This window comes from Chroicocephalus ridibundus, chromosome 3 (assembly GCF_963924245.1).
Source record: "Chroicocephalus ridibundus chromosome 3, bChrRid1.1, whole genome shotgun sequence".
In the NCBI taxonomy this organism is placed as follows: Eukaryota; Metazoa; Chordata; class Aves; order Charadriiformes; family Laridae; genus Chroicocephalus; species Chroicocephalus ridibundus.
Window position 1 is genome coordinate 22,633,130 of NC_086286.1, and position 72,089 is coordinate 22,705,218.

A 72,089-nucleotide genomic window follows, 5' to 3' on the forward strand; every position below is an offset into this window, starting at 1 on the left:
CTGCTTTCAGTGTAGCTGCAGCCAAAATCCTTCCTTTTTGCCCCCCATCCTGAGTATCGATGCATTAGGCAAACTTAACATTAATAAAAGCTTCTTGCATCGTCAAGTGGGCCAAAGATTTAAACCAAAATGAAGCTGGCAGTTGACTTTTATCCACTTACATCCAATTAAGAGGAGCTCTCTGCTCCTTACAAGTCATTATTCCCTGCAAAGAGAGAACGTTTGGAAAATAAAAAAAAATAGTCGCCGGGTGCCACAAAAATGTTAGGTTTGGGTCCAACCTCCCAACAAATGTCAGCCTTCCCCTTCAAAGAGATTATTCATCTTGCTTCCCACTTAGCCATCAAAAATGAAGTGGCCAGGTTTCCAGAAGCGCTCGGCAACTGGCAGCTCCCTTCGAGATCCTTTCTCCTGCGTGCTCAGACCCTGGAGCAAGAGGAGCTGCTGCCCTTTCTCTGCTTTACTTGGGAGGGAGTTGGGGGGGAAACTGCGGCCACTTCATTAAGATGCCTAAATCAGGCTTGGAGTCGTTCGCGAGCCTGGCTGTGGCCACCCTAGTTGGTGGTCACTTCAGATCATCCCCCCCAATTCTTCTAGGGAAGCTTACACGGCAATTTGGCTTCGCCTTGGAGTTGCTACACGATGGGCAAAGGGGCCCGTTGTGACACAGGGTTGTTTTTACAGGGGGAAAAGCAGGAGCCGAGATTCTTTGGTGGTGGAGGGGGGAGGAATAGGTCTTTTCCGAGAAGATCAAAGGGGTGGAGAGGAGGGGATTGACTTTCGGCAAGAGGAGAGCAGGGCTCATCTCGCTGCCTCCGCGCTGTAATTCATGACTTGTTTTCGAGACCCATCATACGATTTCTTCCCTAACGGGGAGGGGGGGAAAAGGCTTGGTTAAATTGTAAATGACTATTACTTCAAGCGCTCCGAGGAAATATGTTCTTTCCCCATAGAGCCCATACATTATTTCCATGTAGTTACAGGGCCTCACATTTCCTGGAACTATCATCCAGCCCTTAATTCTCCTCACACGACATCCCTTTAAAATTGTGAAGCTCTCTTAATCAACCTTTGTATCAGCGGCAAATTTGCAGTATGACCTAATTTGAAAGATGTCTCAAAGTGCTGACTCAAAGGGTTGGTGAATAAAGGCCAGTCATTGCCGCTGTGACACTAATGCGATGCAAAACAAAATCGAGTTGCATCAGCTGAACGTTAGTTTGCAAAAAATATTAGTGATTGAAGCCGCTCGCCGGTCATCTTTTATTTATACTTACGAGATTTATACTTTTTGGTGTTTGAAACAGCTCTAAAACCAACTTCTGGAGGAGAGGCACGATGAGACTCTTTAATGGTGAAAAATCCCGGTCGGATCTATACATCTAAGCTGCATCATTTGCACTTCATAATCCCCTCTCTTTTATAGAGCAGGAGGCAGACACATTATTTTAGAACTTTTATTAAAATATTTATACAGCAACAGATGAAAATTCTCATCCTAATATGTCACTTTGCATTTTTCGGTTACGTTCCAAGTCTTTATCTTTTTTCCTTCTCTAATTGAAATGCAGCCGATACTCCTTCATTCTCTGGATAAGTAACTGTCTTAAAACGACTAGCAATTACTTTGAGACTCAAAGAAATAAAAAGGAAAGAGGGGATTTGGGCCAGAAAGTTTATGGGGGGGAAAAAAGTCCCTTAAAAAGCAAAAAACCAAAGTCCAAACCCCACTGTAGTTTTACTTGACTTCTCCAAAAAGAAAAAGTGAGTATAAATTATTGAGGGTTTTGCTAGGATTTTATGGGGGCATCGTTTCAATTATTTTTTTTTTTCTTTAGCTTCTCTTTTTCATGCTTTCTTAAGGAAACTTATTTGAGCTAGAACAACCTGGCTAGAGAGGAGCAGAGTGCGTTTCTTAGTCGATTTGCCAAATATTGGCTGCTAATTAACACTCGGAAGAGTTACTTAAGAATCAGGGGTCTAGGGATGAACCAACTCAGCAGGAACTATTTTTCCCTGTGCTTTTTTTTTTTTTAATTTTTAAATTGAAATGTCAATAATGCAAATCGTCTAATACATGCTGATAAAACATCTATGACTTCGCACTGAAGGGGCTGAAAACGAGACACACGCACGCACACACGGAGCAAGGGAGACAGGCCATTAATTTAAAATTTAGAGGACCAATAAGTTTTTGATAGCAATGGGTTACTGCGCTAATGATTATTTAACTCGCTTCATGTTGGGTTAAGTTTGTATGGCTATGTAAAGTGTAACGCCTTATTGAAGTGTGAGAATGAGACTTTTGCCTCTGAAATGTTATATTCAAAGCAGGGGCCGGGGGGGGAAGCAGCAAGATTATACAAAGCAGTTACTATACGATAGCGCACTTCAAGCGGTTGTGAAGCAGAAGCTGCTACAGTTAAAGTAGTAAATTTTGCTACTGCAGGAAAAAAAAAACCAACCATACACAAAACCAAACTACTTCTACATTTCCACTCGGTTCCTTCTTAGCTCGTTATTTTAGCATGGCTGTATTTATTGACGGTTGCAAGCGCAGAGAGGGGAGTGTGGCTGGATGTTTTACCTTGCTGGTTATTCTCCTAATTTTTCTCATCCTTTTTCTTGGTTTTAATTTGTTAATTTTAATTTTTTTTATTTTATTATTTATATATTAATTTATTCTTGAGGTGTGTATTTCTACAATAAGATACTGTGGGGTTTAGGGTTTGTTTCTGTCTTTTGAGCTTGAAGGGACAGCTGTACCTATTATTCAATAAAATACTGATCATCTTTTTTTTCTTTTTTTCAAGTAAAAGGCAGCACCGCTTCTAAGTAACGAAAACAAGCCAAAAAAAAAAAAAAGGTAAGAATAGCAATAAATGTTTGATTCCCTGTAAATGATTTGCAGACCTTTTTCTTACTCCATCGTTCTTCAAGTACAGTACTGGTGTGGAGGTTTCTTTTATTTATTTCATCTTTCTAGAGGGATTGCACTTGCTAAACTCTCCGTTTCAGGTTGTTAGTGCTTTATGTGGCAGATTCCTTAGCGGCAGTGTGTAAGTGCTGCCATTTGTGAATATTTTGTGTCCTTCAGCCCTCCTAAGAAGGTATAGGTAGGAATACTCTAAACCTGGTAATAGTTGTCTGTGGGGAGAGGTTGGCAAAGTAATGGCTAATGATCTGGAAGCTAGTTGGAATTTAGAGACAAATACTAAACATAATCTATATCTATATATATATATATAAAAAAGTATTTTTTTTCTTCTAAAAAAGAAGCAAAAAAAATGCAATGAAAATTTATGACCTTAACATTCCTTCAGGGTCAAGCAATTTATCAAATTCTCTCACTTTCTGGTTTCAATTACACAGCTATTGTGGAAGGAACTTATTTTAGCAGGTTCATTTGCCTCAGTAGGGAATACAGGACTTTGGCCTAATGCTTCACCTTTAGTGCAGGCCATTTGAGCCTTAGAACAAATACCAATCATCACTCTTTGGGAAAAAAAAAAAAAAAAAATCTGCATCGGCGTGGCCTATTGGAATGGGGTTTCTGTCAAGGTAAACGGTTGTCGGCAATGACTGTGGTAGAGTGGCGATAAATCCCATTTTATTGCTGAAAAATTCCAGCTTCTCTCCATGCCTGACAGCTCCCCACATTCTCGTACCCATTTGGGCAATTTCTGCACTATGTCCATCTGGTTCTTATTACCTCTCAACCTGCCAGTGTCTGATCCAGAAAAAGTGCAGGTCAAAAACAGGGGAAAGAAACCAAGGTGATGGACAAAACAGAGGGTGACTGAGAGACCAAACCGCGCTCCCCATTCCTCCCTCCCCAGCCAAAAAAAAATAGGTTTGCAGGGGGATAAACTAATTTAAGGGAGGTTACTAGCTTAATTATGAAGTTGCCAGCGATGTCCTTACAATAGAAACTTAAACAGGTAATAATCCACATGATTCTGGATGTGGATCCACAATGCCACTGAATATTTGATGTTTGCCCAGGACACTAGGGACACCTGCCTAAACAAAACCTTTCAGAAGTGGGAAAAGTCAAGATTCTAAACCCTCGGTTATCAAAATCCTGTTGTGCCCATTCCTTTGGCTTTCAGGAGGGTGAGATTTGCTTCCAAAGGGTCGCTCTGTGCAAATCAATGCAGGAGGTCAGCCAAAGTACAATTAAAATGGCATTTGAAAAAAAGAAAAATAAATAAATAATTAAAAAAGTTAGGCTAGCTCCATGTGATAGAAAAATGATAGTAGAAAGAAAAATCTTCATTTCCATGCAAGTTTTTTGCATGCTGCTGAATCCAGACCTACTTTAGGAAGTTCGCTTTCTTCTCAAAAACCCCTATAATAAGTAGAGGGAATTTTGGCCATTTTTTTTAATTTAAAACCCAAGCAAATTATCCTGGGACAACTGAGCTTTTATTGAGTCAAAACAAAAAAAAACATGGCAGCACTTCTCTTTCCCTCTTGTCCCAGTAAAAACTGTATTGCATGGTATTTGTCAAGGACCCACCAGTGCTATCGGGAGACATGTCCCAATCCACCAACCCAGCCTCCCCCTTCAAGGGAACCCAGTGAGTTTAGTTGCAATTCCTGGTTTTATTGTACCTGAAACACCTCATATTCCACCCAAAATGCTGCTTGCTGTATCTTTTTCCCCAGTAGGTCACTCCTTTGGACCTATGGTCTTGTGTTAGCCTTGCACAGCCTCTTCCCCCTGTTTCCTGAAGATGCAGGGGAAACTAAACCAAATTTTTCGGAGCTGTCTCCCATCCCAAAGGTTTGACTGAATTCCCAACAGCAGGAAATTTGGAGTGTGCCCTACAGGCTGCTTTTGGAGATCCTTGGTGAGCAGGGCTCTTGAGCATCCCACGTTGGGCGTCTCATAGACAGTAGGACATGCTGGTAGGTGTAATGGTCTGATCTAGCACCGAAAGGCTGGAAATTGTGATTGTGGTTTTACGTTAGGAATTACATCCCCATGGCTTGTAGGAACCTCTTGGCACCCAGAAGCTGGAACTGGGGCTCCAGCAGTGAAACAGCAAATGGGGGTATGGTTTCCAGGGGAGCTGCAGGAACTTGTTGGCATTGAACAAGGAGATAGGAGAGAAGCTGAGTAGGAAGCGAAAGGTGGGGAGAGTTCAAGTTCTAACCCCAGAATGGGTGACCTAAAAATGCCACGTGTAAAACACAACATCCACCTGTCCTCGCGGCTTCTCCTCCGCTGTTGGTGCGTCCATTTAAAATAAGAATTTGGGGCGGGGGGTTGTCTTGATGGGGATGTCTTCCTCGTTGTTAGCTTTTGGTGTCAGTAATGGCACTGAGAAAAACTGAGTGCTTGTGGTTAGTATTTGTTTGCAGTTTTCATGTATTATAGAATTACATTTTTTGAGTATTATTTTTCTTACGAATTGTTCTTTATTCATTGCGGGGGGAGGGCCACTATGCAGACATGCCGAGCTCCGCAAGCGCAGTTTGAGGTGCCTACGAAAGCCCTTGCTGGATGAGCGGCTCTCAACCCATTCGATTTGCTTGTGAGGCCATGGAAAACAAAAGAGGCTGACGACAGGGGAAGCCCCAAGTTTGACAATAAAAATATGTCAGCATGAAAATGGTTAATGGTGAGTATTATAGCTTCAAAAGAGCCCATTGGCTACCCCTAAAGGATGCCCTGCAATTGTTAAACTCATCAGATGCAACTACCCCTCCTCAGCTAGCCCTTACATTTGTCTGGCTAACAGTAAAAAAATACTATAATAAATCGGTAACATATGTTGCCAGACAAGAATAAGTGATATAAATAAAGAGTCAAGAGACATAGCCCCTCAAGAACAATGTGTAAAGATTTAAACTTTCAATGTATTAGTTAAGCTAGGAACATTTTAGGAGTAACTTGAAAGTGGTGTGCTGTTTGTTTATATCATTCCTTTTTTTTTTTTTCCTTCTCTTCAGATTGCATTTTAAATCAAAATGTTCTCCATGACTGACTGCTTTGCAGCACTAGGGTAAGTCCCATTTTTCCACAGCTTAAACAGAAATATGCCTAAGAAATCTATGCCAGAAAGGCATTTTGTTGGGTTTTCTTTTAGGAAATAAACACGATGTTGTTGGGAAGACAAGCCTCTTTTCTTTTTTTTTTTTTTTTTTTTTTCCTTCTTCTTCTTTTATTTTTTAATCCAAATATATGAAATTGTTCATTTGCAAACAGAGCTTCTATCAGGAAAGCCAATTCTTCGTGAAGGTGACAAGACTCCAAACTTGTAATAAATTATCAGCAGCAGCATTAAAAAAGAAAAACCAAAATATGCTTTGAGACTTGACTGGATATTTTATTTATCTTTTTCTTTTATTGAGACATCCTTTGAAAAATGGCATAAAATAAATAGTTTTACAAAGCAACAATATAATCAATCTCTAAATGAGAAGATAAATCAAGGATTTCATTAACTGCTGGTAGCCAGTTTAAATTGTAGTCTTGTCCATAATGTCTATCTATCTATGTATGTCCAAGTTATATTAAAAACCTTTAAATGGCTTTGTAATATCAGCTACATCTAGCTATTATAATAATTAATGATACTGTTTTATAAATCAATATATGTATTCTTGATAAATTCATATCCAGTTAATGGTGTAATTTAAATAAAAAATTAATGTAATAAAGGACATACTGGAATAGGCAGGAAATCTTTAAAGGTTAAGAGGCAAATTTGTCTAAATTCTTTTCTTTGTACCTATTTTTTGAGAAAGCCTCCATTGCAATTCAGCTGATAGCAGGCTGGCTCTTCGGATCGCACTCTCGCCATTAGTTTTTTATTAACAGCACCGGGTGAGTTTTTGCAGCCGAAGGAAAAGGGGGAAAGCTCCTGCGGCGCAATGAACGCTTTCCTCCCTGGTTTCTCATCCTGCTGCAAAACTGCAAACAAACACACAAACAACAAAAAAAATCACTCCAGCGTCTGGCCAGAAAGAGAAATGGTAAAAAATGCTCTTTTTTTTTTTTTTTTTCCGCCCCCCCACCCTTCCCTATTGATTCCATATTTTTATTATTACAAGGATATTTTGCTTATTCTATACAGTGTCATAGAAAAAAAAGGTAAAACATGAGTATTTTGTTCCAGGCACGAAGTGTATTCAGAGGAGTGTGGAAACCCTGCAGACTGTTCAGTGTAATAAAAAGCTGTTCTTTATCTGTTGTTTTAAATACAGTTAATCCCGTTTATTCAGCAAACACATCTAAGAGCAACTTGGAGGGGGAAAAAAAAAAGAAGGAAAAGCTGGAAATTGCCTTTTTATATTTGCAGTGGTGAGAAACCATGGCTCTGTTCCTTTGCTTTTATTTATAGTCAGTAACCGCAAAATGTATCTCTAACAATAACAGGGGATTTTGATAGGCAATATTAATTGTTCTTCCCCTAACTTTTGATCTTAAATGTTTCAAACAAAAGCCCGCTGCCTGTTTATATACCAAATTTGTTTGAAGAATATCTTTTCGAAATGATGCAAAACATGACGCTTTGTCATCCGTACTGACATGGTACAGAAATGTCATTTTAATCCGTCGAGAGGTTTATTTATTTTTTTTACTTTTTTTTTTTTTACTTTTTTTTTTCCCCTGAACATTGCTCTGCCTTATTTAGAGCAGCAGTGATCTGCGCAGTTTCTTTGGACGCCGATGGGTATTTCGAACCCCTTACGCCGAGGGGAGGGAGGGAGAAAAAGGAATTTGCTGCCAGTCGCTGCAGCGATCCGGCTCCGTCAGCCATCGCTTATTTGCTAAAAGTTTACGTTTCAAATGAGCTTGAAATTTAAAGGTGGGTTGTCTGGAGGCTGGGGCTGCGTTTAGGAACGGAGGGAGAAAATAGAGGGAGGACGATTACCCTCGTCCCTTAAAGCCCTACCGGAGTCTTGGTAATATAGCCATTTAAAACGTGGTTTATTTTTTGATGCAGCTAGGAGCGGGAGATACGCAGCCGTTCCTAGGAGGCTTAATTTAGGCTTTATAGGAAAAACATCAAATGGCAGCTTACAGTAACATGCCGAAATACATTACACGTTTTAAATATCTTCATTTGGAAACGTGCGTTATTTCCTCCACACACACACACCCCCCTCCCGGGATCAGCAACGCGCCTCTCCCCAGACAAAGCAAGGACAAGCCCCATCCTTAAAAATTATCTGCCTTACAGATCACATTCCCAGGCATGTTCCCCGCTTTTTATTACCGCGGATAACCTCTTAATGCTATCACAATTTTATACTTGTTAAGTGGACATCTTCCGTATATTTAACTGCAAACAAAGTGACTTCATTTCGGGGGGTGGGAGGAAGGAGAAAAGCTTTGGAATGATTAGAAACATAAGTTTCTATCTTCTGTCACACCAGCCTATCAATTATTCAAAACCCTACTAAATTTAGATGTCTGTTCCTAAAACGTTGTTTGCACTCGTTCCCTGGGAAGATGGAGGCGGCTGATAATTTGGCTAAATTATGCGTTTGAGCCCGATGGTTACAAATGAAAGACTCGAATTTGGCAGATTTATTCGCCGCTGATGAAAATTTCTCAATGGCGACGCTTCAGACCGACTCCTTTGGGGAGCAAATCAAGGGGCGAGGCGGCGCCCGCAGGTATTTACGTGGACCAAACCGTGTCCTCACAGCTAATAAAATGATGCATCTGTGACAGGGCAGGAGGTTTTCCCCAGCGGATAGGGACCGGCTACGGGGGGCGAGGGGCGTAAAGCCAGCCCCCGTGGTGCTTTGTGCCCCAGGTAGTCATTACCTGAGTGTAAAGACCAATAAAAGGGAAATTATTGCTATTATAAGCTGAGCTGTGAAGGATGCGGGGTGGATGACGTCGGATCGGGCAGGGCATAATGTTCTCGCTCCAAACCCCGTGCTTGGAGCATCCCTGATGCTGCTGGGACAGGGTATAAAATATCCCCCTTTCCCAGTGGTGTCAGGGTGTGATTGGCAGCTAATGGCCACCGCACATGGTCGTTCTCCCGTGGACACCAGTGGCAGCACGGGATGGGGGAGTTCTTGTAATTTTTTAAAATTTTAAAATTTTTTTAAAATAGATAGGCTCTGACAAATAATGCCACCTCTTTGCAAAACCTCATTAGTAGTGGTCCTTTGCAGCAGCAAATGAACCTCCGCTTGGTTTATCAGCGGCAGAAACTCCTTTCCTAGAGGAAATGATATTTTTGGTGAAGATAACTTAGCTGATAGTGCAATAGCCTGGGGGGGGTGTATGTAAAAACCTGCAGACCCCATAGCAGGCGTAGAGCATGCCTCCAGCAGCCCTGTGCATGGGGTATCACCGACTGTTTCACTGGGAGGGGTTCACAGTGCTGAGCACGAGAAGAAGAGTTGAAAGAAATGCTGCTGACTACAAAAAAATTTTTTAAAAAAAATTTAAAATAAAATAAAATCCACCCACCAGCAGCACCACCCTTCCTCCAGCAATGACAGTTGGTTATTGCCGAAACACAGACAGCCTTGGGGAGGGGGGGGGTGTGTGTGTTTTAAAAAATAATTTATATTTAGAAACCAAAACATTTCAGGCAAACAGAAAGCAAATTGCACAAGCCCTTGTGTCATCGTCATCTTCCCCCCCACCCTCCTCCCTGTGCTGCCTCCGAAGTCTCATGGCTAAGAAATATATTCCCATTTTTACAACTCCGGCATAAAGGCTGGCGAGCGGGGATGAGGAAGGAAAAAAAACAAAACAAAACAAACCCCAAACCTTCCAAAAAAACCCAAACCAAAGGAGGCGCGAGCGCCTTCATTTATTTTGATAATCCTCCTCCTGCTCCAGAGCGTTTTGCTGTCTTTGTCAAAGTGAATGACAACAATTTGGCCAACTCTCTCTGAGCTGCACTCAACAGTGACAGGCAAATTATCAGAGGCCCTGCACTCCTTATTATCAGAGGAGAAGTCATCAGGAGGACGTGCGGAGGATCCCTCTCCCCTGTCACTATTTGTCAGTGGGACAAGGGCCACTGCTATGGGTAGCTGACAGGTAATTTCAACAATAACAATTACTCCTATTACTGGTGTCATAAACAATTCGCCCAAGGCATGACAATAGCAAAGCTTTATAATTCAATGCCATATAAATAAATGCCAGCAGGTAACAAGTAATTTAGCTCCAATCAGGCCTTGGCCCTGGCATTAATATTGTTATTGCAAGAAAATGGAAAATTGAAAAAATTCAATATGTTAATGAATTAAGAGGGGTTCAAAGGCTAAGGGAGGGGACGTGTGATCTGGGGGTGGGGAGGAAAAAACCAAAAGCAAAAGAGACAAAATCATGATTTCAGAACCGGCACACTACTTGGGTTCACACAACCTTATAACTAGTTTTTGATATAAAACGTGGTCTTGCTACGCCTGCCTTTCAGGTCAGGGCAAAACATGTGCAGGAACCTGAATCCCACCCCTTGCCTCCCCCTACCGCAGTGCGTGAAAAAAAAATAAACTGAATTTAATGGCTTTGTTATAAACAGAATCGTATTTGAAATGTTATGCAAGGCAGAGATTTAACAAAGGTTAAAGGTTTATTTGCAACTCCATTGCTTTATTGTCCACTTCTTGCATTCCTTTAATCTTTTTTTAAACAAGCTCTGTTAAATCAATGATTCTTATTTATCAAGAAGAAGGATTTTATTGTACTTTTTCTCTCCCCAAATGCCCTTCATAGGCCACAACACTCCCAGCCTTCCTGTGAAAATGACGATCGGCAGCAAATGAGCCCGAGTCCGATATCTCCAACTCCAACTTCTCGATCAACCCAATTTGCAATTTTACTATTTGTCCGGCAAGACAATGTGGCATCAGGCTGACAGCAGTAAAAGAATTTGAAAATCTCTAATTAGGAGAGCTGTGGAGCAATTAACGCATGTCAAATTTCACTTCATCAAGTGCCACTCTAATTTTCCCACTAAAAATTAATGGACTTTTTTTTTTTTTTTTTTGGTGCGTGTATGTGTGTGTGTGTGTGTGTGTCCCCTCAAGGCAATGTTGATTCAAATCTGCTCAAGATGCAGCGTTGCACAGCTAAGCATCTTCTTGATTACAACCCGCCACACTTCTAACTGCTTTCATTCTCACTGCCACAGATACTTTGTCAACAGTCAAATTACGCCATGCTGATAACAATGCATAATGGTCTTCCTCAAAGGAGGCTCCTGTCATGGAGCAGCCTTTCATAAAAACCCACCCGTTTCTTCTCCGGGAAATAGATCTGGCTGAAAAAATGAAGTTTTTTTGCAGTCTTGGGATTGGTTGCAATGTAATTTTTTTGTCGTTGTTAATTTTTTTCTTCTTTTTTCCTCCCCCTCTCTCCCTCTCCCCCACGCTATAATTTATTTATTTTTTTGAGCTCATCTGAAATTACGGCAGGGAGCTGTTTGAAGAGCTGTAGAGAATGGAAAATATTTATAGTCACTGTTTGTACAGGCTTTGCTTAACCACTTTGCTCCACGACATTTTCAAGAGCAACATCCTCCTTCCAATACTGTTCATTTCTTTTTTTCTTCTTTTTTTTTTTTTTTTCTTTTAAGAAGGTGCAGGGCAGCATCTTTACATAAGCAGGAGCCCCGCTGACGTCAATGGGAGTTCTGCCGGCGCGAGGGCCGTGCGCCTTGGCCCGCTCCTATAAACACGTTGGGACTTTCTCTTTTAATGGATGGTATTTAGATTCTGCGCGGGGTCTTGTTTAACATGCACGTTTGCCAGAGTCCTCAAACATCGTGGGGCACGCAAGACAAATTGCCTTTTTGTCGGAGCAGCGCGGAGGGCAGGGGAAAAAAAAGCGCGGAGCGAGTTTTTGCCTTTGCCTCCCCGCTCCACCCCTTTTCCCTGGGCGATCGGCAAAAGCCAGAGGGTGGCATGGGGCAGGGTTGCCAACAAGTAGAAGTGGAATTAATAGGAATAATGTACTCCAAAGATATTTTTTTGCCTTTGAGTTGCAGAGTTTAAATAAACACTCACAAACGTGGGGAGAAGGGGGGTGTTAGCACACACAGCCCTTTCTATTGATGGAGTTATTGCTGCTAACAGAGAAGAACCACCCCAATGGTATGGGTAGGGCACACGCACCTTCATATATGCTATAAAACAAAGCCAAACCCAAACCCACACGTTGCCTTTTACCAGAGCCATCTTTCCATCAATAACTTCTTTCTTGCCACAGTCAGCCAGGTGACGTGGGCCCTGCTCCACCTGGTACTTTCCTGTATCTTCCCTGTTTACAGCCACCCTGTCCCCTCCGGGCACAAACATTGTGCAATTGACTTTCTCTGGTATATTTAGAAATGTGAGATTTGGGGTATTTGATCACTGAAATTTGGATGTTCCCCTTGGTGTTCTCCAGCTAGGATGGAGAAACGAGTCTTCCCCCAGTGACACAGAGGTCCTTGAGCATCCCCGGACCGATGGCATGGCAGCCACTGGGGCTGCAGGTTAATACACATGTAAGTGCCCTTTTTTTTCCCTTTTGTGTCCTTCCCTAAGCTTTAAAAATTATCATGATGCTTATAAACAAAGCAGAGATTATAGACTTTGCCTCAACACCCCCTTCTTTTTTTTTTCTTTTGGTGGAGTGGGACAAAAAAATGCTGTCGTAAAAATAATAGGCAGGGCCGTAAATTACGGAACGCAAGAAAGAAAAATGTGATTATATAACGCATCCTGCAGTAATCAATTTTACCTCCAATATCTGCTTTTGTTTTCAAAATGCTAAATAAACAATACATAATGCATCCCTCATCAGCCAAAACCATGAGGGCTCTGTGCTCAAATAACAGGAAACATATTCAATTTTCCTAACAGAAGACAGTTCATTAAGCTGTGCCACATCAAATAAAACTTTAATTTCTCCAGCATCAGAGTCGCAATGAAAGCAATTGAGGAAGATGAGCCATATGGTACTTCTATCAGCAAACACATATTGCTCATTCCCCCAAAGTTTTCTAATTCTGCTCCCCAGACCTGTGTAATATAGATAATGTGCTCTGAGCGCAGCAACCATGAGCTATCTGGTGTACACTTCTAATACTGTATTTAATGGGAAATAATGAATCATAAAAGCCTGCAGAAGACGGCTTTTGCTAACCTAAATCTCAGCTGTAATTTCATTGTTCTGTGCCTAAGATGCTGTTTGCCCTTTTCAAACAACAGCAGTTGAACATAATTATGCGGCTACAAACCTGGGCTGCAAAAAGAAAGCCTTCCCGATACAACCAAGTTTTTATTAACTCTTGAAATCCTGAGCTTGGGGCAAGTGCGGGCTGCCGGAGAGCTGCCTGTCAGCTTTTAGGGTTCATTAAAGCACGCGTTAGGCGTACATCCTGATTTCCAGCGCGTAGCCCCACAAATTGATGACTCTCATATCGGGCCAAAAATGCAACAGGAGAAGTCTATGAAAAATTAGGAAATCTGCTTGACATCGGGAAATCCGACACTTGTCTGCTCTAACATCTGTAAGTGCCAAAGCCGTACAACCTAGTAAGAGGGGGATTATTTATTTATTTATTTATTTATTCAAAAAAGGTAAGTCTATTTTTCTTCTTCTTGCCAGATATAAAAATTGCGGTTAGTGCCTTGAGTAAAGGGCCCTCTAAACTTTATAGTGTTTATCCTCCGCATATAAATCCGTAATGATCTATTTAATGATATCATAAGGTTAAAAGTTAAACAGCGCTGTATTTTCTCTGCCTTTTTTCTCCTCTGCCTCTTAGAAAGTAACCTGTGTGTCTCCGAGAGAGGATCGGGGCTGTTTTCTGAAGAAGCCTATAGGTAAAGAGACATCCGTGCACGCACACGAGAGGATTCACGAAGGCAGGGACGAGAATATAAAGGCATTATTTTGATGTGACAAGCCCTGCTTGGAAAAGGTCTTCGATTCATCCAAAGTAAGCCTCTTTCTTTCTTTCCCCCCCCACCCCCCCCCGCCCAAAAATATACGTGGCTAATTTAAAACATTGTCTAGATCTGCTACTTATACATATTGAAAACATATTTTAGTGGCCGTGTTTGTTTTGGCAATATATGAACCAAAAAAACCCCACAATTAAATTAAAAAGAGCGACTTTTAAAAGTTAGAGATTGCCTTTTAAAAGCTTATTAAAATCAGCATGTTAGATGTCTGTCTCTGAATTAGCTCAGAGGCTTGATTGCTTTCATTAAAGCTGCCTGTTCGGGGGCTGCTTGGTGAACGTTCAAGTCTAGGTTTTTTTCCCCCCTTCTCCCCCCCGCCCCGAGCTGCTTCTCGCTACTTGTCGACTTGGATTTTCCCTCCAAATTTTGAAAGCAAAACTCTGATTTTTTAATTTAATTTTTTTTTTTTTTTTTTTTAAGCAAAGCGACAGCCACCCACTACCCCCGTGCAAACAAACCATCATGACAAAAATCACCGAGCCGGAGAGAGAGACCAACAGGTAAAAAAAAAAAAAAAAAAAAGGTAAAAAATTATAAATAAATATCTTAAAAAATAAAAGACACCTCCAAACATCTACCCTGACCGAACCAACCCCTCAAAAAACCCCACCCCAAGGCATCAAAAAAACCCAAGCCGTTTCATTGCTTCTATCCCATGAATGCCTTAAAAAACAAATGTTTAAACAGGTTTTTTTTGGGTTTTTTTTTTTTTTTTTGAAACGCGGCAGAAAAAACGTCTGCATGCTCCGATGGGTTACAATAACAATGCTCTATTGCAATGTAAAACAAGCTGGAGGAGAAAAAGGTGCTTTTTGTTACCATTTTATCAAAGCTGTTCATCTTCTAGCTGCAGGCAGCATTTTGCTGGAATTGCAGATATTTCTCTGTCCGGGCTCCTTTGTTTGTGCATCTCATTTGCATATATTTATCTCCAGCTGAGGGTGCTTTCAGCTCATTAAGGCCTCCCCTCGCATTATTTCATAAGCCAGCTGCTAGGAGGGATTTCACCTGTGGTGAGTGAGAAAAGAGGGGTGAAAAAACCAAATTCTTCATAAAAAAAAAAAAAAACAAAACACGCGCACACACAAAAAAAAAAAACAACCAAAAAACAACAACCAAGGAAATCTTCTGACTCTCTTCCCCTATAAATGGGCACCATTTGTGTTAAACAGCCTCTTGTCATGATAGATGCCTCCTGGGGTCAGGGGGGAAAGTTGATTTGAAGGTCAGCAGTAAAACAACAGACAAACCAGACGCCAAACTGGTTCCTTAGCTGTCGGTGGGAGCAGCGGTACAACCAGGTCTTGAACCTTTTTCAACCTCTAATAAAACAGGGGAAGAATCTGAAGTGGAGCAACCAGGCCCCGGAGGAGAGAGTGGAGAAAAAAAAAAAAAAAACCAAAATGACAAAACCCCTACAAATAATATCAATATCGAGCAGCAACGGGAAACAACGGGGCAGCTCTCGGCGTTACGGGCACGCCGCTATTGTTTCACGAGCTGGGGAATTAATTCCACTTATTTATTTAAGGCGTGTCAACTCGCTGCCTAAACCTGTTTCGGTGTCAAGATGAATAAAACTTTTATGGCTCATAAAATAGAGCCATTCATCTCAATGGTCTTTGTGGTGCCTGGGTTGGGTTGGTTTCCCGTCCCCCCCCCCTCCTCCTGGCAGGCTGAGTTGGGCCGAAATCTCCGTGTCCTGGCGCTACCAGCTCGCTCGTAGGAGCAAAGAAAATTTGGAAAGGGCATGGCGAGCTAAACTTCTGGGTTTGCTTACAGATGGTAAACGTTAATTCATCATAATCACACGCAAACACAACAACACCCCCCCCCTTTATCCCCATCCTAAAACCTACAATGAATTTGCGTCATCTATATGGAGCTTTAGGACCAACAGGTAATAAAATACAATAAAGCCCGCTTTTTATCAGGGGGGAAAAAAAAAAAGATCCCATTAATTATAGTTCATGACTACTCTAAACCAAATGTTCAAATAGTAGTTGGAAATGATGCATAAAATCTCAGCATGTTCTGATAGGTTATAGAGTCAGTGGTTTATTGCAATGTAAAACAAGCCACAGGAAGAGAGGGTGGTTTTGTTTACCATTTTCATCAAAGCTGTTCATCATGTTGATATACTTATGCTATATCGTGACCCCTACATACGTTGCATTTCATTTATTTATTTTCCAGGTTGTTGCCACTTTTGCTGCCTTTGCCTCAGAGAAGTCGGGTAATTCTCCGGCCCCTTTGAAATATGTCTTGTCTGCACCGAATTTCTGCCGACAAACCAACCAATAGATACGGACTTAAGAAATATTTATTATCGTTGAGTAAGGTTTTCTTTTTCCTTAATCTGAGGCAATTAGTACCTGAATAAACACAGACTAAGTAATCTACCTACTCAAAAGGTAATTAGACTTGAAAAGCGCTGTTTGGCTCTACCTAAGGAAAGCACGGCTCTGATTTGGAGATTCGCTTTCATCCCTATTCCCTTTTGCCCTGGAAAACCTTTTATAAAATCGCTATAACTTTTAATTTCTCCCCATGCCAAACCCGGGGGTGGGGGGGTCACTCTCGGCCGTTGCCGCCCTCTTCCCCCCCAAATCTTTCACCCCGCTTTCTCATTTTTCTTTGCCTCTAATCTAATCACTAATTCCTTGGCCGGGCCAAACAGTTAAAAATGTTAAGTGCTTGCTCACAATTCCTGCTGCCTCCCCCTCGTATCTGTCTCTGTTTATGGAACTGGGCCCTGTTTTCCTCCTGCTCTTGTTCAGCTGTAGGTCTGCAGGTCAGGAGACTGTAAATACACACAGCGCTGCCCCAACCCATAAATCTGAGCAAAGGGCAGCCTTATATATTCAGATAAGGGATGGAAGGGGGCGGAAGGTGGAGGGGAAGAAAAGAAAAGGGGGGAAAAAGAAAAAAAAAAGAGAAAAGCTAAGAACAAGCAGACTCGGGGGCGAAGGCGGCGTTTTGCCAGAAAGACAACCCAAGGTGCCAGCCGGCGCTGGGGGCGAGCCTGCGGCGCTCCTGCCGCCTCCCCCCGCGGGGTGTGCCAGCGAGAGAGGGATCGGAAACGTCCCTCCTTCTCCCACCCCTCCTTGTTTGTATAGAAATCGTTGCAAAATCCATTTTATTACCTTTGGGGCAACGAAATTAAACCAGAGATTTCGAGGGCTTTCTCTCCTCCAGACCTTTGTTGGTCTGTTTTCTCCCCCCCCCGCCCCCCGCTATTTTATTTCCAGCACCTCCGAAGCTTTCAAGGGAACAGTTGTCCCCCCCCGTTATTGCTTCTCAGTTCCAAGGTCTTAGAATAAATAACATTGTTATTACTCACTTCACCAATTTCCAAGAAGAAATATTGCTGCAGCAAATGCGAGCAGCACTAATATTTGCAAAGTGATAAATGGATTGTTACATACCTTCCCGTCTGTGTGGCCTCCAGCCATCCTCCGGCCGGCTACATCCCTCCTTGGGGTTGGGAGGGAGGGTGCCTTTGAACTTAGCAGGGTCCAGACACTTCGTGCCTTGCACGAGAGCCTGCCCCCGGCCCCCTCCCTCGCCCTCGGAGGCAGAGATCATTTTTAATGGCAAGACCCCGCCAGAGATGGGACCGGGGAGAGCAGGAGCCACGTACCGGCACCCTTTGGCGGTCCTGCCTCTGTGGGCACAGTTGTTTGGTGGGATTTGTTAGCGCCGGGTGTCGCAGGGAGAGGGGCGAGAGGCTGGGGGCGTCCCCGCTGCAGGGTACCACATCCCCGGTGTCACAGCAAGAGCCACCTGCCCTTCTCCAGCTGCCAGCGCTGTGAAAAGCGGGCAGAAAAAGGCTTGCGGGGGAGAAAAATCATTTTTCAAATTGCCCCTGCTCTGCCCCCAAAATGCCTGAATGGAACCGCAGTGAATACCTGAGGTACCAGGGGTACGGATGCTCGGCTGGGTGAAAACTGGAAAAGACGTATTCCCAATTGCCGTCTCCCTCACTGTTCGCCGAATCTCATGAATTTGCATGAAATTCTCGGGAAACTTTCTTACCCAACGCTGAGATAAGGGAGGTGCCGAGGCGGGAGCAGTCTTCGGGCCTGCTCACCCCAAAGGTGGTGGCTCACTGCATCATTTCTGAGCTTAAAAGGTGGCAATTGGAAAATTCACACTGAATAATTAAAAAACAATAAAATTGTGGATTTTTTTTTTTTTTAAGAAGCAATTTTATCTAGCTGCAAGACATGGTTCGGGCTCCTCAATTTTATTTAAAACAAAATCTCCAAATCAAATTATACCTGGGATGTGAGTCATGACGAAAAACACTCTGAATGTGTGGGAATTAAAAACAAAGTGAAAGATTTTGCTTCAAGACCCGCAAAGAGTAACCTGCTGATGTTTCTCAGACCAAGCCCATTACGTTTCCCGGCATGGGACAGGGGCTGGCAGGGTTTGGTTTGCTGGTTTGAATTCCTTGGCTGGGATGAGCACCTCCAGCTTTGGTTGTCCAGGCACCAGAGGTGATGTAAAAGCTTGTTCTCCCTGCACAGAGCAAAACTGAGCTGCGCTGGGAGCATCATCCCCACTCCCCTGTGTGGCTGGGGTACCAAAAGGTGCTAAAGCATCCTTCATCACGCCGCCTTCCCGGGCTTTTTATCCTGGTACAGCTCCTTTACTTCTCCGGAGGCTGGCAGAAGCCTTAGGAGATACTCACGTGCAGGTCTTGAGATGGGAGGAGGTGACGGATGTCTGCAAAGGTTTCAGCAACCCAGGGTGAAGGTGTCGGCACAGTCTAGTACGTGGATAAGTCTGTGCCCGAGGGGATGGGGAAGGTGGTAGGCTGACAGGCTGGGGCTATGTCTTTGCTTGGCGTTTTTTCCTAAGGGGTACCTCGATCCATAGAAGAAAGAACAGGATTCAAGGATCGCAGGAAGAAAATGACCCAGAAAGTGTGGGCAGAGGTATGAAAGGGTCAATCAGAAGAGGTGGCAAAAATACATCTGACAGTTTTTTCCTCCCGATCAAGGTAAATACCATCTTTTTTTTACAAGATGAGAAACATTGAAAGGAAGTCTTAAGTTACAGACGAGGATAGAAAGTTCTTCAGGATGGGTTCTCAGGCAAAATGCATACAGTCCAACAGTATTAATAGAAAGCGATAGTCTGTATTGATTTCTAATCAAAGAATTAATATACAAACAATCCATAATACTCTCTCATAAATGTATATGTCTGTGTGTATGTTTATCCAGCTGGAAATAGACATGCAATTATTATATACATATATGTGTGTGTACCTATATACACACACACACGCATACACAAATGTGCACGCACATATACACACGTGCACCTTATACACACACGCACGCCTGAAAAAACAGCTTGCCAAAAATGAAAAATAACAAGGGCTGCAAAATTTTTTTAAGGGAAAAAACTGATCAAAGCAGGTGAGAGCCGGGGCAGATGCATCGCAGGGAGCTGCCTACTGTTTGGAAACATCCAGAAATCTCCCTAAAGATTTCCTAACTCCAGGAGCGGGGCTGGGAATGCCGTGAGACCACGTTTTCTTGAGCGATTCCTGCCAGGCAGGAAACCCTGCGGGAGCAGCGTTTCTTGTGCTGCTCCCCTTCCAGCCCCAGGAAGGACACAGGTAAGAAGAAAAATCAAAATCATTGAATATATACAAAACATCTACATTTGTATAAACAGCAAGCTTTGAAAGGGGGAAAAACAAAACCCAATAGGTCTTCATTTTTTATTATTTCTTTTCCTCAAACCTCAAAAAAAAAAATCATGTCAAGGCAGTTCTTATTTTATCCAGACCAGTTCATAAATCCCAAGCCATAAATCCACATGATATCCTGGGCTGCTGGATTTTGCATTTGGAGCTCTGAAAGACTGATAGCTGAAAGATTTATAAAATCCCAGGTAGCTGGAGTGCTCCCTACTGGCTCCACATCTGAGGGGTCCCCGTGTCCCGCTTAGCCCGGCGAGCTGGATGTATGGGATATATTGTGCTCGAGCAGCAGGGCCCCCTCCCATGTCCTATTTTCAGCCATGGCGAGGGCTAAAATTTGGTCATTTGGGGTGGCCAGGTCGCGTTTAGGGACTTCTCTGTGCAGACATGGGGACAGCCACGTGCTGGGGATGCCAGGAGCCTGCTGCCACCTCCTGCAAAACTATACCATGTGTCCTATATGTACGATTTAGCTTGTGTGGGAGACCCAACCATAAACAGCGGAATTGTTTAAGCTGTATTGAATGTACATTGAATTTTGTTCCTTGCAACAGCATTGAATAGGAGTGTCTGTTGAGCAAGAACGGGGTATTGCTGCTGGGGCCAGAAGATGATGATGTTTAAAGGGGAACGGGACCAGCCCCTCAGGAGCAAAATGGCAGCTGAGATGCCTCGGACAAAGTGCACGCTGCCAACAATTTAGCGGACAAAGCAGCACGTTCCCGTTCCCCAAACAGCGCTGGAGGATGCTGATGTGGTGGGGTTTTTTTGTCTTTTTCATCAGTTCAGTGGATGTTGCACGTAAGCCCATGGGTACTGGGACAAAACTCCCCCAAAACAGCCCCTCTGAAATGTGTATTATTTGTCTGCTGAAAACGCGCTTAAAGCCTTCCCTCCGTTACTTTCCTCTATCCTTCCGCGATGACCTTATTTGAGCCTAATATTTTACTCCAGACTTGCAATGACAGACATTTTTAATATGCTTCTGTTGCATTAATAAAAAGATATATATATATATATATAAAAACCTCACTCCTGCAGTTACAATAGTTCCTTTATAGCTGTAAGGATATTAACTAACATTTTTGTTACCGAAAAACGAAATTATTTGCTTTATATTTCAGATATTTATATTCATGGATCTGAATTCATTGAAGTCCACGTGGCAAATCTTCCTTCAGCCTCCTGGGGAAGGACGGTGGAATCAACCTGAGGTCAGCTCTGCCTCTTTGGTGTTTTATTATAAGCACATGGTCCAGCTAAATTTAGATTATTTTTATGATTTTTTTTCTTTTGGTATTAGTGGAAATTAAAGCATTGCAAGGGTTTATGCTCCCTGCGTGCTGCAAGCATCTCTGCCTTTGACCAGCCACCTTAAGGAAGCATTGCGAGCAGCTTGGCTCACACGCCACGGCAAGCTGCTTGCCTTCTCCCCATCAGAATCCCCGGGTCCATTAGAAACAGTTACTCATTTAAGAGGTCAAACTAAACCAGACGCAAACAGACCAAAGCATTTACACAAGGACTATGAGACACTCACGGCAGAGGAGGTTTTTTTTTCCTCCGGTTATTCTTGAAATCCAAAGCTTTCCCAAGTCTGCTCGTGGCTCTCACGAGATACCCTTCCCCTTCCCAAGCAGAACATATTTCTTCTTAAACCTCAATCTCCCATGGACTATATTTATGCCGTATTTCATCTTTCCTTCTTGCTTCCTTACTCTTTATCCCTCTTCCAGCTGGGTTTGAGTCATCCTGAGCTCAGGGCAGCCGAGTGTCAGGCGGCGGGGCTGGGGACGGGGTTCAGGAGGGCTGCCTGGACCCCTCACTGCCCAAACCCACCCGGGATCTGGGCTGCACCGTTATTTAATCCAGATTTAAACCAGGCCGGTTGGGACGAGCCAGGTAGCCCCTGTCCTGCTGCAGGAGGGTGAATTTACTATGCTTCGCCTCTTCGGCGTTTCTGGCATCTTAGTTTTGTGAGCTTTGCTTTTCTGTACATGCCTAAGTCCCCCAACTTTATCAGCGCCATTCGTCTTGAAATGCTAAGGTGGGCTTTTCTGGTCCTCATCAAGGAGATTGGGTTGAAATTAATCCCCTGGTGCAGAAGAGCCACCGGACCAGGGTGAAGGGCAAACGCTCATTCCTGTCTATTGATCAGCCCCTTCCTCCTGCGCTTCTGCTTGCAGTGCCTTTGGAAGCAGATGATTTCTTTCTCTTTCTAAACAAAGATTTGGGACATAAAATCTGACCTAACATTAATTTTTTACATTTTTAAATGTGCAAGTTCTCTTAAAGTTTCCTTTTATTAAAAGCATCCACATAAGCTCTTTTTCTCACCCTTTTCTTCCAATTCTGTTACCATTTCGCTAATTAAAAATGCTGTACAAGGACTAGTATTGAGCTATAGAAATGAAAGGTCAATACATGAACAACACTTCATTTGTAAATAATACGGCTCTGTAATCAATTATCTCATTTTCACAGAAGACATATTAATCTAAAAGCAAAGGATGGAGACATTTAGAGGATGTACAGAGGGGATCTTTAAATGTTAAATGTTCTTTAGCATGTGCTAAATAAAGGGTTTGGCAGAGTGAAAATGTAGTGCACAGCACTGACACTCCAGGGAGAGTCTTTAGGTCAAGTGATTTGTACCTTCAAAATAGTTCTCCATAGCACTGTAAAGCCTCTCCGTCGGTAGCAGCGAGATGGGCTAGCGTTATTTAGGATGATAACTCTAGCAGGGAAAATACTGCGAAAAGAAAAAAAAAAAAAAAGGTCATCTGCCAAAAAAAAGGGTGTATTTTAATAGGTGAATACGCACTGTTATTTGCTTTCCACGAGCAGCGGGAAGTGAGTTTTTCTACCCCTCCTTCTCCATAAAAACAGGCTTCTGGAGCTGAGACAGGCTCGTGTGAGAAGCTGGGCGGCCAAGTGCCCTCGGTACCCGGGGCACGGGCAGGGAAACGCCGCTCCGGGCAACACAGCATCCCCATGGAGCCCATACAGGATTCTTTCCTCTTCCACAGGTCACAGCGGGAATCCACATACGGGTTTAAAAATACAACAGTTCCTGGGTGTTGGAGATCCCGTGCGTGACTTATATACCTCATTGGGGGAAATGACAAGAAAATGCATTTCCCGACCTCAAAACAGCTTAGGCTATTCCATCAAATGGAAAAGAAAGGCTCTTGCCAGCTCTGCCGGGAGCTGGGTTACCTTGTGCGCTTGTTTACTGCATTTGACAACGTAGAGACACTAGAAAGGGGAGGGATGAGTGTAATTTCATTTTCGTTTGTGCCTGTTTGTACTGGATTTGCTGTACGTCAGCCCCGCGCTCGCCCCAGTTTCCACCTTTAAAATTTCTATCAAACATATGTTGGGACTTAAGGGGAAAAAAACCCCAACCACCTCCCCAAGTCTCCCCACCCCCAGTTCTCGCCGTTCGGTTGACCTCATCCCATCGCCTGCGTTGCCCTCCTCCGTCCATGGCGGGGAGGGAGGAGGGAGGAGCGGGGCCGGTGGGGGGAGTCCCACCAATGCGAGCCCTTGTGCGAGGGGAGGGTCTCCCTCCCGCTCCCCTCTGCCACACTCCCCTCTCCCCTGCTCCCACACCACCCGCCGGCCAAATCCATTGCCTACGCCAGGGGAAGGCTAAAAAAAAAAAAACAAAACCCAAAGGAAGAAAAAAAAACCACCACAAAAAAACCCCAAATGGGAGTTGTTTTCAGCAGGCTTCATAATCCAAACCAGCACCTGGGGGGCTGGTGCACACCCTCCCATGGAGGGAGCACGGGGAGGAGATGCCCCTCTTGGCATCATTGGGCTTAAGGTTGGCTCCAAGGTTTTGCCTCACTCCCCTCTGGAGTCTTATTTGTCTCACAAACAGAAACAGACCCTTGGCACAGGATGATTGAGCAAGGCACCACCCCAGCTCCCTCCCAGCCGGCCGGGGGGACGGGAGCAAAGAGCCAAGCCCACCACCACCACCAGGGTGAAGGAGGCGAGGGCAAGCCAGGGTGCAGGGGGGCTTGACCGCCTTCTCTCCGCTGGCTGACACCAAGGGTAAACTGCCTGTGATGGCAAAATCCTCACAAAAACCGTTTTTTGGCTCAAGAGCTGGTTCTGGGATTGGCGTTGCCGAAGGAACGGCGGGCCAGCGAGGCTGCAAGCCGGGAGCCCCGTCTGCCTCACAGCGGATATTGTGGTGGAGCGTGAAGGTATCCACTTCTTTAAAAACAAAACTTAGGTTAGGATTTAAAAAAAAAAAAAAAAAAAAAGACGGCCCCTAAACCTAAATATTTCCAGCCCCGCGGGCTCAGTGCACACTGTAGCTGCTCGACCCACAGGGCCTTTCAAAGCGCTCCCCGAGCCTCCGTGCCAAAATAAATGTTACTTTACCATCAAGGAGGCAGAAGAATGAAAGCCGTAAGATGTGTGAGTGAGAAAAAAAGAGCCCAAACAGGAAAACCCCTTTCTTCTGATTTTAAAGTCCTGGATGATCAAGGCTGTTCTGCTCACTCTGATGTAATCAGTTTGCAGATACCCAAATACACGTCCAGCCGTGGAAAGTGCTCTCCCTTTGATTCCAGCAAAATCCTTTCTAATTCTCTTTAAATGTTCCAGGGCTTTTTGAAATGATTGCTATCAATGCCAACCAAATGCTTCAGATCTCTTTTTTTTTTTTTTTGCCTGTCTTTAAATACTTGCCTTATTTTTTGTGCAGCCCAGTTACCGCTGTACATGGAAAAGTATCTAGAAGAGATCTGGTTTGCTTTAGCCTTTATACCATATCGAGTTAGACACTTTAACCTTCCTTGTATTTACTTAGTTGCTTTAATATGATTTCTGTAACCTCTATACTTTCCTTTTTTCCATATAGCTTATTAAATATTTATAATACAGTAGCCTACACACATCACATAGGTCAGACTTTTATTTCATTAGGCCCACCGTAGCTATCTAGTAAATCATAAGTCACGTTCCCCCTAAAAGTTAAAAAACAGGACTGTTCAGGTGAGCTCGGACCGAGTTTGCGAGGGACTGGCTTAAAAAAAGCTAAGCTGGTTAAAACAATAGATAGACTTGTTTCACCAGAAAAATAATAGATCCCCGAAGGCAATAGATCTGCAGCGTTTGCCACGGGTAGGAACGCTGCCGGATGGTCTGTTATTCCCTCTGTGCTCTCCAGTTGCTCTGAGGTGGGTACGTGACCATCACTCAGAGCATTTTTCCATTGCTGGGATGCCTCTTCCAGCCCAACTTTGAACAAGATCCTCAAGAGTTGGATCTTCAAGAATCACAAAGCCTTCTCCAAATCCATGAGATTAAAGGAGAGCAAGATCCAGGGCAGCTTTGGGGTATGTTATTTCTCTTTGTTTTTGCAATTTTTAGGATTATTATTTTTTTTTTAACCAATAGGTTAGGGATTATTTTACATTTTCCTGGAAACTATTTTTCTCCTTTAATTACAAGATGCCAGGAGCAGAATCCAGAAGAAAAACACCAACAAACATGCAGCTTGTAAGAAAGCCCTGATGCCTGCCATGTGGTTGGACACACCACATGGTTTACTTTACAGGTAAGTAAAACGCATTGACTGAGCAGATTTATATTTTTTTCCCCTAGCTATTTTATTCAATGCCTTTTGGATCTTACCAGCTTTCATTGCAAGCCAATGGGGCTTTGGGCAACCTGGTCTGGTGGGAGGTGTCCCTGCCCATGGCAGGGGGGGTGGAACTAGATGGTCTTCAAGGTCCCTTCCAACACAAACCATTCTAGGACTCTTCATGCTATATGCTGTTCCAATGAATGGTGTCCCAAAAACAACCGAAGGGTTGAAGACTCCTCCATACCATACACCTGTCCCCACCCCTGTGTCTGATATAGGGACACGAACAACACCCCTGGCAGGCCAGTGCAGCAGCCACGGGCTGTGGCTGCTGGAGACCCTGTTTGTGCCAAGGCACAGCCAACAGCTCCTGCAGCTATGAGGACGGTGCCGCTGCTTCTTTCATTGTCATTTCTCCATCCACCCCCTTGCGCAGCCATGGCCATGCATGATTTCTCCCCAAGAGCCCTCATCCCTCGCTGCTGCTCCGATGCCCCACGCACCCCATCCCAGCATGATGTGGGATGCCCAGCACTGAAAAAAAACCCCTCCCCAGCTAAATCCACCCCCACCTTGAGCTTCCTCAAGCGAGGGTGAGATCTCCAAGTGCCTGATCCCTTCTGTCCTCGGGCAGGTTTGCACAGATGTGCGCTGGGTTCCCAGCCCTGGTGTCAAGTTCAGAAAGAAAAACCTCTTCCAAGCTTCCTTCCCAATGGGATCATTTTTGTGGCTAATGTTCCTTCATGCACTATCTGTTATGCTGTTATTAAAGCACAGCTTGCCGACAACTGGGGAAGAAATACGCTCCCCACACTGTGACGCTTCCTCTGCCCGGCTCGGGAGCAGGAACCAGGCTCAGGGTGGCTGCCTCTCGCCCGCCTTCCTCCAGATAAACTTTCCCTGCAGAATGAAAAACGGTCATTTGTGTTTCAGCAGACCATAAAAACCCCGTTTGAAAACTTTTCAAGCCCTTTCCGAGTTGGAACTGCCTTGAAAGTCTTCAGACCACATTGCCATATGGGTCGGTGGCATATGGTTTTAGTGCATGCTATGCTGCCGTTCCCGCGCCGCTGCCCTCCCCCTCCACGATGGGACCCGCAATGCTGCAGGGATTTATTCGCTATAGGATGCTCCTTAACATCTCCTTGCACTCCCTCCAGCTCCGTGCCGCAGCTTTCCCCAGTCGTTCGCTGTGGTTAACCTCCCAACAAGCTGGTGGAGGCTCCCTGCACCTCGAGGTACAGGCAGCTCAATGCACACAGAAAAAAAGCGTCCTCTCCCCCACTCCGACATGCACATATCTTTTTTCTTCCTCCTTGTCCATCACAGGAAGCATTTCAAAGCAAAGAAATGTGTAGTCTGTTTCAGCTGTAAAGTTTTGCTTCATTTCTCTGTTGTGAACCAAAACCTTTTGGATATTTGTTTTTTTTCTCCTCTTTCTTCCCACTTTCAACACCACTTAGAGTGCTAGAAAGAGAGGAATTCATTTTTTTTTGTTTGTTTGTTTGTTTAACCTTCCTCTATCTTTTAAAGTCCTGTTCCAAGTCCTGTTCCTACTCTCCTTCCTTTCCCTAGCTCCCTTAATTTTACCCTGCCTTTCCCACTTTGGAAAAAATATATATGAAAGTATATAAAACACTGTAATTGCCTCTCTGTGTGGTTTCAAAAATAAAACCAAGACTAATTGAAAAAGATGATGAAAAACTTTATTTGGGAGGAAGGCGGGAGGAATTCTTCCTTTTCTCCTCTTGCAAATTCTCGCTTGGCTGTAGGGTTGAGTTTTTTTGCTTCCCCAGTTAATTTTCAGAGTTAACGCTGGTATTTAAAGACGCTGAGCTGTCTGTCCGAGGTGTGCCTGCTCCGGTTTCATGATTTAGGCTGCAAAGCCTTGGGGGCTCCACAGCACTGAGGTCCTCCCAAACCGCGGCTGGCACAAATGCCCACGTCACCATGACACGTGTGTGGACCCAGCAACACACAAGTGCCAGTACACATTACACGGTGTGCTCATCCATCGCCAAACTGCGTGTGGAGTACCTCCATCTGTCCTCAGTTTCTGCAGTTCATCTGCTACAGGTGTCAAATCAGGGGTAGGTTTTGATGGGGGAAAATGAAGAGGAGAAGAGCAAGAGCTTCACAGATCCATCCAGCTTTTTGCAAAGGGCAGCAGCTTTTTCTCAGGGGCTGCAGAAGTGCTTGAAGGAAGGATCATCTCACTGCGGAGTCCAGCCCAAGAGGTGCCTTTCCTCTGCACCTCCTGCAGTAGTGATGTGGGCAAGCGGGGCTGAAAAAGAGATGACTTTTGGGGCTGATTTAGGCTTTCTTTATCTTCCAAAAAGCTAGCCTTTTCTGTCATCTGCCTTTAATGAAGATTTTTGTTTAACCAGAATCGCAAGTCTCTGCTGCAAGATGGTTGTGGTGGAAAATTTACAGCCTGCACCTGGCAGCTGAGCTTGTCACCAGGGGAGCACCTGGACAATGTGTCCTCTGAGACCAAAAGCCAAGAGGATGCTGAGATGGGGACACAGTGCTGACGGACTTGTGTTGTGCCGTGCTGCGCACCTTTCCCCAAACCGTCCCACCATGTCACAGGTGAAGCTACGCTAGCCTTGAGAAAAGAGTTTCCTTGGTTTTTGTGGTTTTTTTCCTTTTCATCTGTAACATCACACAGAAATCGCATACCACAGTCCAGCTCCCCACATTTTTGCCTTGAGATGCCCGAACGCTGCACGCAAACAGCCTGTGAGAGCGCAAAACATTTATACCAAGGGTATAAAGACATTTATACCCAAGGGTTTGAACACAATATTGATCAAAGAGAAAGCTGTGATTTGCAAGTGCAATTGTCCAGGTAAGTAACCTACGCAGATGTAAAGAGGATAGGGCAGACAGACTGTGAAAAAGAAGAAAGATTATGAACTTTAATAATAATAATAATAATAGTAATAGTAGTAGTAGTAGTAGTAATAATAATAGTAATAATAGTTATAATTAATAATTATAATAGTTATTATAATTAATTATAATAATTACAAAACCCACCAGGAATCACCCTCATCAATGGGACATCAAGGTGAAATGATGCCAGACAAGTCTAGTCTACAGGGAGCTTGTCTTTCAGGGAAGCTTTCTATTGAAGTTAAGGTTGAAATCAGCCTGCTCTGTCCAAGCCATATGGCAGTTTTATTTAGGAAGATGCCTTTGACCGTGTCTCAGGTGGCTCTGAGCACTGTGGGCGTCAGCAAGATGTCAGCAAGGTTCACAAGACAGAGCCCGAGGCTGGGATGGGCCACGGGGGAGGTGGGGGGTGGGCAGCAGGGAGGCTGGGCATGAAGCTCTTGGAGGAGCAAGAAAGATCCTCAGCTGCTTTCAGCGCGCTTGCTCCAGCCAAGGAGTAGCGCAATGGCACTACTTCAGGTAATCAGCAACGGGAAAACCCTAGAAACCAAAAATGCATGTTGAAAGGCAAGCAGGACACGGCAATTTCTCCCACCTTCCCCTTACTGGGCATGGAAAGCTGCTAACCAGGCGGGTTTGTCCCAGAGCTCTCCTTCTCCGTTTGTAATGAATACACTTTTTTTGCACCCGTATACAACCAGTACTCAAGCAGACAAATCACAAGCTGAGGATACAACTAAGACAACATTAAAAAAAAGTCCTTCCAAGGTTGTGTCTCACAGGTTAAGGAGACTTAGGTCCCACACACGAACTTTGTTGCTCATGTTTTGCACCAACATCCAAAGGCCATCTGTGAAGCTCTCCTGTCTCTTGCCCTCCTCCCCTTCCCTCTTTTTAAAATAATTTTGTTTGGTTTGGGGAAGAGGGCGATCTTCCACTGAAATCCCCATTGACTGTCGCCACGTGTGGTCGTGACAGTAGGCTCGTGGCCCCATCAGATGTCCTAGGACTGAGACCAAAGGGAACTTCTTGACCATATTTTCCTCCAGCTTTTTGCTGCAACAGGTCATGCAACAGGTGTTACCCCGCTCACGGCGGGTATATATGGCACTGGCTTGAACCTGACTGGAGCACAGATTTCCATGGCGTAACACACAAAGAACAAACAGGTGCTCTCTGTTTTCAGAACCTTCAGAAGAGGCAGCTCTTACGGGCTGAATGTCTCCTTATTTTCCACATCCCAGTCTCCCCTCGCTGTCATGCCGCTAATGTACCTTCCTCTTCCATCTTATGCACCCCCACTATAAAAATGATAATGCGAGAGGGTCTATACAGCTAATGCATCACTCCTTTAAAATTTACCAGATCTGAGGTTAAAAAAAAAAGCACCCTTTTTCCCTACTAAAAGGGGATTTTTATATCCAAAGACACAAAGGTAATACTCACTGCATTGTAGCTGCAATCCTTTTTCTTTTTTTCTTTACCCAACAATGGTGAAAAGATGTGATTTTTACAAGCAAATAGGAAGAAAAAGCCTGAACACACCCTGGGAACATGTTTAAGAAGTTGATTTATGTTTCATGCTGAGCCTTACACCTGCAGTTCAAGCAAAACTCAACTTTGCCGCCCCACAGAGTCTAGTTTATTAGGTATCAAGGAGTCACAAGAAGCCATGTAATTAAAACTGTAATTAACTGGAAAAGGAAAGTGCCACCTGAGTTTTGAGAGGCTGTCAATTTTATTTCCATTACAGCTCTCCTTCTGCTTCTTTTGTCTATAGGGTGGGTTTTTTTTTTTCCCCATCTTGATAAGAAATAACAAAGTTGTATTTTTTTCTTTTTATTAACTAAAGAAGCCACCAAATTCTCCGAGGTCTTTACTCTCGAGAAAAAAATCCAGCCCCTTAGCTTTGAGCTGGGACGTGGGGTTCTGGCAGTGGCATTTGCAGCTGTATTTATCCAACAGGTGTCAAGTGTGGTCCAGGCAGGAAAAAACCCACCCTGAAATGTCCTACTGGTGAAGGGTCAGCCAAGTTCAAAGCCCATTTTAACAAAACATAATCAATGCCCTTTGAAAAGGGGATTGGCGGCACCTTGTTAAAATGCATGACCTTGCTGTGGCGGGCGAGACGAGCACTGGGCGCCCATGGATCCGGCACGTCTCTCCGAAGGTTGCCGGATCCTGCCGGAGACCACCGCGGTATTTCTGCCAGCAGGGCAAGGCCACACGTGGCAAGACAAAACCAGGGCTGGGAGAAATACGAGGCGACGCGAGGAACCTTGTCAGCCCCAGAAATTAAAAGCGAAAAGGGGCCCGATCCCCCCCGCCAAAAAAAATAAATCTCCCGAAGATTTGGGTGGGATGTGCTGTCAGCCCTGTCTGCCCTCTGCCTCGTGCATCCACCAGGAAGAAACTCCTGGGGGATCAGAAAGAGGTGCTGGAATAAAAAGACAATTATTTAATAAGGCTTAAAGAAGCAAGGACTTAGGTAAACCTGACGCAGGAAAGTTGTAGTAAAATATAAAGAGTGATTACCTAAAAGAGGAAAATGAGGACAAAAAAGATAGGATCTACCTTAGAGATTGTTACAAGGGAGATGATTTATGAATACATATAAATTTTTGTAGAGGAGATGTTTGTCTTAGACCGGTGTATGAAAGGAGGGATTGACATTCTTCCTTCTCCATTTAACAGGTGACAAAAACCCATCAAGTGAAGTACCAGCCTTGAGAAGGGAAGTTATTATCGTAAAAAGCAATTTTCCTTTGCTGCCATTCCGCTGTGCTTGGGGTTGGTTTTTTTTTTCCCCCCAGCCTTAATCATTTGTGGCCTCTCCCCTCCCGACACAGGCCCAGCTTGCAAGGCAGAGGTCTCGGGACCCTCCAGGTTTGAAGGCAGGTCTCGATCAGCGCTAATTTGGGGAAGTGAGCTGGAGGTACCTGCAGCAGATGACACGCAGGGCTTAGCTTCTTATTCAGCTACAAGTCAGCAGGGGCACCCCCGACCATCTGTGGTCTATAAATTACAGTAACACCGGCACACACTGCTTGTAAATCACCAATGAACAGGCTTTACCTTATGACACACTACATGAACCCTGTTGGATATTCCAATAAACTCCCATAAACCAACCGATATAAACTCTAGATTATGTTTCTTTGGGGGGGGGGCAGGAGAAAAACCTGGACTTTTCTGCACTTGCACAAACTTCTCATGGGTGAAATGAAGCTCTGTTGTGTATTTACATACCATGTTTTCTTACGAAAGAGATTTTTTCCCTCCTGCCATCATTATTACCATATATATTTGCTTAGCAAAATGGCTTAATGATGGTCTTTGTCAGAGTTAGGTTGATGGTTGGACTAGATGATCTGAAAGGTCCCTTCCAACCCAGGCGATTCTATGATTCTGTGATTTTATTTCAGTTTCCAAGAGTGCATCAGCCTTGAGGCAAGCAGGTTCGTTTCTTTTAGAGGAGCAAGAAGACCCAACCCATGACATCAAGCCAGTCATTCCCTCTACAAATTAAAAAATATGCCACTATTTCTCACCATCTCTGCATCCCAAAGGCTAGAGCCTCACCTCACTATCTCTAGGAGGGCAGACCATCCTGCAAGAGCTCCTCGCTTGCTTCTTTCTCCCCGTGAAGTGGCTCTTTTACTCCAGTCTGGTAGCAGGGTGGAAGGCTCTGTGGTCTGACACACCATCAACCCCCTGCCCAGGAGGTGATGCACTCCTGCCACCCAACTTGGCTTGGATAGATCTTACCTGCCATGATGTTCCATGGAGGCCATGTCTGCTAGGAGATACTATGAGCAGAAGTCTCGGCATGTGGCCATGTGCTCCTCAGTACTGTGGCTGGTTGGGGCCACACATGCTGCTCCGCTGAGAAACCTGGCACTTGAGACCCGTCAAATTTTGATAATTATATTAGTAAGCCCTGCATCTAGCTTGTCATCTGGGCAAAAAAATACCCTGTAAAATACATTGTTCAGATTGTGGGGGATATGCCAAGTAAACAACCTGCTAAATGTTATTTGACCAGCTTTTTTGCTGACCATGACCAAATGTGGGCTGTAGTGTAGACAGCCAGCAATGGCTGTGTCACGACTCTGTGGCAAGTTCCTTAATTGAATCTGAAATCCCGACCCCTCTCAGGAGGCAGTGGGAGCCTTGCAGTCATCTTACTCACGCACAGCAGAAGCTCCCTATGGCAACATTATTTTTATCTGGGTTTCTTAAGGCTATAGGGGCTGGCTTCTCACCATGCTCTGCGTGGATGTACGGGTGTGTGGGCACACGCCTGCGGCAACACATGCTTTTAAACCCATTGAGCGGCTGCAGTCAAACTGGACTGATGTTCCCACCTCATGGAGACAGGGAACCAAGGCAACCATGGTTGACTCCCATGATGACAATGGGATGCGCTCCACCATCTGTAGACATCAGAGAATATACATCTGCAAGAACAACCAAAGGAAAATACCCTCCGCTGCTCCCTCCGGTTGTGAGCGTCCAGTTAATTAATACTCATTAATACTGCTCTTTTTTTTCTTACAGCACAGCTTCCAGGCATCAGCCAAAATTGATGCTTCCTTGCCTAAGAGATATACACCAGAAAACATCAAGTCTAAGCAGAAAAAAGAGGTACAAGCAGTAAGCACATGTTCTGGAGAAACCAGGACCATCCGTATTACGTGATCCCAGTGTTAACCAGCCAGACCTCACACGACTGAAACACTTCAAATGGTCTCAGGAGCGATTTTTAATTCACCAGAAACACACTTTCGAAGCATTTATTGAATCTAGGTTGAGGCGGCCTGCTTAGTTTAGTTTCAGAAAAAATAGTGAATAAAATAAAGTTGATTTTTAAATCTATTTTACTCAGAAAAAATACCACCTCTGTTTAAATGTTACTTCAGATTTTCCTGGGAAAAAAAGTGTAGTTAAAAATTTAAATATAACTAAGATTATATACATATATAAAAAATATATAAATTATTTATTATTTTATTTTATATTTATTTTGCATCTATTATTTTAATGATATTATTTATTTATTATTATTTATATAATATATATTACCTATTTAATACTAATAATTTTTTATATGTATATATATGTATGTAAAAATAAATAATTAAACAAATACCCTGTGATTTTTGGCCAGGGAACTTTTGGTTCATAACATTTTTAAACTGGAGGTAATATACAAGGAGCACCTTTGCACTGACTTTTTTCCATCCAGCAAGTGAACCAAACCCCCGACTTTCCACAGCGAGGCAGTGGGAAGTCCCAGATCAGGTCTGGGCATCGTGGCACTAAGGCTCTTCTGAGCTTACCCATGAAGATGCCCTCTCCATCCACCACCATCTCCATCTCTTCTGTGCATGCCGACAAGAAGAAGTGATAGCGCTATTTCTGGTTTTTAACAAGATTTGGAAAGCTTTCAAGTGCCTGACTAAGTGGTTGGAAACAAGGAAGCAGAAGGATGTTTTGGCATCCTGCGATGTGTGCATGAAGAGCATAGACACAAACACATTGAGCACACATACTGTAAAACAAGATTACAAGGAGAGTACGAACTAATAAAAAGCCTATTAAAACATCATGGACGCTATCGCTGCTCGTGTGCATGCCTACGTATTAAAATAACAAATATTTCACGTGAACATGCAGTTTGAACATGACTGATCGCAGATATAACTTTCAGCAACCTTTAAATACATAATGCCATCCTGTAATTAATGTAGCCTATCCTGAAATTTGAGGGATTTATTGAAACTGGCAGAAACATTTGCAAATAACTTGGGGAAGTTCATGACATAGCTTCTATCTCAAGGGATTTCATTCATTTTTTCCATTTTTTTTCCAGCTACCATCAATAAATTCATTCAGAGCCCTTACCACACGACGACAAATGCCGTTGGAAATCCTTGGTAGAAAGCCTGAAGAAAGTACCAACGTGGAGAAAGAAAGATCCTCGTTGTGTTTTTATTTGTTTTGTTCTCTTTCACTTCCAGTGAAATATATATAACCACGACTGAGGGGATTGCTTTTGAGGTCTGCAGTGAGGAAAAAAAAAAAAAAAGGCAAAAGCAGGCCATCGGCAAAGCAAGCTGTAAAAGGATTTTGCCCAAATTCTTCAGGAAAAACTATGGCCAACCTGTTAGCTCCTGCCCAAGCAGGAGGTAGGCGGTCAGCACTGAAATGTTACGTATCAGTACAGACCAGGCACCCACGTGTGGCGAGGTTACACCTTTTAGAAGGAAAACTGATACAGCTGGGGGAAAAAAAGTGTTTCAACACAGCCCTTTCCTGGAGGAATGAAGGTGTCAACACCCTCAGCTTGGGAAAGGTGCTGGTTTGTTGGGTGGACGAGGAAGAAGAGAACAAATCCCAGCATTGTGGTGCGTGTTCCTCACATTCTACACAATCACTACAATTATGAAACCTGGCCGTGACCCTACAGATACACATTTCAAATTTGTGCACTAACGAGGACAAGAAATCTTGCTAGGAGACGGTTTCCACACCCGAGGTCTGCACGGTGCCACCACACGGTCCCAGCATCCGGAGTATCAGATGGCAGGTTATTCTGCTGTTACCGCGCTGCATCTAAGTAGGTTAGTGGAGCGGACTGGCACACCTTTCCCTTCGCTTCATCTTCACGTTCCTGACTGGTTTCTCTGAACAGTGTAAAGCGTTTCTTGCGTGGGACTGCTTTATCATCAGGAGGTAGTTGTGCCTTTGAGTGCATATATTTGTACTCGCTTACATGCAAAGGATTAAAGACGGTAAGACAAAAGAATAGCATTTATTTTAGAAAATTGTTCAATTGGGTTTTTTAAATCTTTTTTTTCTGTCTTTCTTTCTAGGGCCTAAATTTGAGCTACTCATCTCATCTGACAAGCCATCAGCCATTTGTACAAAAAGAGGCCAAAAATACCTGGAAAAATACCCCAAAATGTGCTTTTGAGCTACTTGTTTCATTGACTTGGATGCCTTGGCTATGTTTCAAACAGCAAGCAGAGCCAGGCTGGGGTACAAACGGCCACACATAAAACCCCGCTTCTGGATGCTGCCTTCAGGGTGAAGCAGGGTGCTGGGGGTGGAAAATGAATCTACCATCCGAGGCGCCTACAGAGGACCAATGGTGAGTGGGATCCACCACATCAGTGTCCTCCCTACCTATCACTTTTACATGAAAACTGTGGGGTTTTCTGGTAAGGGCATGGATAACACTGATGCTGCTGCAAGGAAAAGAAAAACCCCAACCAGCTGGACAAAAGTGGCAACCAGCATTTCTGATGCGGGAAAGCCCAACATCTTGCCCGTTGTGGAGTGGAGCTTCCCCCCTCCAGCCCAGCTTTCCTCCAGCCTCAGTCCACGCACTCGGAGAGCCACATCGGGGCCCCAAAACCCCCCAGGAGCAGCACAAGGAGCTTGTCGTGCTGCTGACAGAGGACCAAAGTTGTCAGCTGCGAGGATGAAGAATTTGAGGTTGGCTGTTGGAGCGTTCTGAGCTCAGGAGGGGTTTGGAGGAATGCAAGCTGGGGTTACATAAAACACTGACTCATGCTGAGAAATCACGAGTTTTGAAAGATTCAGCTGAGGAACGAGCAAAACCTCAAGCTGCAAGTCACTTACAAGTCAACAGGAACTGGGGGATGCTGGAGACCTCTGAAAATTAGGCCTTGGCGCGGGGTTTTTTGAAGTCCTGCCACTGCTCCCAGGAGGAACCGAGAGCCGTGTTCATCTGTCAGGGGGAAAAAATATGGCCCTTCGTTATTTCAAGGAGAGTCGGTGTGCACATGTTGGCTTTACCCGTTGGAAAGAACAGCCTAAGATGGAGTAAATAGAAGTTAAATTCTTTTTTCCTGTTTTTTTTTGTGCTACTGTGTGCAATATTGAAAAGTACGTCATGCAGAATATTTACTTTTTGTTAGGATATCTGAGCGTGCAAATGTTTGTGGTTTCGTTTACCAGGCAAAACCGGTTGTGGATTTTGGCAGTCTGAGCTGGTCTACGGTTTCTGTGAATGCCTGGATGCGGTTCTTCCTGGGGATTTATAGGTTACTCCAATCATGTCCCATTTTACAGGTAATCTGTGTGCCACAAAGATGGTGTGTGAGGGGTGTGCAAAAGAAATACAAGACCGAGGACTTCCCGCCATGCGTTAGAAGCACTGACCAAAACCATTCACACTTTGATATTTAAATCAGACTTCTAAAAGCCATGCTCGGAGACATATGCAAGTAGTTGATTTTTGGATCCCTTACAATTTTCTCTCTCTCTTCTTATTTACAGTAGGTACTCAGCCTCTCACACACACACAACATCAGTTAAATTATTCAAGTGCTCAAATAAAGATATGGTTCCCTGCCTGCGTTTGTCCAAATTTGAAAAAAGTGTTGCCTGCTTTTAAGTTTTCTTTCTCTTTTCCCTGAATCAGTCTCTCTCTCTCTCCCCCCCAAACACACTGATGGAAAAATGAAGATGTACAGATGGGCTGTTCGTTTTCCACCAGGTTGCTGGGTAAATATGGCATCAGGAAAAGAAGAGTGTTAGAAACACAGATGTACGCAAGGCATCCCAACCATCGCGTTTGGGCTGCCTCTGCATCACTCAAGTATGCACCATCCAGCCCAAGCAGAGCCGTACGAGGCCAGAGGGAAACGTAGCTAACGGAGAACAAACTATTGGTAAATCGCATGCCTTTCAACCTTGCACAACGGGATAAAATAAATATGGATTAGTGTCGGGGTCAAAGTTTTTATTATGTGAAGTACTAGATGTGCAAGTGCCTGAGTTTCTGATGTTGAAGAAAAAAAAGTACTAACCGTATGTTTATACACACACATACAGATGCATATATATGTATACACACACACACACTATTTCTATATCTAAAAATATATTTATTTGGGGTTTTTTTTTGCTTTGCAAAAGCTCCCTTCAACATGGTCCCAGCTAATTTCTCAGCCTCTGCATTGCAATTGCTAACAATTTAATCACCTTATAAACTTCTGCGGTGACTAACGCCGCATCTATGCTTTTGGCACAGCACGGGCAGAAGTTGTTTTAGCAACAGCAGTATGTAAAGCAGACGCACTATTTGTGAGGCTCAGAGCCCTTAAAAATCATTCCTTTCTCTCTGGGCTATCAACATTCCTGAGCGCTCACGATGCAGCTGCCGAGCTGCTGGACAGCCCACATATGGCCGTGCAATGAACAATAGCGACTCGCTGTTGTTCTTGTTATATGCATCACCATATGTGTTTATTAGAAACAGCAAAAAACGATGACAGGCTTCTTCAGCTATCCCCGCTGCTTGGGGAAAAGAAAAGCGAGGGAGTAAGCAGGACAAAATCAGAGGGTTCTCCCCAGCTTTTTGGGGGAGCTGGGTGGTGGGGCAATGCGATCTCACTCTTTAGGGGCTGTTTATTTATTGGTAATATTGCCAAATTAATACTGCTTCTATAAATGCACACCGAGCCTGAGTCCCCTCTCATTCCCTTTCATTAGAGAATTGCTGGAAACCTGGAATAACTGAATCCTGAAGGTGTTGGCATCCAAAATTCTGTTCCACCAGCGCTCACCTGTGTGCAGCCTGCCCTGAGGAATGCAGGAGAATCACAGAATGGTTTAGGTTGGAAGGGACCTTAAAGATCATCCAGTTCCAACCTCCCTGCCACGGGCAGGGACATGTCCCACTAGACCAGGTTGCTCAAGGCCCCATCCAGCCTGGTCTTAAACACCTCCATCCACAACTTTTCTGGGCAATCTGTTCCTCACCACCCTCATAATGAAAAATTTCTTCCTGACATCTAATCTAAATCTACCTTCTTCCAGTTTGAAGTCATTACCCCTTGTCCTATCACTACAAAAACCTCCCAATATTTCAAGGAGCCTTGGATCAGGACCACACTTGGCGTGTACTTCCCTCATGAGCACAACCAGCCAGCGTGGGCTTGCCTTCAGCATTGGGCTGCCTTGAAACTTCCAAATTGCAGAAAATGGGGCTGGCGACTCAGTGTTTTTTTAGATGGAGGTGTTGTGGTGGCCATTGGGAGCCCAAAAGAAACACAGAAATGGTTTAAGGCTGTTTTGTCATCAATGTAAAGACAAGGGAGAAATGAGTCCTGGGGAAGGGGAAGAGGAAGGGGTGTTTAAAGCAAAAACAGGAGATGAACTAAGACAGTCGAACTGAACATCTGAATCTACATGTGCTCCAAATTCTGTATCATTTCCCTCCGCTTCCAGGATTTGCTGTATTTTACAGCAAGAACAAGGAAAAATGAACTTTGGGAGCAAAACCAGCAGAGTCAGAAATACGATGTATCTAAATATGTAATAAAATGGAATTTTGATATCCTTGAGTGCTATAGGCTGTCTTCAGACACAGGGAAATCAATGTGAGTGAGTATTTATATCCAAAGGCAGACGCGAGCCTCTGCACACACGATCCATATTTTTTCATGTTCAAACCATGATTTTTCTTGATAACAAATAGAGTTTCCACGTTTCTGTCTTTTTGTGACCAAAATAACAAACCTTAGCCACTGTAAAAAAAAAAAAAAAAAACCACAACCAAAATCAGTTTTAAAAATGAGTTTGCAATGTTGAGTTGTATCGGTTTTACTGCGACCTTCCAACTGTGGTAAGAATGCCATTTCCACTCTTACTTCACTTCTTTTTTACTTCCTACCCATAAAAGTAAACAATTCAAGACGATGTTTTACATCCTTGAAAAGTTCCCAAAACAGGATTTTCCACTGAGGCTGCAACTCCCTTGGCTTGCTTTTTCTTTTCTTTCTATGATGCTGAATTCTGTTATCTTTAATTATATTGCTAACAGAATAGATTGTGTAGCTACTTAAAAAAGCAAGCAAGTGCTTTTAGGACATGACCATTACCCCAGCAAAGTTCCTGCCTTGGGGAATGGAATGGAATAACCCCATCTGCACGTAAACTACTTTTTTCAGGCTATTGTTTCCTCCCCACAAAAATGTCTTTTTTTTTTTTTTTTTTTTTTTTTTTAAATGAGCCCATCTACAACTTCTCCACTTATCAGACTTATCAGCTTGGAAATGTTGCTGTATTGGTTTCACACAGTTTGATAACTTTGTCTTGAATGGATCTTTGTCTTGGCTTATTTTGTCAGTTGTTGTTGTTTTTCAACAACCCCTTTAATTCTGCTTCCTTTCAGTTATTGTCTCCTGAAATATCAACACATGGGTTAAAAATAAGTTGTTTACACCTTTTGAAGAGCAACAGTGGGTCAGGCAACTTATTGTGCTACTTATTTATTATCAGTAATCCCCATCCCGCACCCACGAAAGACAAGCAGGGCTTTGCCATTGAGTGAAATAAAAGCAGGATGAGACCATATGGTTCTTGTTAAACGAGCCTCATCTTCCTATTGTTAATGCTTATCTCCAAAATAAAGTATTTCTGCAGAAAGCATATTCCCATAGCATGTTCTCTTTCCAGTGACCAGCTGGTTGCCAGTTTGTTATTTGCACTGCAGTAGACCACTTTCATCTATTTCTATTCCAGTCCAAGAACACCATTTGTACATTGTCCAACTTGGAAATGTTAATCTGACACCATTGGTCACGGGCCTTTTAACTTCAAGTGGCAAACTTCCAGCTAGCTGCCAGTTGAGTATTTACACTGGAATCTTTCTTAGCCCAGAAATAAACTATTTGTTCACCATAAACATCAGCAACACGCCAATAATTTCTGCAACACACATGTAGGAAGGTACAGCCCACCGCACTTTGCTGTTGGCTTCTCAATAACCTCCTAAGTAGCTCCTTGGGGAGATGCTGCTTGTCTTGAGCCAAGATAAATGCATCTATTTCCCCTTCCGTGCGCGTACATAACTTTTATTTACATTCATGGGAGTTACACATGCATATTGAAAGGCAAGAAGAGGGACCAAAGTTAGGGTGGTTGGGCAGGAGTCTGGCAGCTTCTCCCAAGACCCAGGACTGCCCGTAAGCGCCAAAACACCAGGAAAACCCTAATGCAAAAAGCTCCAGATCCTCTGGCATCATCCACAGCTCCCTGTGCATGGCCACGAGCGCTGCGCTCGGGATGCCCGCTGGGAAAGAGGCACGCTGGATGTACTTGAATGCAGCTTTTCAGAAAGCAGAGTGGCGCGAGTCCTGCGGGATTTTGCTTAGGAGATTGCTATTACTTCCAGCAATACGATTTATGCTTCCTGAAAGAATATTATACTTTGGGCTCTCTTCAGCGAAATAAAAGACCAAGGGGGGAAAAGAAAAAAAAAAAAGGTTATGCTAGGTTCTGTGATTTAACTTAAGGAATGTTATGCAGTGGCAAGGGTGTGTTTCATGTACTTTGTTCGACTCTGTTAAAATAAAACATTTCCTTTTTACATATTCCTGCGGTGACCTGCGGATGGGAGAGGCCAAAGACTTTAGTGAGTTCAAAATGTAAACTTCAGGAGGAACCCCCCACCTCTTCTAATGAAAAAAGAATAATAACAATGATGCCCTGATCTCCCCTTCACTTTTCCTATTCAGTCAGCTAATTTACCTGTTGCCTTTTGCGTTACCTTAGTTGCTTCAAGTAAAAAAATAAAAAAAAAATCAGGTTAGAGGACAACTGACCCTACAGAAGTACTTCAGCAAAATCTCAGAGAGCCATTTGGGATGTACAGATGATCTTATTATTTATGGACTCCTTACCACCTACCTGTGCATTTAGTTCAGCATCTCCATCCACCTCACAACCACCAGGAAAATGCCAGTCAAAATGCAAATACTGGCCAGCATGAAAAGCTGGATGCTGCAAATGCGCATGATATGAGCTAAGAGGAGGTGCGCGTCCCATCCCATCCCACATCCCACTGGCACTTGATGAATGCCCCAACCAAACCAGGATGCTGCCCAGGCACGAACTGTGGGGAACGGCAGCTCGTAGCGCCCCCTTTTCCTACGGACAGCAATTCTTGAGCAAAGCCCAGCCACTTAATCTGCAGGGCTGGCTTTCCACTGGAAGAAAGCAGCGTTTGCATCACCACTGAGCGAGCACCTGAGTTTTGGTGGCCCTTGCTGACCTGTCTGGGCAATGAAGTGCCCAAACAGTGGCTGCACACATTCCCTCCAAGCCTCCTGGACCCTCCTCCAGAATCCAACTCGTAACAGGGAATATTTTCAGCATTAGGGACATGATTTACAATGTGATTCGGGATCTTAAAGGCTCAAACCCTTTAAAAAATTCTCCGTTCCTTGTAGAAGAAGTCATGTAAAAAAAGTGCGTTTCCTATCCACCTACTGCGACTGACAGAAGGATGGTAAGAGACACTCGCTGGTGCTAGGTACTCCAGTACCTTGGGCAAAACGCACCTGGACGGTGAAACCAAGGACTTCTCTTTCCAGTGCTGCTCCTCACTTGCTCCTGCAGTCGATGGGATTTCTATACAAGACGTATCAATTTTAATTCTGGCCTTTGCTAACTTCCCACTGCTTGATTTTTTTGCACCCTCAGCATTCCTTCAATTTGGGAGTATGAAATACATACAAACATGTAACCATCTACCCCGCACCAAAATTTTGATAAACATACATTTTTCTTACCTCACCTAAGGCTCCTCTTGCAATCGAATGAAGGCAAACAAAATATTTTGACGTCTCAAAATACATTTTCTTTTCCAGGAGGGCAAATAAATAGACCTGACATAAAATAATGTCATAACAATCAGCAACTACAACTCGATTCTTGCTGCTGTAACTTGAAACTTGTAGGAGAATGTTAAAGCAACCCAAGTCTGAATTCCTGGCCACTAAAAAAGCATCCCCTCCTTTTGCATTGGGTTTTTCTGTATGGCCCATCCTATTTGGGACAACCTCTGAGATAGGTAAAACAGTGAAGTATTTTCCCCAAAATGCTTAAGGAAATTTGACCTTTGGAAGTTGGCCTCGTTGACTACAGTCAAGTAATTAGAAACTAGAGCAGGCAGAATTGCAGACCAAGGAAGGGGGTTTGGACTCCAAGGGAAGACAAAAATCAAGCCCCTTTCGGAAGAAATGCGGTTACCAGGGGAAAACTGGGAGTCTGCAAAAGCGTAATGGGCCTGAGAAGAGTGATGGGGAGACTGGGGAGGAACCCCAAACTGCCAGAGAAAAAAGTTGAGCAGTTGAAGAAAGACTCAGAGAACTTAAAAAGAGAGGCCTGGGGCTAATCTTTCTGCTGGTTTATTTTTTCCCCCTGTTTGTTTATTTGCTACAAGTCAGATTTTGCAGCAATTAGTAAAATATCATGCAAATATTCCCTGTGTGACTGCACATGAATAACTTTAATTTTGCTAAACATTTGTCTCATCGTTCCGAAATACATCTGCTGTTTGCATTAAGATAATCTGCTAAAATATTGGGAAGTAAATTACAGTTTTTATAAGATATTTATGAAACAACTTCTTATTTGTATATTAAATATCTCTGACTATCACAGCCTGTTTTTTTGGCTGACGTCTGCTTTCCCCAGGAGCATCCGTGCCCTGTTTCAATTACAGACTGGGCTGAGTACCATCTTGTGGAAAAGCTCCAACTGGCTGGGAATGGCTCAGCGTACGCTCCTAACAGGCTGAGGGAATAATACAGATTTGCCAGCAGCCTATGTCAGAAAAAAAGAACAAAACCAAAAACCAACATCAAAAGAAAATACGAAGTTGCATATGTGCATAAATCGCGTGGCATTTGCAGAAATTCTGGCACAACACGGCAGGAGCCTGTGCTGCTCTGCTCGGATGGGGTGCTGCAATAAATGCCCTTATGGAGAGACAATGGTAAGGCTTGGGGGCTGCTCCCAGCCCCCGCTTGGTGACCACACATCAGTAAGTAAATTTAAAAGCATTTTTCACTCTTTATTTCATCCTTCCAGGGTTGTCCCATTCTCTTTGCATGCAGAGAAGTCCTAAGGGATTGGGGAAAGATGCGTTGGTTAGCATTGCTGCAGCCCAGATGAGCTCGTATGGAGCCCTGTTTTCATCTTTTCGAAGTAGATGTGGAAAATCAGGTCATTTGTCACCTTCCAGCGCTGGGGCAGGACCGGTAACGATAACCCAAAGGGCTGTACCCTGTCGGAAGGAGGTGGGGTGAGTGAGGGAGGTGGAGGATGGAAAGCAAACAGATCTAGGTGCTGGAGGATCTGGAGGACGTTGCTGTACAGTGGGGGACATATCTGCACTAGCTTCAAGCATGGGTAGATAGAGCGCAGGGTTGGCAATGAAACCCTCCTGAGATGCAGGTAAGTCCTAGATCACTGCCATAGCTGGCTCTAGACAGGATCTGCGTTGCTGGCAGCACCCAAACCACTTCAGTTAAGATTAGCTGCATGAGCTCTAGCCACATGAGCATGGACACATCTGAAATATTAAAGGTTACGCCTGCTTCCCTCTTAAAACCCACCTGGAGTGCTCAGGAGTTGCCATGGCCCCATAGACAATGCATTGCTGGGCTGAGCAGGGTCTATGAAGCCACCAAGGAGTTTATTGACGCTCCAACCTTCTTTGACTATCTGGGCCCCGGTGTCCTATCATGGATAGGCATCGGCTACAGATTTCTTGTCCGGACACACAGCTTATCTGTTTTGGAGGGTTTTGAGGGTTCTGTTCAGACTTTGGGTGTGCAAAGCACAATTAGGTACTTCTGGTCTACCTCCCTCCGAGTGCCACTTCCATGGTTAGCATCACCTCGCTTCACATTCCCTGCAAAGCTGCTGCACCCCTAGTCCACAGGTTAAAATGGAATAATGCCCATTTTAAATGTAAATGGGGCGAAATGAGAAGAAGAGGCAAGAAGAGGGGTTTGCATTGAGATGATCTAAATTCTGCATGAAGAACTCTGGGAAAGAGAACAAGGAGACTGAAACACTTTAACACTGTTTACCATCTTAAGCCACAAATCCCTCTCCGGTTTGGTATTAACACTACCTACATGGAGGCCAGGTTAAGAAGTAAGAAAAGGGTGGTATAAAGCTGTCTGTCCCTCCTCTTGCTTGTGCAGCTTGTGCCCCATGCGGTGCCCGCAGGGCCCCCCGAATTGACTGCAACAGGGTGGGAAAGCAAGTAAGGGAGGGTGTATTTCAGCATGGATCCACCCCCCGATGCTCACACCAAAATAATAACAGCCTGGGGCTGCGCGGCCGGGTTCCGGCTCTCTCGCCGAGGTACATCGGTACCCATGCGCTGCCCGAGCCCTGCTCGTTGTCCCAGCATCACCGAGCCAAGGACGCCGGGAAGGGACCACACCGGCCATTGTGCAACCCCGCTTGGCTGCAGATTTCCTCTGCAGCGGCAGCACAATAGCGGGCCTGTTGGTAAACAGGAATTGTTTCCCCGCCACAATAGGGCTTGGGATGAAATCATTCCCCGATACCAGGCAGCCTCGACGTGCCTCCTCCACTCCCCACCCCGGTTTAGATGGCAGCGCCTTCCTGCTCCCCGTGGGCCTCCAGTTCCTCGTAAAACGACAACACAATAAAACAAAATAATAATGGAAGCCATATAAGGCTTGATATCTTCATCGCTCCTTAGAAAAAGTGCCAAGGGAGCTTCGCCCCATTACGGGCAGCAGGTTCCCGGCATCGGCAAGGATTTTTTAAGAGGAGGAAAGGACATTTTTCAAGCTTCGTATCCATCTCGCCCATCCTCAGCTGTACACCTCCAGCAGAAAGAAACGAGTGGTTATGGGGGAGATGAATCCCCAGGTCTGGCAGATATAGATGGAGTTAAGCTCACCTTAACATCTAGGGGCTGTGTGGGAAGGCAGATGACTGCTGACAGCCCCATGGAGGAGACTTCAGCCAGGGCTGGCCTGCTCCCTGCATCCCCCTTCCCAGCGGCACCGAGGACCGTCAGGCTCTCGCAGAACATTTTGTGGTCGGGATAATTGCATTGTGTTGTCTTAAAACTGCCGAGGCGTGGCCCTAAATAAAACCAGACCCCCCGGCCAGTGGGGTCTGACGCAGGGCCCCCGTCAGCCTCCCCACCCTGCTGTCATTTCAGGCATGGGGTTATTAATGAATTTGTAATTGCACAGGGGGAAAAAAGATAAACATATGATTCGGGACAAATATATACATGTCACGAATATATATATATATACACACACACACACTCTCATATCTATATATATTTTTTGGTCAATGGTGTCCTAGAACCCAAGTGCACCATTTAATTATTTGTGCTGGGAGTGCCAAAGGAACCTACCATTTATTTATACAGTTAAAATCAGCTGCAGATGTGTGTGTGCTTTTTCCTTCATTTTTTTTCTTTCCTTCACTGTTGGCATTTCTGACATCTCCGGTTTTTATTTTTTCTTCCCTCTCTCATTTAATGAGGGCATCTGAAAACTGTTGGGAAACGGTCCACTGCTCCCTCCCTGGTCCTGTCCGCAGGAGCGGGCATCCCACACCGCCCTCACAGGGCTGTGCTTTCCTCCGGCTCCAAATCAAGGGCTTGACAAATTAAGACCTCAAACACCAGGAGTTGAGGGGAAAAGGAAAGTTTCCTGCTCCACACAGGCCTAGGAGAGCTCCTCTGGTGAAGGAAGCATCGCAGCTGAGACCCCACAGCTCGCTGCACCCATGGGCACACACCAGAGGAGTCGAGTACCACAGGGAAGGAGCATCATGCTGGTTCCTCAGAAGCCCAGCACAATCTTCGTCCCTTTGCCTTTTTTTTGAGCCCGTAAGACATAAGAAGTGACCTCTGCTTTTCATTTTTCGGGGCAGGGAGAGTATTGGAGCACCTCCCTGAGCTGGACTTTGGCAAAACCCAGGCTGTGCCATGGCTGTGGCTGCGACAGCCCTGTCTGGTGGTTTGGGGTTATCCCCCCTGAAAACCAAGCATTAGCTTCCAGCACTAGGCAGGTGACACAGCTGAAGTCAGAGATGCCCATTCAATTTTCAGAAGCGTTATCTATTTTCTCATGATTTTTCTTCCCCTTGCCCCATTATTATGTTTCTTTTCTTGAGTGAAATGCAGAGGAGCGGGGCACCAGCTGCTCCGAGCAGCATGCTGACAACTGCCAGCAGAAATCAGGACAAATATTGCTCTACCCCTTTTGGCAGGAGGAGGCAATCTCTTTCTGCTTTACCTGGAAGCCAGTCATCAAGGCTTAGTAGCCCCGGGAAGCAATTTAAGGCTGCAGCCAGAAAACGCACTTCGGAATCTTTTGCCAGGGGACTGATGCTTCCTAATACCACTCTGGATGCTTAAATGATGTGATAATAAGTGTATTAGAAGCATTTAGGAGATAGGACTATTAGCAACTGATGATTCACTTTTAAACTTTCAAACTGAAGCCAATGTTCACACGTTGGCACCTTCTGGCCGTCAGGGAGCCGTCAGATGAGCGATGCCTGGGGTGCCGGCTGCACCCCGGGGGCTGCTCCTGACAGCCCCTTATCCCCCACCCAGGCAGCCTGGCCGCTCTTTTTAAGCCCAAGACCATCACTCCAAAGGCATTTCCAAGCACCACTTGCAGAAATCGTCTGGGGGAAGCCGGTCAGCACAACACTGAGGCAAGTCTCCTTAAATTCACCCATCTACAAGGAGGACAACTTGGTTGCTCTGATTTGCTTTGCAGCAATTATCCACGATCAACTTTAAATAATCTGGTTCATCCTATATTATCTGAAAAGGTACAACATCTCTAGATATACACTTGTATATGCAACCCCTGCCAAAGGTACTTAAAGTTGTATATTTATCACATCTTGTTATGTACCTACACTATATAGATTTTTCTTTTTTTATGTCTTCTCTCATAAAAACGTACAGAAGTCTAAGCATATATGCATACGTATGTATGCATAATAGGTATAGCATGTATATTCAATAATATGCAATGTGTCTATAAATACATATATACACACACATATTAAAATATATGCATGTATGCGTATGTATGTGTATCTACCTACCTACCTACCTATCTATACAAGGGCACGTGCTGGGTGTCTAAAGACAACGGAATACCAGAACAATGTTCCAAGGCACGCAGAATCCCATGATACAGACTACAAGGCTTCACAACAGCTCCCTGGCTAGACACGCAAGCAACTCCACTTAGGCGTAACAGCATTCTCCCTCTTACACATTACGAGCTGCTTTCATTAAAATTCAACACTTCTTTTAAGGGGCTTTTCTTGCAGCCACTGCTCCCAAGGCCGGTTTCCCTCCTGCTCACAGTGAACCTCTCTGCCTGGCCGTGAACCCCTCCTGGGGCAAGGGCAGCGCAACCACGCCAGATTTGGCTAGTTGGTATAAAGCACTGATTGCTGGCTTTATTGCCACGGAGCTGGCATACCAGAAGACCCAAAATATTTTAAAATTATCTCTAAAATGACTTTTTAGGCCTTATTCTCCAGCAGGCACGTTGCAAACAGCGTGCAGGTTCCCCGCGAGTTTGGAATTTATAAGGCAGCTTGTCTGACAGCTGATGACGGCCTTGCTCTGCAGACGACAGCTTCGCGCTTGGCTTTGGCACCTCCCCGGTGTGGCCGCACTGGCCAAAGGGCTCCGAGCTCTGAGCTCCGGCTGCGTGTCTCGCCGTCAGGAAAAGCAACGGAGGCTGCGGGGGAAAGGGGCCCGGACCGTGGCGCTGTGAGGCACCGCCGTGCCATTTTGAATAAAAATATTTATTCCTGACATTTCGCAAGAGGAGAAGGAAAAAAAAATTTAAAATAAAAAGAAAAAAGCAAAAGCTGGCCGTAATTCAAAGTGTCTGCAAAGTCACTGGGAATCTTCCAAAAGGCTTCAGCGAGAGCAGGATTAGCTCCCCCCATGTATACATAAAATTTGTTGTCTTTTGCATATCAAAGTGGTGAAGCCTCTGTTCTCTTCAGCTATTGCTTTTAAGTGTGCTATAAACAGAGCCTTATCTGTCCAGAAAAAACAAGGCTTTGACAAGGAAGACTAGCTCGGATGCCGAGACAAACTTGGCCACGTTCCTGCACCGAGAGCAACGCCAGTAAAGATGTGGGCTGGTCTCTAGATGCCATCGATAACGTGATTTGGATGGTTGTTCGAAAACTCTCGCTACATCCCTGTTGTTGTTTACACTAATAAACCCTTCCTCGTCCCCTCCTCTCCACCCTCACCCTGCCTCCCACGCCTGCAAGGACGCCATATCGCAGCCAGGGTGGGACGAGCTGAAGCGGCTCCATATTTCTCCCAGCCACAGTAGCAGACACTAAAGAATCTACAAAAGCAAGAAAAACTGAGTCAGCGAAAGGAAAATTTCCCAAGCGTTGGTGCTTGTAGAACTGAGAGCAGCTTCACTCAACTCCACTTCTTCAAATTCCACCTTCACCTCCCCTCTATCCTCCTCTCTGTAGACCAGATGTGATTTTACCTACTGTGTAATTTCTGTGGATTTTTCTGCAGCCCTCCTCTCTTCTGGGGATTTGCTCACTGATGCTTGTGTATCCCATCAATACATTAAATCTGCTGGAAATCTGGTCAATAATTAGGCTGATGAGACAACCTATCAAAAGGACCTGAGTGCAGCCACTGCACCATGAGCTTCTCATGACCAGCAGGAGCCAAAGTGATAAAAGCCAATGATCCCCAGCCCCCAAATTCTCTTTTCTCAGCAATTCAAGCTTATGTTACTCCAAATACGCGCAAGGAACCCCTGTGCTGCATCACAAAAAGGCACATTTAGGATAGGATTGAACCAAAGAGTCAATGCTGGATGGTGGGGAGAGGCTGCAGAGGTCTCGCTGGTCTGGCCACATCCAGGCAGCATGGTGCATATCAACAGAGTGGTGAAATCAGACCAGAAGATGTTTCCCCAAAAATGGCACTCGTATATTCATATCTACACAAACACACATGCACATATAAAAACCCACTGCAAAGCCAAGAAAACCCCAAGGATGCGCACGGGCTGGTCTTCATTAGCATTTGGACAGAAAAAAAACCCACTTCCTCGCCTTGTTTCTGGACACTGAAAAACATCAGCGCTTTTTTGCAACTTCTTGAAATATTTTCAGCATGTGCTGGCCCAGCTTTCCTCTGCGCCCAGGGAATTATGGAAATGCGGAAGACTGATGGAGCTGCCGGGGAGAGCGGTGGCACGGTTATGCCCAGGCCAGCAAACAGAAGAGCGTTTCCAGCATACGCTGAAAATTCAGATTCTGTCCAAGTCTTTGGAGAGCAGATGTCAATTATGAATCACATGATTACTCTGCCATATTTTTCCTGGTTATGCTCATTGACTTAGATAAGGTATCATTTTTCACCTACAAAATATGTTGCATATACAATAAATAATATGCACAGTACCATAATAAATATTCAGTATATATGGTGTGTGCATTATAGTGGTCCTGGTAGAGTTATAGCAGAGCAGTCAAGGCTGAATTGGCATTTTCATTATAAAGGCTGATAATTCAAGATCAGTAGCAAAAGACAATGAAATACCATCTGCTTGCATGCAAACAGCTTTTACAGAGGGGGTTTAAGGTCTTGATGCGAGCAGTTCTGCATAGAGGGCAAAATAGAGAGAGCTCCCGAGACGTTGTCTCTCACCGTCAAAACTCTTCACCTGATTTTGTTCCTACTTAGATGACACAGTTGATGCTTTTCCTAAATCTCCAGCTTCTGGAGCCAGAAGATATTGTGAGCACCAGTCTTCTCACAGGAGATATAAAGGAGTATTTTCTAGACTTTCTGCCACAATAGAAAAGCTTGTGAATGCAAACTCTGCAACAACCGTAATACAGATGGGGTTAAATAGTCTTCTCTGCCACACTTGGACTTCTTGACACCGAGGAGAAGCAACACCCGCTCAGAACTTGCTGAAGGCCAGGATGGTTTGGGCTGGGGCTGGTGCTGACCCCTCCCAGTTGGTACTAAGCTCACTAACCAGCATCAGGTCTGCATCTGCTCCCTTATAGCGGCTGGCGGGGATAGTTCAGGTGTGGCATGTTACATATTTCCAAAGATCTGGCCTCTTTGTACTGAAAATTATCGTTGTCTCTAACCACTACAGCCTCTTTCACCATCAGTGCCATTTCTGCTGTAGCTGTGGCTTATACAAAGTCTTCACAGCATTTTTTGGTAGCCTCAGGCCAACCTTTTTGTCCCTGCTCAGCCTCCTCCCGATGGCTGCAGCCCATCAGGCAGAGGTTTGCACAGGAACAGCCTCACCACAGCAGGAGGCTTTTGGAGCATGGTTGGGAGGAGCTTGAAATGGGGCTGGCTGGTCCCAGGCGAGCAGCTTGGCTGGTGGGTAGGAGGAGGCGGCGTTTTCCAGCAGAGGGTGTCAAAGAACAAGCGGGAAGTCTGGTGGTAGGTGGCAAGCTCTTCCTTCAGCACAGCTGCTTGCAGAGGGCATGTCTGTTTACACCTTGAACTAATCACAGTGACAACCAGCAGTGAAAACCTGGATGTGGGGAAATCCATGGGAATTTTGCCCAGACTTTTCCCTTGAGCTGTTACACTTGTGGTTCAAACGTATTTCTTCCAGCGTGGTACCTTGCCTTCCAACAACGAAATTCATGCAGATTTTTCAGCTCATACCCAGCAGGCATCTAAGCATCTTCACGGTCCCAGTGCAATAAAAGGAGGACAGTGATGCTGTGGGGTGTAAATACAGGTAAGTGGAAGGACCTACCTCTGATCACGCAACATCTCGCTGCCCATCCCGACGTGTCTAACAGGTGAGTTCACCCTAGATTTGCGGTCCCCCGCTTTCGCCGGCTGGCTCTGTGTTGGTGATAAGTATTATTCGCACATCATCACAGCCTCAGTTCGGCAGCTCTTCCAGCCCGTTTCCAAAAGAAGCTGTCACAGACAATAAACACCAAAGTAACCCCACTTCCAATTTAATTGTTTTCTCAAAATATCACTAGCAATTAGACTATATTAGCAACAGATTGTTTGCAGTAGCTCATTCTCTGAGTCAAAACTGGTGCCTTTCTCTTTTACAACCACACAAAACATCTGAAACTAGAAAGTACCTAGAGTGGCTTTTTTTGGAGTCAGAAACAAGTAAACAACCAACATTATTTCTACAAAAGCCAAAGTGTCTGGAAAACGCAGGAGAAAAATATGGGACAGCTGGAATTTTTTTTAATGTTCACAAATTTATTGTGGAAGTTTTAAGAAAATACAGTGACAGCGTTGCCTGCAGTACAGAAGGGACTGGCAGTCAATAAATAAAACTAAAGGACTGTGCAATAAATAAATACAAGACTAATATAATATGTTTGTAGCGGGTTGATCAGTTTTAAATCCTCCGCCTAAGGCTGAATTTTACAATAAACAAACCACGCCTGTATGCTTCCCTCCCTCCGTGCTCCGTGAGCCCATTTATTTATGGTTGGGCTCACCTTCTTCCCCACATATGCACTTTTTGCCCATCTCCGTTTTCCTCTGTTTTTAAAAAAAAGATAAAAAATTCTAAATCCAAGCAAAACTGAACACTGCCCAGAGGTAAGGTACACCTACTCTCTTACTGAAGTGACATCTAGGCTCTGCCACGATGCGCTGGGTCGGTGGAGCATCCCCATGTGCACACTCGCAGTGACGGCAGCCAGCCCCTATATTTCATATACGTGCCCTTGACTGAAGTAAACTGTGCTGTAAGCTTGTCAAAATGTGTCCCCCGGTGTCCCCGGGGATTTTTTCCGAGGCCGGCTTAGCCAAGTGACCGCACATCTTTTTATTACCTTTGGTGGAAAACATTAGCCTTTCTTTTAAGCGGCGCTGCATGGTCGAGAGGGCCCCAGACAAGCGTCTGCAAAACCATCTCTGGCTCAGCGGCTGTGATCACGGGCTAGGTAATTTGTTTGATTAGAGCATCCGTCTAAGACAAAGAAAGTGTAGTGAAGTGAGTCGGGCTCTGGTCTCATTTACAGGTCTGGAGATGCATGGAGAAGCTATTACAAGTGACCTGTGACCTGGCCCACCCTCAGGTGAAACGGCTTTGCCCAGTCGCCTCCTGTTAGCCTCAGCCAAATGATAGGCTTCGGGGAGCCCGGGACGCGGAGACGGTTCATCACACAGACAATATCAGACCCACGGGCCCAGCCCCGAGCTATGCAGATGCAAAAAGCAGATGAATTAAAAAAAAAAATAAAAATAAAAATAAAAAATAATGGGTTTTCAAACTTATTATGGTGATAGTGTTACTTACAACAAATCTGTCTGCAGTTTTGGGGCTGCAGAGATAAAAGCCCTCAGGAAAAATGTCAGTGGCTTGAGTTTATTTATATGTAAGGTAACCATGAAAAATGTCGGCGTACCACTAATTGTAGGGCATATTTATTCTGCACAAGTTGTTTTCCACATTAGCACAGTTGTTAAAATGCAGTTTTGCCTCGGGAATATTATAACTTTATCTTCTGTAATTATAAATGTGGATGTTGCCGGGGTACTATATACATTGAAGAAGAAACTTAAGAAATGGGCATGCAAGGAGGAAAACAAACATAATTAAAAATGTAATGTAGTAATTATATGAAACATACTCGGGAAGTGGAGACCCACGGATAAGCCAGTAAAGCAGCTAGGGTGTGTTAGAGCCGGGTTTTACATTTGTACGCCTTCTCACTTCAAATTTCTCCCCTGGTTTTTCGCTCAAACCAACTAACAAGGACCAGTTGGCAAGGCGAGTGCTTGTGTGCAGCAGCACGGCATTCTGCGCCGGGCAGTCGTTACGGCAGAAGCGCAATTGTACTCAGAGAAACTAAACCCAGAAGCCTGGAATGCAACGGCACATTGTCGCTATCATCCAGCAAACGTTTAATGAACGACAGTAAAAGAGCGTCTTCTGACATGGTAGGGAAGATCTTAACTAAATATCTTGTATTATGCAAAATACCTAATGTCATTGACGCAATCATAACTCCGTATGCTGAAGCAGAGGACACCAAGGGTCACTGACCTGCTGTACGTTGCAGGTAACACACAAGGTGCACAGACACCCATTTCCTTGAGAAACACCTGGCAAATGAAATCTGAAATTTTCTTCCCGGTGCTAAGAGGCAGAATTCAGACACGGTTTGCTCGTCTGGAGTAAACAAGGCGAGAACTATGTTCAGGATTGGTACGAGCAACCTCAGCGCAGCTCATCTGGGAGTCAAGGTTTTCAGAAGAAGGGAATGGCGGCGAGCAGGACTGCAGCAGTGGCCGCAGCCAGTGATCGCGTCCACCTTTCCCTTCGGATCAGGCGCACCCCAGGCACACTGGATAAACAACACAGAACCAACGGCTGCACACACACACATATTTATAAAATGGGAGCAGGGTTCTGTTACTTTCCCAGGGGAGGGACCATTTAATGGCAGATGTACCATTTCAAGGTTTTCAGATTTTCTTCGTTTCATTGATTCTTTACTTTTATACCAAACCGTGGACTGAGTTTAGAAGAAAGACAGCACCAAATTTCCACTAGCATCTTCGCAGGTGCCAAGCAGAAATGCATTTATTATACCCCTACTACTCACCTATGCTTATTAGCTCCGTAACACAGGCATTATTAGAAACCAGTCAGGTATAAACAAGCCCGAGAAGTTCAGTACAGTCTGGAGGCTTGTCAACCAAAATCCTGGAGCATTTCCTTCTGGGTCCCCCTCGAACACCCTGTCCCATCTTTCACCTACTACATTCTCTTTTTTTTTTTTCTCTTTTTTTCCCCTCCAAGGATACTTACTGCCCTCTAAAGGCTCCTCATACTTCAGTGTCCTTTCTCGCTCTGCAGCATTTCCCCTCATGCCCATACCTTTTTACCTCTTCTCTAGGTTTTGGCAACCTCCTGTCCAGCTAAATGGTGCAAATAAACACTCCAACCTCTCAACCACTGTTTCATTCAGAGGTCTCTCTGGCCAACCAGAAAGGTGGGCAGTGATGTACCCCAAGACTTCATCAGAAAAACAAGGAGAGGGTCCACTTGGGACTCATTCTGCCCAATTTGCCTGTATTATTTTTTTTCCAAAATGAGGTACACTAGTTCTTATTTCCTCCAAACTAATTTATCCATCTTCAGAGCTCCAGCCCAGCTGTTGCTGCTCCCCAGACCTTACTACGGGGAGCCCCTATCACAGATGACAACCAGCCACAGGCACATCTCTCCAATTGCTTCACATCGCAGACCTCCCCAAAGCACATTCTCCCCCCCAAGTCATTGCCTCAAAGGGCTGGACGGGCTTTCCAGAGGTCACCAGTCCCTTCCCTGGCCCGTGGCACCTGTGTCATTCCTGACAGATGCTTATCTTGGGGTTTTTAAGGCCTTCAGTGCTGGAGACACTGCCACCTCCCCAGGCAGTGTCTTGCAGTGCCTCGCTGTCCTTATCACAAGAAGGTTTTAACCTGAATCTCTCTTACTGCAATTTAAGCCCATTACTTCTTGTCCTATCTGCAAGAGGCGTGGAGGACTGATTATTCCTTTCCTCTTTGCAGCAGTCCTTCACATTTCTGAGGATTGTTTTGTTGACACAGATACCTCTTTGCACCAAAAGCACAGTTGGAGAAGAGGTTTATCTCCCCATCGCTGAAACCAGCATACTTTCAGCTATAATGTCCACTGGAGGCATTTCTATTGTAAATTCACTTTACAAAATGAACTGAAAACTGAAATGAAACCTCATTGAAAAGCTCACATTACGGGAATTTATATTCCCTTTTTACTGTCCCTTCAAATACAAACAAGGCTACTTTTGACTTACGCGTAATTGAAATAAAAATAAGCAGACACAGCTTTGCCAAGCACCAGCGCTGAATACTCATCATTTAGGACTCCAGAAATTATTATCTGGGCTTAAAATTAATATCATTTCTGCAATGCATATGCAGCTTTTCCTAACTGCCATCTGGGCTAGGTTCTTTGAGACCCTGAGTTGGGCTTCTATTCACCTCAGTCAACTATTCATGCACCAGAAAATTCGATGTCTTGTCCGTCTGCTGTGGGCTAACAGCTATGGAAAAGCCGACACATCTATTTAAGGTGGCATAAATGACTCCCTGGAAGAGTCCTTCCTTCTCCTAAGAGGTTGCCTAGGCATTAAAGGCTTTTGGAACAGTAAATCATAATGGAGCATGTTATATTTTCATAGACTTTCTCCCCAGTGAAGCAGCATCTTCTCTGTCGGTACGCTGCTCGATTCAGACAAAAGCTGAGTTTGTCACATCATCTCACATCTCCAAGGCCTTTATTAAAGACAACAAACATCAAAATAACCATGACAAATTCACCAGCAGGTTAACAACTTCCACGAGAAGCTGTATTTCTGATTGCTTTAGAGTAATTCAGACTGAAAAAAAGCCATGTTCACGTCAATGGGGCTGTAACCACTTTGCAGATGGCACTGACTCAGGGATATGTTCCTGTTGAGGAGCAGCCTGATGGGTATTTTTCAGCTTCTATAGGCACCTTCTTCTTACTGCAGAGTTTTAGGAGCTACAACTTTTCTAACCTGAAGCCTGCCTACATTTCGGAAGAGAACAGGCTGTATGTCTGATTGATTGATGCCCAACCTTTTGGTTGACTTCTGGGAGCGAGCCTTTCTTCGTGAAGTACTGAGTTAGCATATGCTGCCTGCTCCCAAGTGCGGTGGGCAAGCTCAGCACGCATTTAAAGATGTCTCTTTCAGGGGGCTTCTGAGGCCAGATAATTTTGAGGCCACAAGTTCGACCCAAGGTCGACCCAATGCCTTGGGACAAAGGTAAGAAACTGCATGGAGAAAAAAAGGAAATATGGTTCCCACCTACCTCCACTGGTGGGAGCCAAGGAAATAATGAACTAAGCTCAACGATTATGACTCTGATAATGGTTGAGTGCAGGGAACAGGGCATGTCATACAGAAAAATCTTTCCGCTGGTATTCTGTTTTGAAAAACAGCAACCTACTGCTTCTGAGGTTATAGTCAGGGGGCCGTATTTACTAATCACCAACAAACATACCTTCGTGAACTCATCTGTTTGCTTTTTGAGCCAATTTATATAATATTTTCCAATGTGTACAGTGTTGCTGGCCCCTTATGGAGCCCCATAAGTCCCATCCTAAGTGCCAAAGTGCCCAATTTTGTCCAAAATGGCATTCAATGACCTTTAAATCTCTCATTGCTTTCATCATCTGAAGTAGTAAGTTGCACTTGTCCTCTTAGTGAAGTTAAAATGACAATAACAGATTCTTACAGCAAAGTGACAGAGCTCTGGCAGTTGCTGTTTGTGAAAGACTCTTAAAATATGTCCAGTCCTTCCAAACCAAAAGCATGTTTGAGCTTAGCAATCTGTCCTTGGGCTTTCCACAATGGTAAAATTTGTCAGATCAATTATATTTTTCTTCTCAACAGATTTCCTTGTTCCAAAAACAAGCTGGAAAACCTTATTGTGACATATATATACATATTTCTTTTTGGTCATTTTTTTATATATTGTGTTATCGGGATGCAGAATGAAAACCTGAACATTAAATTGTTTAAAGGGTACCGCTCGGATTCAAGATCTCCCTGTTTTATCAGGAAAAGTCTGCTGGGGGACAACAGGTGTGCTAAGCAGTGGGTGTACGAGCCACGCCAAAGTACCTCCTTGGCTTGGGGTTATTGAGGCAGGGCCGATAGTTTGCTACATCAAGCAGGAATAAAATAACCATCTTTGATTTTGTTGCCTGATGCACGGCACCGCACCCTTTGAAAGCCAACCCAAGCAAACGAAAAGCTTTGGATATATTGCCATTTAATAATCGCCTCCTGCTCGGTGAGGAGCAAAGCTTTTCCTTCCATTTCTTCCCTCTCCTCCACAACAAATTCTCACTAGGATTTTTTTTTTCCCACTACAGACAGCAAACATAATTACACAACAGATCAGAACAGCTTACATAATGCCCTTTATAGAAACCTGCCTTACCTCAGAGGCATATTAGCATTTCTTATGGGTTTAAGGGGTGAGGGATTAATTACAGATTTTCAAAATATGCCTAATTACATATTTACTGGCGGAATAAATAATTCACGTTTCATAACTCGCCATGAAATGACTACTTTCTTTTGAAGATTAAAAATTCGAGGCTTGAGGAATGTTAAAGTTCAAACACTAAATAAAGGCTCCTAATCCTTTATGGATCGGCATTTTACTCACATGAAAAATACAGCAGAAAGTCGCTCTTTCACCTGAGTGACTCCTAGGCCCCTTGAAATTTCTCACTTGGCAATCTATCAAACGGAACGAGCAAAACATTAAAAATTTGTTGATCTATTTTGGCACTTCGGTAGATCACATAGGATTTTGGGAAGCACCTAAATGACTTGAGTGCAGGAGTTTCCCTGATTCTTGGCTTTTGCATTGGGCAGAGGTGGGACCAGCAGCGTCTCTCAGCACAGGATGGTGCAGGCAGCGGCTGGTACCCTCCTCCCGGGGCCGGCGCGGGGGCTGCTGCTCTGCCGTGCGTGGCGGTGGCAACCGGGGACTCCTCACATGCTTGCAAGCGAGCGTGCCTTTAAACGCTTCGTGGCATTGGGTCATTTGGAAGCATAAATCAACTTGCCCCTTTCCTGACCTGCCCTAACATACAGCCAGCGGTTTCCTCCGTTATATTTTATTTTAGCCAGAGTTAGCAAGAAGAGTATCCCTTTGGCATTTAGGGAATATACAAATTATTACAGAAGAGCAAATAACTGCCTCCAGAAAGGAAATAACTGCTTCTGAGCATTCAGCAACTAGAGATACCACAGGAAAGAAAGAAGGCAAGGCAGACCCCACATGCCAGTACAACTGGTCTTGGTTTGGGTTTTGGTAGACTTACAAAGGAGGAGCAGGTTGGAGAATCCATCGCAGTATTGCTTCTGTACACATATACATGACAGTCAAAATGTATCCACAGCAGTCCTGGTACGTTACAGAAAGTGAGAAGGACAGAAGGATTGCTTAGATGAAAAAAGCAGGAGGACATGGAGAGCAAGTGACCTGGCTAAGTCATCCCCTGGTCACCCCACTGCAGGGCAGCTGCCTAAGGGACACACAGAAAAGATTCATGCTTTCCCTGCTTAGTTCTCCAGCTTTGTGAAAATCCTGAAAATAAAGCCAATATACCTTTTAAAAATAAAGATATACAGGGAATCTTTGTAGCATATAGCAATGGACTCTACCTATACAACTATCAACATTCCCAGAAAGCGAGGAACTAAATGGTGATTTATAGCATAGCCATACTTGTGATTAACTTGTAGACACAAGTCCGTGTATTTTGGACAGGTATATGAAAAAAGCAACCTGCTATTTAGCACTTTACTTCTTCAAAAGAAGAGCTAGGTATGTGGAGGAACATAAACCAAAACAACGCTTGGTGGGACTCCGATCCCAGTTCAGCTTTTTCCTCTTGTGCCACCTCGTGTAAGTGGCTGTACCTTTAACACTTCCCTTAAAATGCTTTCCACCTTTTAAGCTAAAATGATTGTGGACAGACTACTTATTGATTTAATTGAAGTAGGTGCAAAAGTGGAAGCCAGCTCTTGTCATCAAACTGGGAATAGGAATGTATTTTCATTTTGGAGCAAAGAGTCTACTTTTTCATACACTTTACACATTTTTCAGTAGTTTAAAATCTAAATATCCATAGAAAAAAAAAAGGTTTTTTTTCTTAGAATAATGCCTTACTTTCAGTCCTGCTTTCAATAATAATTTCCATAACAACATGTACTTTAAAATAGGAGAAAATGTTCTGGGGAAAGCACCGAGAAAATTGGTTCAACCTACAGAGATGACTCCACAGAAAAATTTTGTCTATCAATCAAAATGCTCAGCTTTCCCAGACAAAAGCTCGCACCTTTGGTCAACATGCAGCTAGTTCTTTTACTAATGATTACATATCAGCAATATTTAAGCATAAATACATAATTTAAGCTCTAAAATGATTTACAGCAGGTAAAATACCCTACAGTGATGAGAGGAGAATGCAGTCAGTGGCATGAAGTGGAAGACGAGGGGCAGCAGAGCATCCTTAGCCATAACTACAAGCAGTGAACGCTGTAGGACAGATTTATAAATGTACTGCAAGCCATTTAAAAAGTCTTCTCCCTCTCTCGCCCACACAATATTAATTACCTGCACCAGCTTGTGCTAATCCATTTTCCTTACACCTCAGCAAAGGATGACGCTGTTCGAAATCAGCAGTATCAAGATACAGCGTAAAGAAGCTATGGATACTCCGAAATTGCATTTTTGGGGCAGGGGGGGCAGTGGGAAGAGAGAAAGAATAACACCTATAAGTTATGCTTCCAACTCAGTTTCATTCACTGAGTCATGTAAATAAACACCCAGGCAGTTTGGTCCCCATCCCACAGCCTCGGCGCAGCAACTCCAATTACTCATCTACAAACAATGCAGACAAGCCATCGCTCAACGCCGCGCTACGCCTCATGGCCACGCGCTTTGCATCCTACCTGGGTAAATATTAAAATGAATATAATCTACTATATTTTAAGGGTAATGTTATCTGCAAAGCCCAGTGATTCATGAGCTCTCCGAATGTACATAAAGTGCTTTAGTGAAAGCATTTCCTAAGGGCCTGATCCAGTCATGCTTCTCAAACCCTCCGCAGCTGTCTAGACTGGAACAGAAAGGTCATTCAGCCACTGAAGGCCAATCCATCACTCCCATTAAAAAAGAAAATACCTAAACTGCTCCAAAGGTTCAATTTGTGCATCTGATGGGGAGATACTGAAAGAACAGCCAAGGTCCCCTTCCCCAGGGGGACGAGGGCCAGCACAAAGCCCGTACGCTTCCCATGGCTCATTTTGAGGAGCCAAGCAGCAAGCCAGAGGATCCCAGGAAAATTCCTGCCTCAAAGCACATCTCTTGTCATCCTCTTTTTAACACAGCAGTGTTGCAATGCAAGGAGCCGCTGTGCTCTTCCACAGTAGGACTTTTCTCTCTGCTTGCCTCCCCTCAGCACCAGGGGTGCTCATGCATGCAAAATTCAGAGTTTATGTATGCCCCATGATAGGAAAAGTCAATGCTCATCCCCAAAGATTCTCCCCAACCTATAACTTAAGGACAGAGGATCCCCCTTTCTCCAGGCTACCTGTGGCCCCTTCACTGCTCCAGGCCTGCTGACGCATCTGCCGCAGGAGAGCCCTGTGGTGATAGTGGAGATGTTTGCTGCTCTCTCCTCCATCAGTAGATGGAGATATCCAGGACACTGTTGGGCTGCAGGGAGATGCTCACCAGCCGGGGAAGTGTACGTTCCTCTATCACCCCTTCAGCATCGCTAAAGCACACCGAGCTGGAAAATAACCCTATACCTGGGGGATTCCCTGCGTGCTGCAGACTCAGTGGGGAACTTCAGCGTCATTAAGCTTAGGCAGCCAGGGCCAAAGGAGCCTCCGCAGGGGCCAGCTGGGAAAACCCAAGAGGACATGGAACAGCTGATGAGAACGGGGCATTTTTCCACCTCGAGCGCCGGCAGCTTGCCGAACTGCTATGGGTCAGCAGCGCAAGGGGCCGGATATCATCACCCCAGCGAGCGAGCTCCCTCCCTCCTTCCCCAAAGTAGGGGAGAGCACAAAGAAGCCAGCGCAGGGACTGACAGTGCTGCTTGAAAAATGTATTCCAGCTGCTCTCCTTAAACTGCAAGCTACGGCCCAGTTGTTTGCGACCACAAACATCTTTAAAGAGGCATTTCTGGGATCCGATATGACCTGCCTCCTCCAGACACTGATGTTTCAGGGAAAAAAAAGGGAGGGAAGGAGAAAAGAAAAGGCAACCTCCTCCAGGATCTCATCTTTTCCATTCGGATTTCAAGGACTAGAACCATTACCAAATAAAATGTCAACTTTTTTCCCTTGTTCATTAACCTTTGATGCTTATTGTACAGCCAGTTTCAGTGCTCATGGGGGACTTGGGAGGCTCAAATCACAGCATTCGTTTTACTCAGGGCTTAGGCACAACTTGAACCACAGTCTAGAAAGGAGGGAGGGGAAGGGAGGGAAAAGGCCATTAGCCCAATCCTGCCTCTTCAGCGGTTTACATGTTTAATAAAGACTGAATTTAGAGAGACGGGGAACCCCCAACTTAGTAATAATTCCCTTCACAAGTTCTCCTATAATTAAAAAATAGAGGCAAGGTCATGACGAGTGCTATTGAAAATAACAGACAGACCTGTAATTATAGCAGGGCCAGCTAAACCAAGGGTTAAAGGTCTCTTAATACTCTGTCAGCATTTCCACTATAACCCCTCAGTTTCAGGGGTTTACAGCTTGCACATAAATATTTGCTGCAGGCCAAAAATGGCCCTTGGAGGGGTCAGCAGAAGGAGGTAAATTTTATTTACATATTTATAAAAAATGGCCCGGCTCCGCAGAAGCAGCACGTCCCTCCACCAGCACCACCAGCAGAATTCACGGGGACGAGGAAGCAGAGCCAACAGGCCCAGGCGTGAGAGCGTATGGGGTGGGTGGAGGAGCTAGAAATACATTTTACGCAGAGCAAGTGGCTCCAAATCCACAGAAACCCTGCACAGAGGCAACGATCTGCAAATACAGTATATATTATAAAGCTGAATCCGTAAATAATAGGGCCGTATTCCTACCATGAATTATACAGATAATCACTCCCACTGTTCAGCCAAGCATGCACATAAGTCTTTGGAAGATGAAAACCTAAGGCCTTGCTAGCATATTGGTTTAACTTAAATCAGTACTTTAATTGATTTATTTAAGCCAGTGCCAAACCCGGTGTGACTCCCTCATTTCTGCCGAAGAGTAGCTTATTTCAGTTTAGTTTAAAAAAGCATATCTTGATTATTATTATTTTTTTTCCAAAACATTTTGTCCTCCCCTTTTCCTATCTCTGTATTTATGTGACCCTGAATTGACATTAGTTCAGCATTTAAGGACTGGAAGAGGTAAATTGGCTGTGACCTCTTCCAGGGCTCCTTTCCTTGAGGGACTGAGCTGCTGCCTGTGGTCCGTGGCCAGAGGGCACTTGGGTCCGTGGCCGAGGCCCACTTGCACCCCCTAAATACAGCTGCTTACAGATTGGGGAACCTAAGCTGCTGCTGCCGCCATCCCTGCAAAACATGTTTTCTTTTCTTTAAGTGGCTTCTAAAAAGCTTCTGGTCCTCAGGAAACAGAGAGTGCCTCACAAACCCAAACTAACATCATCCAGAAAGCTCAGAAAACCACGCCATCAAACAAAAAGAGTCCTGATCTACGGAAAAACCCACAACACAAACCCTTTTCTCATCCTGGCATGATACATAAGCCAGCCTCCTGACTTCTGGGAGGTTATCTCACCAGGGTTTTTTTGGCCTGCCATTAGCATTCAAAATGAAGCCAGTTCAGTTTGCAGCAAGAGTTTCTCCGTTGCCGGCTGGTTCCAGCAGACTGCCCTTCTCACGTGGCCACGCATCACGCCGGCTCTTCAGTCGCAGCTTCAGGTTCAGTTAAAGGGAATGGTGGGAATGGTGGCAGAAAAGCAAGAGCACTAAATGATCTTGGATCTACTGAAATTCATTTACTAGAGCATTTTCATTGTCCAGAAATGAGAAGAGGGGAAAGCTCAGCTAAAATTATTAACCAGACAAACCCTTCCAGAAACCATTATTTTCATCTGTGCCTAAAAACATCACAAATACATTTATTTTCCTCAGTAACTTCAGCGTATTTTTTCAATGTGATCCTAGAGGGGCTTAGTTGTTTTTTTTTTTAAGTGAAATTATATTGAGGATATATAACTTTTTTTTTTTTTTAAGTTTCTAACAAAATATTTATTGTGGAAGACCCAGAAGATAAAAAAGATGCAACTGTTTTTCTTGGTTTGTTTTGAGGTTATTTACTTAGGACTAAGCACCTCATTTTTCTTGTGTACAAAAAGTAATTATGCAGTCAAAAGAATTATGGCCCACATACTTCAAAACATATGAAAAATGTAAAACTTTATTACATACATTAATTTCTAACAAAAGACGTCTCTAGCATCAGTGTAACTGGTATACGGCAGATAACTGATGTATGGTATATTCGTTGATGTTCCTCCCAAATGGGTTTTATAAAGGCAAACAAACAAATAAACAATTTCTTTCGTTATGTCTCTCTCTCTCTCTTGTATAAATTTCATCAGCCTCATACAGGGGACTGTAGGCTTAGGGGAGGGAGTTGTCTGTGGGCTTATTTTCTTTTTTTTTTTTTTTTTTTTTATTAAGCTAAAATATTCTGCTCAAGCAATCTGTTCACCATGCTTTCCTTTTCCTATCTTTCCATCTCCTGCATTTCTCCACCCAGGCAACCCCGGCTCCTGCCCGTACCACTGCTCAGGCTGAAGCCAGATTCCCTGCCGTGGGCTGCAGAGCCAGGATCACTCCCAACATCCCGGTCGGGCAGCTTCCTATATGCGTTTGGAGTGGGAGACTGCACAGTACTGTTATTTTTCTCCCTGCTTTTTTCCTCCTCTCCAGTTGAATTTCTGTGAGCAGGGCAAGCTCATTCCTACTACATCAGCTGGGCCGGGAGGCCAAGGCAGGAGTTGTAAAACCGAAGTTCACAGCATCCTTATCTTTAGCTGAGCCACTTTAACTTTCTAACTATACATCTGGGTACCATATCCAAGAGGAAAAGGATGGCCATTTAAAATGTCAAGAATAACTGCAATCAGTTCTCCTCAGTGCCTCTCTTGAAGAAACAAAACAAAACTGCAGTGTGAAAGACAGATTCAAGGTAGTCTTATCGTTTTAAGTGAATGAAAAAAGGGAAAGCTGACTTTTTTTTACATTAAGACAATGACCTAATCATACAGAGGCCTAATCTCCTTCCAATACATCTGTTTCTTCATTCCTGCCATTTTCAATGCAATATTTATAAATAAATATGTAAATTTATCATGGGCAGGCAAATCTTCTGCTCTGCTCTGGGATGTAATACTATAAGTCCAGAGGAAAAAGGACTCATGGCATCTAACAAATAATACACACAAGTAAATACTGGAAGCTTCTATTTCAGTCATTCAGAATTACCGCACTAATTCCTGCATCCCGATTTAAGCACAGTCCTCCTTCAGCACAGATGATTTCAGTATTTCCACAGTACCTTGTCAGGGTTTAAGGACTTTAAGGAGAAGGTTGGCAGCTTCTCTTGGAGAAGAGGGCTCTGCTCACGTCAAGCTTCTGTCTGCTCTTGGCATGTCTGGGCACCAAATGGGAAAGCTGCTGGGATGGTATTGCTAAGGCTTAAGATCTAATGTTAATAACAACGATGCAGTTCATTTGTGTCTTGGTCCTCGTTTATAGGGCCTGGGCTCAGCCAGGTGTGTGGAAGCCTTCAAAACGCATAGAAATCCCCAAATAAAGTTGTGGGTTTGACCTCGCTATATCTGGTGGAAGTTTGAACTTGGTGTAACCTTGAGGCCCATCTTTAATTAAAGCGCAGTATTTCGGGAAGTCGGGACAAAGGGGAAGGACAGACGTATTTCAAGTTATACCTAATCCATGAGAATCAAAGCAACCCTGACAGCTGACAGCTTTAGAGCCAGTGAGCTCCCCCGGCCCCTGAGCTTTCCTACGCTACTTGCTACCTTTAAAATCTGAAGCCGCAAGTCTCTCTAGGCTTTTGCACCTTCTTTAGTCCTCTCTCCCTCCTCCCACTACCCATGGAAAAAGCTTCCAGTGTTTCCAACATACTCATCACAGGTATCACGTGAAAAGCGGAGCGGTGCCAGCTCTCAATGGCCTGTTTGTTTTGGGGCTGAAATCTATCCACTTCATTTCAGGCGGACATCGGCTGAGCCACCATTTGACATGCCTGGCCCCAACAATCACAGGGGCTTGGCGGGTTAAAAATGCTAGGATTTCGTTTTATTGCAGGGATATTATTCATTCTTGGGAAGGTTCAAAAGTACATGCGTCAACTTATGTCATCAGGGTCAAACAAAGTGGCATGCAGAATCATAGCCAGATTGCATCGGCGGAGGGGTCTGGAAGCAGAGCTGAAGAGTAAGAAGGAAGAAAAATGCTTTTTAGAGCCATACTCTGGATCACTTCATCCTTCGGCAAGGGGAGGGCAGAAGGTAAAGGATCCCCTCTGAGCACGTTGCCCTGAACAGCGTGAATCGAAATCGAGTTGTGGAGATTTCACTAAGATTTCCACTGCTGCTCGCCCAGCGACATGCCTATGGGTAAGGCCATCAAACAACAATGCCTCCTCAATTGCCAAAACGTGCCTCCAACATATACCAGCAAGCCCACAAGTACACACAGACGCACACAATAATAGCATTAGATACCATTAACAGGCTTTAGCCTTGTTTCTTTTCAGTGGAAAAACTATTTGACATCCCTCAAGCCCAGGCTCAGCACTGCTTGACCCTTTCCCTTCCCTGCCTACATTAAAAGAACAACTAAATAGCTGCACAGAGAGCGAGCCAGCCCCTCCTCGCTCCAGGTGTCTGTATTTTACTTAGGGCCCCAAGCTTGATTCAGCTCATACAGTTTCTGACAAGCTTCAGCTGGCCCTCGTCACCAGACAGGCAGATCAATTAACAGAGGGATTTTTCTTCCCTAGCTCTCTTCCTGGACCTTTAACCCCTTGTGTGTCCTAATGCTCTAGGAAAGAAGGGCAGAAAGCAAGCGCTAAGAAAAAAAAGAATTGCCATTAAAAGCTTTTCTTTTTCCTCTAAAGACCCCCGTGCTTTTGCTTTTTCCACCCGTCTCAGAACCCCACCTTTCCTCTGGTTGTTACAAACTTCTCATTTTTTTCCCTCAGAACTGAAAATTTTAAAATTCTCTTTCCCTCTCTCTCCTCTTTATTTAAAAAAAAAAATCTCTTTATATTTTGCTACCAAAAGGGATGAAGTTTAATGTTTTCTTTGGCGCGGAGAATTCTTTTTCCACTTGCTCATTTTTCTTTCTCTTTTTCCACTGCACCAATTTTTCCAAATGGCCACATGGAAAGGACAAATTCCGGCTAAAGAGGCTAAGACCAAGTCTCTACATCTTCTGCAAGCTTTCTTGAAAAGTTATCAGAATACGAACGACTTTTCAGGGATGGGAAGCAATGAAAAAAAAAGGGGGTAGAAGAGACCAAGGCAAAAAAGTGTATGTTCAAAAACTACAAAATAGAAAACAAATGAAATAATTTCAAACTGGAAAAAAGCACAGATGGTTACAAATTTCTCCCTATGAAAGAGAAACAATGTCAACATTGACAATTTTATATTGCAATTTAATTATACCTCCATTCATCTTTGGTGAGAGTGTACAAGAGAGCATGTCAATGGCATAAGAAGCTCCTTCAGCAACAGCAAAACATAATAAATAAATTTAATTGCTAGTGATAATAATTAGACATTTCTGTGAAAAACAGTTCCCAGAACTACTGAAAACTATTGAGAAAAATAAATGTTATGGCTACTACAGGGAAACACATTTAAATGCATTCATAGCAATAAATAATTTAAAACTGGTGAGGGTTTTTTATTATTTTTACTTTTGGAAAAAAAAGCCCTCCCACAATTCCTTAGGACAAGCCTCTACTGTTACTCGTGTGAATGGGTTCTACCCATCACTTCAGTACCAACGTAGTAGCACAGCAATAAAGGTAATCATAATTAGCGATAAACAGTAAACACCACGCACCCTCCTGTCAATCTCAGAATGCTGCAGCAACAAACCAACAAATCTAAATGTGAAGAAACAAATGTTGCTCTTCCTACAAAGAGCCTTCTACCTGGTGAAATACATCTAGGCATCAGCACGCATCATTTTATCAAGCAGAGAAGAGTTTTAACTCTTCCTCGGTAGAAGCGATAGTTTCCCAGTATCTCTTTTCTGAACCTGGGTATAGGTACTTTCTCAGGACAGTGTAGAAAGAAAAAACAGGATGAAAAATTCCTCACCAAAGTGGGCATGACAGATGTGAGGTGCCGGGCCAAGCCAAGGGTACCGCGTCTTTCCCTATGGTTGATAGTGCACCGTCATCTTCTTAGCAAGGAAGGAGGGGGAGGGCAGCTGGTAATCTTTCACTCTATATGGGGAAACCTTATCGAGGATTTGGGAACGGAGAATTATTTCTTGGATGGATGGGTGCCATTTAGTGTTTTCGGCACTTGTTAGAAAACATGCAGTCTCTGCCGGCACGGGTTGGGAAGGCGGTAAATAGCAATGGTAGGTCACTGATGCACAAAGGAAACAATAAGCCAGGGGAAGTGTAAAAGATACCTTTGGGTAAACAGATTGTAGGGAATACTTACAGAAGGGGACTCTCTCCTGGAAAGAAATGGCTCCAGAAAGAATATGGCAGGGTGGTGGATGCTCAGCTACACATTAGCTCTGTAGCTGGAAGGGTAACTTCAGTCCTTAGGATATGTAAACAGGGGGATATAGCCTAGAAGCCCGAGGTAATATTATCTTTGTCTGTGGCACTGGTGTGACCACTAATGGAATAGTGAATCCGATTCTGCTGCCTATGTTTCAAGAGGCTGTTGATAAATTAGAGAGAAGAGCCAAGAGAATGGCTAAAGGACTAGAAAACACTGGGAGGATTAGAAAACAATTGTGAGAGGCTCAAGAAGCTCAGACTGTTTAGCTTAATAGAGAAAAGGTTAAGGAGTGGCTTGCCCACAGTATACAAGAACCTTCACAGGAAACAGAAATTTGATGGAGAGCTCTTCAGTTTAACAAAGACGTACGTAAAACAAGATCTTACGTCTGGAGGTCGAAGCTAGACGAATTCATGCCAGAAATTACAGGGAATTTTTTAACTGTGAGAGCACTTACCAATGGGAGAAGCTTACAGAATATTGTGGTGGCTTAGCCATCATGATATTTTAATGTCAGCTTCAGAAGGTCTGCTGAAAGATACAGCATCATATAAAACCTTCACCAGGTCCTGTGGCCTTTACTAGGCAGAAACACAAACTAGATAATGGCATTGCTTCTTTCTGCCTTCAGCATCCAACAATTTATAACCTACGCGTTATGTCTACATGTTCATAACTGATGATTAACAGTGTGCCTGCTATTAAAAAAACCACTTTTGGTCTGTTCATGCTCTTAAACTGTTACCAGGGAATACAGAACATGACTCTCACATGACACTGAAACCTTTGAAAACAAGTATACTTGTTGCTTCTTTCACATCAAGCCTATTTTGGCGATGCTAAAAACAACGACCTTAATTTTTGAGTACTTGACAGTGTAAGCACAGAAGGCCAGTGACTTGTTCCTCTTCTCCCTTTTAGTCAGATGATGCCCAAGTTTCACTTTTTTAATTTGAGCATAGAGCTTGCCAGCAATTAATACTGCTGTCCTCAGATGGTCCCAGAGGGAAGGTTCAGTGAGTATAAAATAACTGGGTGTTTTTGAAAGGAGTTGTAAATGCACGACCACAAACTTAAAAAAGGAACTCTCCAAACTGCAGAACTGCGTTATCGGTGCTGACCTATTCTCAATCCTGCTCATCATAGAATTCATTAAAATACGGGTCTAATGAGCAAAATGAATGCATTCTTCTGCCAAGGCTTCGATAACGTTCCTGAGCGTATGCCTCTTGTTTTTACTTCTTCATCCATCCCTGCAACACTTCGCATGCACAGTCAATTACTGCGGACTGGTTTCTTGTTGAATCAACATGGTTTGAAGATAGTGCCCCTTTGAAAGTTAAAGCCAGGATGAGCAATGCAATGGGCTGATCAATCCTATGCTCCCAAACATTTGTCAAATGGGATTTAATGAAAGAGGAGTGTCCCTGCTAACATGCTAAATCCAGCCTGTAATCCCCAGTATAACAAGAAAACAAAGACGTTTCCATCCCCTCTTCTAGCAGGAATAGAGATAGGATGATGGAATGATGTGAACATAAAATAATTGTACGCACAGAAGCTTATGCAAAAAGGCTTTGTTCGGAAGTGCTGGAAAGCCACTCACCCCGAAACAATGGGGCAAATTAGCATGCATCCAGCCCAAGGGTGCAAGCAGCACACACACGCACTCCCGGTGACGGATGCTTAGCTCTTGCTGGGAGGTCACCACTACGAATCTTTCTTGAGAAGGCAGCATGTCAGATTTCAGACACTTTCCCTACAAATGGGCTTTTGCAGCTCAAAGGAAGGGGGGGGGGAGCTTTTCGATCCAGATAATAAAGTCCATTTACATGAAAAGATGCCGCTTTCAATGACATGATTAATTTCGGAAATACCTGGCATCTGAATGAAGCAAAGACTTCAAGAGATGACTGATGATGAGAAAAGATAATTAGGCAAATGTCAGGAGTCAGTGTTTTGATTGGTGACTGAGAGGCTGGTCTGACTAGGTTATCGTATACTCATTCCAGATGGAAATGAAAGGTCTTTGTAGGGAGAGCAGGGTGATCCCCTCATGGTTAAACATAAACTCTCTTTAAGCCTAGATTTCTCCTGGGAAGCCCTCCTACCCCAGCAAGTGCTCTACCTGCATGGTGCTGGACCAAGCTTGCCCTGTTTGCGTCTCAGGATGTTTCAGACAAGATGAATTTATCTTGCATTTTATTACTGCAAGGCTAGAGGGGTCTTAGCCTTTCCAAAACATCCTGGCCTGGCCTCTCCCTTCTCTCCAAAGCTGGAAGATAACACAGCCTTTTTGCAGAAAGGGCAAAAGACAGTTCCCTTTCCCAAACACCTCTCCTCAGCTTCTTATCGAATGCCCGGGGTGGCGACTGCCATTGAATGCTGGTGCCCTCCACAGGACAGATAAAAAACCGAAGAGGATGGCGGGGACCCTGGTGTGCTGTACTCTGACAGGTCTGCCCTGTTGAGATTGACGGATCATCTCCCCTTCAGAACAGGGAGCATTCACAAGGCCCTCTCCCTAATCCATCACGCCGCTCCAGACCGCGCTTGCCATGGCTTGCCCCTTCTCCTCACACGCTGCTTTTGATTTGTGGGATACGCCGGCTTTGTGCAGGCACATTTAATCCTCAAGCAGGAAAACTGCCGACACTTCGAGACCTGGCTGGCTTTCCAAACCCCTTTTCAGAGGAGCTGAAAGCACCGCTGCCTGCCTTTGGCTATTGTTGCGGTGCAGACCAAACATCAGACCTGGTTCATCATCATCTATCGAATCAGCTGCCGGCAAAGACCTCCTCAGCGAAGGCAGCCGAGGAAGCACTGGTTTGATAAGTCATACCTAATTTGGCCAGCCATCCAGCGCTGAGGCTGCTATTAGTTAATCTTCATGTAATTTGTTAAAGTAGGCTTTATGAAGTCCTGGAAATAATTGTCTCCCTCTCCTCCCCCCGCCCTCCCGAATCCCGTGGCTGTGCACGGTTAGGGGTTTAATAACAGACTGTATCGCACAGTCAGAAACGGTGAAGGTTTTATAGCAGTGCATTAGCCAGAGGTGGAGAACCTATCTCTAGAGGCTTGATTGACTGGAAACATATTCTTAGCCTGCTTAAAACTGCTTAGAGTGTGTCACGGAGGTCCCCCAAAATAAAACGTTCAGTGTATTTAGTGAAACCCTACACCCTAAGTACATGTAAGGGCACTGTAAGATACTAATTAGGTTGTAACATAAAACACCATAAAAAGCAAAGCATGACATACCAAAAAAAAAAAATGTTTAAGCTCTGGCCAGCTCTTTCATGTTAGAGAAATACATTAAAAATATATTCACAGCAAATATACTGGGGCTTTGAATAAATATGTTTCTTATAGTAGCCTGTAGCCGGAAAGGATAGATATTGCTCATTATGGAGAAATTTTGACTTAAAATTGTCCGCAAATATTAGAAACTATCCTTATTTATTTTTCCTTTTAAAAAAAATAAAAATCCACTAGCGCTAAGACCAGCAAATGATCATTATGATGACACTGGTTAAAATATGCCTGCCCAGCTTTTTTTCCCCCAATCTTTTCCCCAGGAAAGGTGAGGAGAAGGCTGATACCAGATGAAAACAACGATTCTGCATGACGGCATATAGAACTTATATAATAATAATTTCAGAGGGGTAATGTTCCTCAGAATTTTTCCTCTGAAATTTAAAATTAAAAGTACTGTTCAAACTCCTTTCACTGAAACACTAGCAGAAAGTTAGTTTTTTAAAGTGAAAGTCTTCACTTGTATCTCATGAAATCACTCATAAACTGTAAAAGCAATGTCTTATGTCTTTTTTTAGCATCTGTAAATTCTGAGATTCTTAGCATTTTATTTTTAAGCCGTAGTAGTCGGCCAAATGATTTTCTCCATACTTAAGCATGTTTCTTCTGTTATGTAGTGCCACTCAGCTATACCACATTGTATAAATTAGAAACACTACCTCCTTAATAATGTTGGAATTAGTGTAATTTTTAAACGTTTAAGAATATAATTATTTACCTGCCTCATAAATACTAACTATTAACATAAAACATATGTGATGTACCGAAAGAAGCAGACCTCAGCACTGTCAGGCATAAATTTAAATTTATCAAACAAAATTAAGCGTACGTATATAATTTTCTAGAAAGAAAATTCATCGATCCCAATGCCTTTCTAAACATCTCTAACGGTACACACATACATATATGCAGATATAATTTGCATTGTACACAAAGAACTGTATAGATTTAAATACTATCATACCACTACCAAAAGCTACCTTTTGAAAAAGCCTTGCCATTGTTGCAGGTTATTGAAAGGAATGAAGTGCTAATTTAATAAATATGTGGCTAGCTGTGTTCAAACTAAACACCATTTATGTATGTTTGTTGTTGTACGTGCATGAAGTTACAGATTGCACAAACCCTTACAAGGAAACAAGCTGCATTTTATCAATGAATATATTCTTCTTGGGATTTTATGGCTTTGCTTTAATGTGGACGGTCACTTTTCCTCCTTTGTTTGGAAAGGTAGAGTTTATATTTCTTCCCAGATTTAGCATTTCCCTTGAAGGTTTTTGTGATTAACAATA

The 72,089-nt window shown here is 44.0% G+C and overlaps 1 long non-coding RNA gene across 3 annotated transcripts; it reads left to right on the forward strand.

Annotated features, from left to right (window-relative positions):
- Positions 1-5,533: 5,533 nt before the first annotated feature.
- On the forward strand, positions 5,534-26,853 carry LOC134512734 (uncharacterized). Of its 3 annotated transcripts, XR_010070223.1 has the most exons (10): positions 5,534-5,630; positions 5,962-6,014; positions 12,389-12,488; positions 13,755-13,928; positions 14,374-14,453; positions 16,150-18,964; positions 19,368-19,591; positions 20,233-20,435; positions 20,803-20,892; positions 25,154-26,853. It is a non-coding gene; the product is annotated as an uncharacterized LOC134512734 (long non-coding RNA). The 3 variants fall into 3 exon arrangements; XR_010070222.1 differs by lacking the exons at positions 5,534-5,630; positions 5,962-6,014 and having other exon boundaries at positions 11,741-12,488; XR_010070224.1 differs by lacking the exons at positions 5,534-5,630; positions 5,962-6,014; positions 12,389-12,488 and adding an exon at positions 13,306-13,496.
- The last annotated feature ends 45,236 nt before the right edge of the window (positions 26,854-72,089 follow it).